The 72,089-nt window shown below is 39.9% G+C and overlaps 1 protein-coding gene and 1 pseudogene across 1 annotated transcript; one reads left to right on the plus strand and one right to left on the minus strand.

Annotated features, from left to right (window-relative positions):
- Positions 1-6,078: 6,078 nt before the first annotated feature.
- On the minus strand, positions 6,079-43,782 carry VCPIP1 (valosin containing protein interacting protein 1). The gene is made up of 3 exons (XM_003942892.4): positions 40,786-43,782; positions 27,507-27,593; positions 6,079-13,130 (listed from the first exon to the last, which is right to left on the minus strand). Exons 1-3 carry the CDS (start codon positions 43,502-43,504, stop codon positions 12,268-12,270), a joined length of 3,669 nt encoding a protein of 1,222 aa, XP_003942941.1. The 5' UTR covers positions 43,505-43,782; the 3' UTR covers positions 6,079-12,267.
- A 325-nt stretch (positions 43,783-44,107) lies between these two features.
- On the plus strand, positions 44,108-58,644 carry LOC141581432 (putative uncharacterized protein C8orf44; annotated as a pseudogene).
- The last annotated feature ends 13,445 nt before the right edge of the window (positions 58,645-72,089 follow it).

Here is a 72,089-nt window from a genome sequence, read left to right on the forward strand (position 1 = left end):
TTCTTTCCAAAAAAAAAAAAAGAAAGAAAGAAAAAAAGAAAAAAAAAGTATACTCTTCTAGGAACTATATTAACCAGGGCTTTTCAAGCCAGCATAAGCAAATCTTTGGAGTATTGCCCCTTCATTGCAGGAGAATGGGAAGCAGTAGGTACGGTTATATGGATGGTGCATATTCCTAAGGAAGCAATTTAAAGATTTAGAGTAGAAAATGAATGATTAAGTCGTTTTGTATTGTTTACATAATAAAATAGGAATACATTTATCATATTTACAAACTGAATTTGTAGAGATAGAACAGTTTTCAAAGAAAATGCCAAAAATTAGCCAGGTGTAGTGACATGCACCTGTAATCCCAGCTACTCAGGAGGCTGAGGCACGATAATCATTTGAACCTCGGAGGCAGAGATTGTAGTAAGCTGAGATTTCGCCACTGCACTCCAGGCTGGGTGACAGAGTGGGACTCTGTCTCAAAAATAAAAACTTAAAACAATTAGCCCTGTAGTAAACTCTTTGAGTATCTTTTTAAAAAAAATTTTTTTTGCCTTTTGTTTTTACATATTAAAAGAATGAGTGAAAGATAAAAGAGTAGTTTTATTTGTATTTTTTAGCACTGTTTCCTTAACAAAACAGTAACACCCTCCCTTTGAAATAAAAATGTCTTTGCCTTACAAAATGCGGGAGTCACCTGAAGGAGACCAAAACAAAACAAAACAAAACAAAACAAAACAAAACCCTGAAATTATCTTGTGTAATTTATTTACAAGTTTAAGACCTGGCCTTTTTAAATCAAGGTGATGAATTAAAGATGCATGATTAACTTTCTCCATCTCAAACTCATGTTGTCATTACAGTAAAATACAAAAGGTAACGAACCGCCAGGCACCGTGGCTCACGCCTGTAATCCCAGCACTTTGGGAGGCCAAGGTAGGCAGTTCACAAGGTCAGAAATTCAAGAACATCCTGGCCAACATGGTGAAACCCTATCTCTACTAAAAATACTAAAATTAGCTGGGCGTGGTGGCATGCACCTGTATTCCCAGCTACTCAGGAGGCTGAGGCAGAAGAATCACTTCAACCTGGGAGGCGGAGGTTGCAGTGATCCTAGATGGGACACTGCACTCCAGTCTGGGCAACAGGGGGGAACTACATCTCAAAAAAACACACAAAAAAAGTAACAATCCAAAAACAGCTAAGGAAAAGAGTAGCAGGAGGAACATCTGTGGACTTCAGGTTTAATATATTTCTGGAAGACAAGAAACAAAAACATATTAATATATAAAACATACTGATGACAATCACACCTCAGAAACTGTACACAGGAGAAGACTGCAGCAGAAGTTGGAGCTGAATTTTCCCCATGGGATCTGAAGGCTCCAAATTAGGACATGAATGTATGTCAAGCAAGAATGAATAGTGGGGCCAGGTGTGGTGGCTCACACCTATAATCTGAGCACTTCGGGAGGCCCAGGCAGGCAGGAGTTTGAGGTCAGGAGTTTGAGACCAGCCTGGCCATCATGACAAAACCCTGTCTCTACTAAAAGCACAAAAATTAGCCAAGCGTGGTGGCGGGCACCTGTAATCCCAGCTACTTGGAGGTTGAGGCAGGGAGAATTGCTTGAATCCAGGAGGTGGAAGTTGCAGTGAGCTGAGATCATGCCACTGTACTCCAGCCTAGGTGACAGAGTGAGACTCTGTCTCAAAAAAAAAAAAAAAAAAAAAAAAAAAAAAAAAAAAAAAAAAGAATAGTGGGACATAAAACAAGATAGTTGAAATGTCTGTTAATCTTGCCCACAGTCTATTCCTTCTTCTTGTGGAATAACTAACTGCTAGTGAATTTATACTTGGGCAAAAACAAGAGGCTTGTTCTCCAAATACAATGTCCGCCTTGATTTCCCTGGGTGAAGAATAGGTGAAAAAACAATTCCAATGTCTGCCTTGAAAAAATTCCCAACTTCTAACTCATGTCCCAGAAAAAAAAAAAAAAAAAAAAAAAAAAAAAAAAAAAAGCCCTTTTTATTTTATTTTATTTTTAATAATTCTAGGGAAAGTGAAACACTTTTCATTTTAATATTTGGGACCACCTTGGCTGTGTATTAGCTTCGTTAAACTGTAGATTTTTTAAAAGGCATTTGTGGCTAGAAGAACATAACTTGAATACCATCAACCTCGACAATGTAAAAGTAATAAGTAGGAGAGCTGATAAAAATTAGGAAGTAGAATGGGAAGATAAGGAATTTCAGAAAGTGTAAAAATACTAATTTCTTTATTTTTAATAGGGTGAGTCAAGAGATAATGTTTGAAATTGATGGATTAATAGAGCCCTAACTATATAATTTAAAGTTATAAAGATAACCTTTAAAAAGCAAGGGAACTAATGTTTTTCATAATGGGGGAATAAAATACTATATAAAGTAGATAAATCAAGAGATTATACCTATGACATCTTATGTCAGTTGTGAAGGTAACAACCAAACATAAATAGTTAATTTAGTGATAGGGATAAGAGAAGTGGGTGGCTTCTATAGTTTTGAATTATTTTAGCCATGTATATGTATTGCTTTGAGAATAAGTTTTAAGTGGGAAAAAATTAAGGCCTATTTCAATGAGAACTTTTCCAGATACTAATTTTTCTAATCTCATGTACCAAAAATAAACTTAATAACATCATAACGTTTACAAAAGAAAGAGCCAAATCACCTGCCATAAGAAAGATCACATAATGATAATCTTAACTGAAATGGAATACTGTAAGCACTATTTAAGATAGGCATTTTGTTACTGGCTAGTAACCAAATGCCTATCTTAAATTGTGCTTAGGCAGTACCACTGCTTAGTGGAAACAGGTGACAGATACTGGTATAGGCTGTGAGATGCTATAGGAAGAAATAAAACTAATCTTTATAGGCTGGGCACGGTGGCTTATGCCTGTAATCACAGTACTTTGGGAGCCATAGTGGGTGGATCACTTGATTTCAGGAGATCGAGACCAGCCCGGCCAACATGGTGAAACCCTGTCTCTACTGAAAATACAAAAATTAGCCAGGCATGGTGGCCTGGGACTACAGAGTCCCAGCTACTCAGGAGGCTGAGGCATTAGAATCGCTTGAACCCTGGAGACGGAGGTTGTGGTGAGCCAGAGGTTGCAGTGAGCCAAAATTGCACCACTGCAGCACACCAACCTGGGTGATAGAGCAAGACTCAGTCTCAAAAAAAAAAAAAAAAAAAAAAAAGAAAAGAAAAAAACTGCCAGGCGCGGTGGCTCAAGCCTGTAATCCCAGCACTTTGGGAGGCCAAGGCGGGTGGATCACGAGGTCAAGAGATCGAGACCATCCTGGTCAACATGGTGAAACTCCATCTCTACTAAAAATACAAAACATTAGTTGGGCATGGTGGCACGTGCCTGTAATCCCAGCTACTCAGGAGGCTGAGGCAGGAGAATTGCCTGAACCCAGCAGAGGGTACGGTGAGCCGAGATCGCGCCATTGCACTCCAGCCTGGGTAGCAAGAGTGAAACTCCGTCTCAAAAGAAAAGAAAAGAAAAGAAAAAAACTATTCTTTCTGGTAATGTTGAAAGGAATCAGAATAACTGAGGGCTTATTCATCTTTGTATCTAATTTACATTGGTCATATTCAATAGCAAAGTCGCCTTTTAATTTCAAAGGAGCAGCCTATGTATCTGGTTAGTTTTATACACTCAGTGCAGAATCTCATTCCTTGCTGCAGTTTTTTCTTTTTCTCTAGCAGCCCTATTTTCAACAATTTTCTCAAAGTTCCTCATTCTTCTCTATTCAGTTGGCTCACTGCCCCCTTATAGGAAGGATCTAGAGTCTAAAGTATGGGAAACATAAGCATCCCATTTAATTTTGCTTGATAGACTGACCTAGTTAGTAAAATATTTTTGGAGATACTGAATCTTGCCAATTTGATTTTTTAAGCAATAGGGACTCACTCTGTTGCCCAGGCTGAGTGCTGTGACACAATCATAGCTCACTATAAACTGCCCCAGCCTCCTGAGGCAGGAGGCATGCACCAACACACCAGCTTTTTTTTTTTCAATAGCATTGGGGTCTTGCTATGTTGCCCAGGCTGGTCTTGAATTATTGGCCTCAAGTGATCCTCCAATCTCTGCTTCCCCAAGCACTGGGCATGAGCTACCATCCCTGGCCAATTTAACTTTTTTTTTTTTTTTGAGATGGAGTCTTGCTCTGCTGCCCAGGCTGGAATGCAGTGGCATGATCTTGGCTCCCCACAACCTCAGCCTCCCAGGTTCAAGCCATTCTACTGTCTCAACCTCCCAAGTAGCTGGGACTTCAGGTGCATGCCACTATGCCCTCCTAATTTTTGTATTTTCAGTAGAGACAGGTTTCACTATGTTGTCCAGGCTGGTCTCCAACTCTTGACCTCGTGATCCGCCCACCTCGGGCTCCCAAAGTGCTGGGATTTTTAAGTATCCTATTAATTCTTTAGATCTCAGATGGTACATCACCTCTCAGGAAGCATTCCATTACCATTTAGGAGGTCAGGTTAGTTCCTCTTGCAGCATAATCCCACACCACCCAGTGCTTCCCCAATATGTACAGTTACTTGCTTAAATGTATTTCTCTCTCACTAAAAATATAAGTGTAATGACGGCAAGAAGTGTCTTTCTCACAGTTTATTATTCTTTACATTTAGCAAAGTACTTGGCACATGATAGATCCCATAAAAATAAATTTTCTAGGTGAGATACATATAGCCCATGAACTATTCTTTGAGAAACATCACCTTCGGGAAACCTCCCCTCCAAAGCAGCAAACAAGAATTATTAAACAATAATTAGTAAACAAGACTTATTTGAGGTCCTTGAAAAAACTGGACTTTAACCAGTGATTCTCAAATGTACCCAGGTTAGTCATCTAAGAAGTCCTGAAACTCTTCCTTGCCTCCTCTAAATTTGGAAGAGTTCCTCTAAATTCTTCCAAATTTAGAGGAGGCAAGAAAACAAATCCAAAGGAGGAAGAACTTGGAGTAGAGGACTAGGGTTCAGGAAGGGAACTAGTAGGAAGTGAAATTAAAGCTGTTGCTCATGCCTATAATCCCAGCACTTCTGGAAGTTGAGACTAGCCTGAGCAACATAGGGAGACCTGTCTCTTACGGAGTCTTAAACATCTGGATTTAAATCTCAGCTCTGCCACCTAACTCCAAGACTTTGGATAAGCCAACTAATCTAGATCAGCTTGTTTCCTAGAAGATGATAATGATAGTACCAAACCACAAAGGGTTATTTTGATGGCTAATTATTGCATGTAGTGTTTAGCCTATTGCCCAGATGTAAGGAAAGGAGTCACTAAATGATAGCTATTACTGTGTTTTGTGCTTGTCTCCATCATTGGGATATAAGCTCTAAGGGCACCTGGAATTTGTCTCATTTGGAACTGTTTCTCAGGTTTTTAAAACAGAGGCATTTAATCAGTACTTGTTTAAAATAAATGAGTGACTCAAGTATGACTAGATAATATGTTGATTCCAAAATAAAATAAGGCTGGGCACAGTGGCTCATGCCTGTAATCCCAACACTTTGGGAGGCTGAGGCAGGCAGATCACCTGAGGTCAGGTGTTTGGGACCAGCCTGGTCAATGTGGCAAAATCCTGTCTCTACTAAAAATACAAAAATTAGGCAGGTGTGGTGGTAGGCACCTGTAATCCCAGCTATTTAGGAGGCTGAGGCAGGAGAATTGCTTGAACCAAGGAGGTGGAGGTTGTGGTGAGCCAAGATGGTGCCACTGCCCTCCAGCCTAGGCAATAAAGCCAGACTCAGTCTCAAAAAAATAAATGGGAAAAAAAAAATACTGATTCCATAAGTCAAATATAAAAATGTCATCATTTCATAGGTAGACTTCATACGTTTCTATAAATAGAACAAACAGGAATAATCTCCCCAATTCCTATACAATTTATCTGTTTTTCAGATAATTTATGTGGTACGACAAATAGGCCAAAGACAGGTTTACTTCTAAGGATGAGTGTGCAAATTTGAAGAGCCCATGTTTTTCACCTCAGTGTGTCAGATACAGTTCAGAAAATCAATTAAAGACTTACTTCTGTTTTTCTATACACATTTTTAATGATTAGAAACAATCGATTATTAAGTCAGAATTTCAGTTACTGGGGTCTGAAAGAGCCAGACAATAAAAATAAAATCCATAATGAGCTGTTGTAAGTAGTATGTTTATCTTATTTAATAAAGAGTTTGAGAATTCTATTCTGATGGTATGTGACCAATGGCATGCATATACAAGACCTCAAGTCCAAGTTTGGGATAACTGTAGCCAAAGCCTAAAGCAAAGGTAATTATGTTTAATTTACATGGGGCTCATACCCATGACACTTATCCCATCAGCACTATGCCTTCTGCAAGTGAGACTATGATGACAATGGTCAGCAGAACAAAAGGGTAATAACTGTGAAACCACAACGTTACAGAAGAAATGGAGGCCTTGAAAGGCTCCAAGACTTGCCTTGGGTCACAAAGCACACTGCCAGTTCATGAGATCTCAGTGCTGCACATGGTCATACTTGCACAAATAATTTGAATGTACAACCATCCACTTTTTAGTCAATTATGTACAAGTAAAATAAGTTTTAATGTAACAAATTATTTAAATAATGTGTGCCCTGTGAGGATTTATCCCACTTAATTGTAACTGAACTCTACCATATTACATTAACATATAACAATAATAATAGCAAATATTTGAGTGTTTACTATGTGTCAGGCACTCTTCTCATCATCAGGTATGTGTTAACTCATTTGATACAACCACCCTAGGAGTAGATGTGATCATCATCCTCTCAGAGAGGAAAATGAAGCACAGAGAGGTCACAGAAAGCAGCGTACCAGGACTCAGACCTAGGAAGGCTATACTCCAAATGATTGAGTTAAATGATCTACTCTAATAAAATGTATATTAAGCATATACAGTAAAGCTTAAAAGTAAATGTGTTGACTGCTAAGCTACACAAATGTTAAGTTAGTACTATTACCTGTATTTCATTTCCTCGCCAGTTATTTTTTTAAATCACCACAAAATCAAGTTCTCTCTTTATTAGAATTTGCCTTTGTTTTGCTTTTAAATATTCAGTAAGCATTGTGGCCCGATTATATGTCTAAAGAAATTTTGCTGGCTGGGTGTAGTGGCTTATGCCTGTAATCCCAGCACTCTGGGAAGCAGAGGAGGGCAGATCACTTGAGCTCAGGAGTTCAAGACTGGCCTGGGCAACATGGCAAAATCCTGTCTCTACAAAATATACAAAAATTAGACAGGTGTGGTGGCACATGCCTGTAGTCCCAGTTACTCAGGAGGCTGAGGTGGGAGGATCTTTTGAGCCCAGCAGGTTGAGGCTGCAGTGATCCCTGATCATGCCAAGGCAATCCAGCCCAGGCAGCAGAGACCGACCCTGTTTGAAAAAAAAAAAAAAATTGTGCATTCTTTTTTCACTGGGTCCATTTCATCTAGCAATGAAATCAACATTAAGGGGAGAAATTACTGTTCCTGTATGATAACCCACTTAAGTTCAAAAAGAAAACTTTATAAAGAATTCCTTTATAAACTGAACTGTATGTTCATGCATTGTAATTCCAGGAAACTAAAGAATATAAAATTACCCTGAAAAGCTAATGTGGAGCATTTCAGGGAAAAATCGCATTATAGTTTTATTATTGATATAAAAAAAACTTCAAATACTGTACAGTAAGGTGTGCTGTAGAACACTATAATACACCATTACTAATTATTCATTACTCAAATTTAATATATACAGCAATCACGAAATCAGAAAATAATGGGCAACAGCCAGTGCCTTAAGGGTGACATAACATCTATACTATTTTATTGAACAGTTAAAGCACTTGCTATTTTTCTAAATATTTACACTATTACTGCTTATTTTTACAAATTCTAAATATCATTTTCCTCCAAAAAGTATACTTTCCAGTTCTTGGCACTAATTCTTAGTCAAATAAGCCTGAAAATACTGATAACCTATTCAGTCTTTCATTGCTCTACCACAGGCATAAGGGCTCAGGATGGTATTTCTGCATCCTAAAGAAATGTATGCAATAGCTTAAAATTTTAAAAACTAAGTAATTGATAGTCACAAGCAGATAACATCAACTAAACTTTTTTCTTTACTAATTTTCCTTTTCTTTTACAAGAAAATAATCATTAATATACTACAAAAGCATGTAGTCTCCATAATTAAAAAATTTAAATGTCAGATATACAAGTAATGGCATTTTCTCCAATAATTCACAATTTTTACAATTTATGCTATTTTGGAACAAACATTAAAATTCCACGATTTAAGTATCATTAAATATTAACTGAAACACTTAGCATCTCAAAGAATTATCAAGAATGGTAGAACTTGCAATTAACTCTATAACTTACATTGGTGATATAGTTCCCCTTTATTTATTAAATATACATTCTACTGAGGAATATTTTCATGTGAATAGCTCTGGTTTGAAAAACTAATTTCTTATATTGTGAAGAGCCTTAAGGTTGTACAACTTTGTTATATGATAACCTTGAATGGTAGGATACATTTACTCAACTTAGAATAGGAAGCTATTATTATAAATGGCCATTTTTAATTCACATTAAGTGGAATTTAATCCAATTTTGCAAAGGCTTTGTTTTAGAAAAGTCTTAAGAGGGAAACCTTTCTTTGAGAACCATAAAACTCAAAATCTGTGCTGCAGTATTTTAAGTGTGGGCCAATTGAAATTACTGTTGAAAAATGAAAACAAAACTGTATTGATATTCTGAAATAAACACTTTATGATGTTGTCACTATATTGACCAGTTGAAGTGTAATTAATGACAGAAGTAAATTTTATACCTAAAGGTTAGTTATTAGTGAGGTCTACATATTTAGAGTTATTCAGTAGCAGATAGTATTGGTAGGTAACTACATAAAACAATACTTTTGTAAATTTTGCATTTAGTAGCTAACATGTGATGTCAGTACAATTCTCAAAAACCTGTCAATGAGTAGTATGAGTTGCTAGCAAGTGATCTTCCCTGAGGTAAGAGACCATATGCAAAAGTCAGTGTTCATCTCCAATGAAGTTAAGACACTTAAAAATAATGGCAATAAGGACCTGTGGCCAGGAATTATGGATGCATTTCAGATTGATATCTTAATTGCAAGTAGTAGGCTTGACTAAAAAAACAAACTAAAAAATCACTGGAAGACATAAGAGTCAGAATCAGTCAACAGCATTTGCTAACTTTGTCAGGCCTCTACCCTAACATTTTCCAATAAAATATTTGAAACAGAGTAAAGGGGGAGAAATGGGCTTGCTCTTTAAGTAGTTCCTGAGTAACCATTCTCATGGAGTTAATTATAATTCTATCTTAATATATGGCAGCATCTTATTTTCTTCAGTTTACACCAATTTCTCATTACTGGTATTCTAGATATATACTATCTTCAACAATATTTGGACTTTGGGCCATCAACTCAAATTTGGTATGATTACCTATATAATGGATCATTGAAGAAAAAATTTACAACTTTATTTAAATGTTTAGTGAAGAACTGCAAACAGAATTGTAGGACTGCATTTTAGTTATAATGTTACATCCAAGGCTAAAAAAAATATTTAACTTAAGATGTCTAGCTTGCACTCCAAGATGTGGCTATATCACAAATTATAGTACTAGAAAAATAACCATTCTATAGTTATATTTTTGGTTATGAAAACCATATGGAAGGACAAAGGATGATATTTAAAAACTTAAAAGAAACCCTATTCTAAAACTTCTTTGTGAGGATACCTGGCCTACTTCTCAAAAACCATCAATCACCCCAACCAAATGTTCAGCTGATTTGAAATAATTTCAAGAAATTTAATCACTTATCAGAACTGAGCCTTTTATTCTTTTATCAAGGGAGAACCCAAACTGTTATTGTACTATTCATACCTAACTGGCTTTTAAATACATTGCTGTAGCTAGAGAAATTAACAAAGTTGTCAGAGATTAAGCCCATTTTGTAATATTCACATATGCATTCTAATTTACACTAAATGTAAGAATAGGGAGATAAAGTTTCTGATATTTTATGTTAATGCTATGAGATATTTGTCAGTTATCAATGAAGAAAATATTTGTTAAAGAAAAGATTATTATATCATTTTACATGAAAGCAGTGCATTTTTTGATTAAACAGTTTTCCTGTATTTAAATCACCCCCAAAAAAGTTCCAGTGGCTGAAAAAGCCAAAAATAATTATAGTGGTTAGTGAAGTGATATTTGTAATTTGTAGTTTAATACACAGAAGCCACCTTTACTAAGCAGTAAACAGTATTCGGTAGCTACAGCTCTTACTTTATGCAAAACTACTGCACAACATAAAAGTTTAAAAATTTCCTGCTGTTTTGATAGGGAGAAAATGCTTGAAAGTAAATTTAGGATGAAGATAAAATATAAAGACAAATGTGATGTGATAAAACTAACCCAAATATATATTTTGCTCAGATATACCTGTAAAATGTCTAGATTCTCCATTCTTTGCTTAAATAGAGTAGTTCGTTTAACAGGTAGATTCAGTTAGAGATACTTTCACAGAAAGATGACCAAAATCTGCCTTATCTGGAAACACAAGTTAAAGTACTATCTATATCCCTTATGAATTAACAGGCAGAGATTTTTCAACATCTGATAAAGTAGTTTCTGACATACATTTTCTTAGAATTACACACACAGTTCTGCATCTGTTACATATGCAAACAGAGACAGCCAGGCTTTGAATGCTCTAGGTAAGAGATTGTATTAACATACATTTTGTCTTTCAGCCATTCAAATTCAACTTAATTACAGTGAACAGAGGAAGAATAGGGGTTGAAATGTACATTTCAGAATACAGATTTGCAGAATAAAATAAAATAGTGCAATACCAATCTCAGGATAAACACTCTTTTGATGTCTTTAAGAAATAAGCATGAAAGCTGCTTCTCAAGGAAACTGGCACTAAGGATTTGATGAATACACTAAGCAAATGCCCAGCTGATCAAGGTATGATGCAGTAAAATTTGCATCTAAACCCAAGTGAAGCCAACAAATAAACTCTTAAGGATTTTATTTTATTTTATTTTTTTAAATAAAGACGGGGTTTCACCATGTTGATCAGGCTGGTCTTGAACTCCCAACCTCAGGTGATCCACCCCCCTTGGCCTCCAAAGTGCTTGGATTACAGGCATGAGCCACCGCGCCCGGCCAACTCTTATGGACTCTAAGGAAAAAAAAAGAAAACATTTTTGGCTCAAAGGGGCACAAATATACTTAGCATATACAGGCTTAAATACCACTGATCAAAATTGTAGAACAATTAACTCATTCATAAAGATAAACTCTTATTTATAATTCTCTGTGAATCTGACAAATGCTGAAAATTAGAGATTAACTACTGCTACCATTATTTCTTTTTCTACCACACTTTGCAATCAACTTTTCCGCAAGATTAAAAAAAAAAAAAAATCAGGTGGTTCTTGACCAAGCCAGGAATCAAAAATAATGGTAACATATTAATAACAGAGCACACACAATTGGCTGTGTTGACTCAGACAGCAACACAACTGAATCACATTGACCTTATCAATCCAGAAGAGATTTTTCCCCAACCTTGCACAAATCAGCAAAATGTTAATCATTACATTCTATTTTCAAGATATTTTTGCCAAGAATACATATCTCTATGAATGTGTTTACGTTCACGGAAACATCTGCATCCCACTGTCAAATAATTTTATGAATTTTAAGACACAATTTAGTTCAGATAAACTTCAAGTTTACATAAACCTTTTAACACTAATATGTGAGATGGTTACCTTGATGACATCAACATTAGCAAAGTCTCATTTCCCCTCCATTTCTAGCCTTTTCAGAATCAAACATATTTAGTAAGAGAATTTTCATGTTGGAAATATTAAGACTTTCATGGAACTAAAATTACAAAGAACTGCCAATGAACCACATATATGGAAGAAAGTCATCTCAGCAGATCTAATAGCTAATTTATAGAAATTCAGAGCCAGCCTGGGCAGCAGTATATTAAAAGCTATTGCCAATCACACACTTGCTATCATGCACTGAATAACAAGATATAATTTTTGAATTATATACGTACAAGATTTTTAATGACTAATCAAGTTACGTGGCCCAGCCAACAAATATTACATATTCACAATAAACATTCTGCCTTTATTAGCCTCTAATTAAATCAAGAGTGATCCATTGGCTCAGTTGTGTTAGTCATCTCAGCATCTTGACTATCCATCTCTTCAAGCTCCTCCATGGAATTTCCCTTTTGTGCTTTTGACCTTGTGGCAAATGCTGCTCCCAGTGCATCTGCTACACAGCCATCAGTTGTTTCTATATTCAAATTTTCAGTACCACCGGTTAAAGGAAAAGATTCAGGCAAGCCAGTCCCAGACTTTGCAGAAGAACTCACAACTTCTATTTTCCTTTGAGGAGCATCAGATGGTGACTGCTCTGTACTCTGATCCCGCAAGTGTCTGTCCATTGAAGCCTGAATAGAAGAAACCATTTCCTGCAATTTTTTTCGCTGGGCCTCAACCAAATCAGGATCAAGCTGCCTGCCGTCTCTCATTGTTACTACTCCAGGAGCTATTCGAATAAGCTCACTATTACTAGAAGAAGCTGAGAATACAGAAGGCTCTGTTTTAGAGGAACTACTACTAAAGTCTGTCCCTGTATTATGCTTTCTTACAACTGAAGTTTCCCTAGCTCTCGGATCAAGGTGTGGATTACCAGATGCAGTTCCTAAAGAATGCCCTTTTCCCTGAAAGGCAGTTACATTATGAAGTTGCTCAGATTTCTTTTTTACTACTCCACCACTACCTAGTTTTAAGACCCCATGTGAAGGACTTGATTCCCTACTTCTTGTAGTAGCCTCTGCTCGAACCTGACTTACAGCCTCTTTAACTAAATCTTCAACATCAGGACCAATGGGGAAATGTCCTGCAGCATCCACACACAATTCCAGTCTATCTTCAGAAGCATTATAGACAAAGGTTTTGCCAGGCAGATGTGGAAAAGTACAATGCTTGCCATCAGCCATACCTAAAAAGGGGGAAAAGATATTTAACGTATTAAAATCTTAATGTATTAGCAAAATTGTAGTAAAGACAATTACAGTTAAAATAGTGAATTTTAAATAACAACTTACAGGTAACAGCTGTCAAAACAAAATCATTAGAAAAGAATTTACTGTATTACAAAAAAAGAACCATTACCATAGACCCTAAAGTAGTTCTCCCCAGAGATCTTTTTTTTTTAAAAAAAATCATCCTATTAATAAAGTTAAGAATGGGGCTTCAGACAGGGCAATGGCTCATGCCTATAATCCCAGCATTTTGGGAGGCAGAGGCCTGTGGTGTCAGGAGCTAGACTGGCTAACATGGTTAATCCCCATCTCAACTGAAAATACAAAACATTACCCAGGTGTGGTGGCGGGTGCCTGTAATCCCAGCTACTTGGGAGGCTGAGGCAGGAGAATCACTTGAAACTGGGAGGCAGAGGTTGCAGTGAGCTGTGACTGAGCCATTGCACTCCAGCCTGGGCAACAAGAGTGAAACTCCATCTCAAAGAAAACAACAACAACAACAACAAAAGAATGGGACTTGAGGCCCAGGTGCAGTGGCTCATGCATGTAATCCCAGCACTCTGGGAGGCAGAGACTGGTGGAGGATCACCTGAGGTCAGGAGTTCAAGACCAGCCTGGCCAACATACTCCATCTCTACTAATAATACAAAAAAAAAAAAAAAAGCCAGGCATGGTGGAATGCTCCTGTAGTCCCAGCTACTCAGAGGCCGAGGCAAGAGAACTGCCTGAATCCAGGAGGCAGAGGTTGCAGTGAGCCGAGATTGTGTCACTGCACTCCAGCCTGGGTGACAGAATGAGACTGGGTCTCAAAAAAAAAAAAAGGTGGGGGGCTTGAAACAAACAGCTGAGCTATAAGGAAAACACATGTAAATGAATAAAAAAATACGTTTTTATTACTAAAATTCAAATTATAAACTTTGCCAAAACAGCCATGAAGGCAAAGTGAGGTATACCTAACTTGTTGTACAGTGTGTTGAACTAAAAATCAAAAGTCATTCTATTGAATTGCAAAATACCAGAAAGGTGTTTTCACAGTGTGCCGTAAGTATGTATCTTTCACAAATATAAAAAAATATGAGCTTTCGGCTGGGCGCAGTGGCTCACATCTGTAACTCCAGCACTTTGGAGGCCAAGGTGGACAGATCACAGGGTCAAGAAATTGAGACCATCCTGGCTAACATGGTGAAACCCTGTCTCTACTAAATATACAAAAAATTAGCTGGGCGTGGTGGCACACACCTATAGTCCCAGTTACTTGGGAGGCTGAGGCAGGAGAATCGCTTGAACCGGGGAGGTGGAGGCTGCAGTGACCTGAGATTGCACCACTGCACTCCAGTCTGGGCGACAGAGCAAGACTCTGTCTCAGGAAAAAAAAAAAAAAAAAAATATATATATATATATATATATACACACACACACACACACGTTTTATTAAAAATATATAAATATATATATATTTTTAAATAAGATATCCAATAGTTAAATACCTATTCAATTAAATTCCTTTAAAATAATTCTTATTCATTTCTGGTAGGCCAGAACCACCCAAGTAAGCCTGGGTTATGGATGCTCCTCACTAGGCTCACTGCTATTTATTTCTCCTGATAATGCACTAATGCTGTAGCAGCAGATAAAAACTTAAAACTTCTTTTATTTTCTAGTCAAGGAGTTGGTCTCACTACAGGGTATTTAAAAATTTTATACTTGTTTCAGCCTGCATATTTTTTAAAAATCACGTGTTTTTAAAAATCCACTCCTTTACACTTTAAATGTGTCAAAGTATACTCCACGTACATGACAGTTAAGGGTTTTCCAATTTACAAAATTATATGCTTTCTATTTTGATAAAAAAAGATAAAGAACTTTTTATAATATATGGTACATAGTAATATGTTTATGGCAAAATATAAAGGCAAAATGCAAACTAATTTTGCTACAGAAATTCAGAGAGGAAGGATAATGAATAAATCAGAAATGCTTTGTGGGCAATTAGGCATTCTCCAGTTTTACAGGATATTAAGAATAGTTATTCCTTCCTTGAAAAGTGCTTCAGTGGTTCTAATTTATCTCTCTAAGAATATTCCAAATAACCAGAGAAAATAACTCAACTGCAAATGAATAAATAACATATATTAATTTCAAATAAACATTAATTTCAATGGTAGATAAAGTATCAATTAATAAAAATCCAAGTAGAATTTCCTCTTGACACATTTTCAGCAGAGATAACTGACAAAAAGAGACTGGCAAAAGTTGAAGTCTTGAGATGCGGTCTAAATACTGCTTTTCTGGGTACACCTGGAATCAGTTTATTGGCTACCAATCCCTGTTCTCAGAGATCTATACACTATAGCTCAGGAAACAAAGGTAGCAAAGAAGAGAATTTTATAAGGCCAAAACTGCCTCAAGGCAAAGCTTTTAATATCCATCTGAGTAGATAACATCTATGGAGCCTTACTGTGTGCCGGGAACTAACATAGACTCTGATGATTTTAAAATAAAATACCATAATTCTTAGAAGACAGATACAAACAGATTATTATAACACAATTGGGTAAGTATAATGATGAGCATATTACTCATTTCACTCAATTATTTAAGAATTAAATGAAAAAACATTTAAGCACATTAAAAACATTAAAACATCGAAGCACATACCACAGTACCTAGTATCAATCAGGTAGTGAATATGTTTTAATTCTTCTATTAGAGCAAAATGGTTTTGTGGCCAGGTATGGTGGCTCACAACTGTAATCCCGGCACTCTGGGAGGCCGAGACGGGCAGATCACTTGAGGTCAGGAGTTTCAGACCAGCCTGGCCAACATGGTGAAACCCAGTCTCTACTAAAAATAAAAAAATCAGCCGAGTGGGGTGGCATGTGTGCCTGTAATCCCAGCTACTGGGGAGGCTGAGGCAGGAAAATTGCTTGAACTCAGGAAGCAGATGCTGCAGTGAGCCAAGATGGCACCACTGTACTCCAACCTGGGCAACAGAGCAAGACTCCATCTCAAAAGAAAAAAAAAAGGTGTTGCATTCCTTTCCAGATTGCTACTGTGGTTCTTTCTCTTGGCTATCCCTAGAAAGAGTCGTAGTTCCACACATGTTCATCGCAGTATTACTTACAATGAAACAATGGAAAAAATCTAAATTTTCAAAAAGAAATTATTAAGTAAATTATTTCCTAGCTACTTGATGGAAGTATATGCAGCTATTAAAATTTAGATAAATAGGCCAGGAGCAGTGAGCAGTGGCTCACACCTGTAATACCAGCACTTTGGGAGGCCAAGGCAGATGGATCACGAGGTCAGGAGTTCAAGACCAGCCTGGCCAACATAGTGAAACCTAATCTCTACTAAAAATACAAAAATTAGCCAGGCATTGTGGCACACGCCTGTAGTCCCACCTATTCAGGAGGCTGAGGGAGGAGAATCACTTGAACCAGGAGGCGGACATTGCAGTGAGCTGAGATTGCAGCACTGCCCTCCAGCCTAGGCAACAAAGCAACATTCTGTCTCAAAAAAAAAAAAAAAAAAAAAAAAAAAATCAATGGATATAGTTTAAATACAATACAAATACTGTTGTGATACTTTTAAGTATTGTTTAGAATTTTTTTGGCATGTATAGAGAGATTGCTTAGGTTTTATATATTCCTTTGAATTTTAAGAAGCAAGGCACATTAAAATGTCTCTATCACATATCAGCAATTTGATTACTAATATATGCTAATGATATGTATACTAGTACTTATAGTTATTCTTTACATTAAAAAACTGGAAACTACCCAAAAGCTCATCAGCAGAACAATGAATCGTGTTAAAACAATACAACAGAATACTATGCAGCAGTGAAAATGAATATAGATGAACTCAATAACATGGATATATCTGAAAAAGTGTTGCTAAACTAAGCAAGTCAGCCAGGTGTGGGGCTCATGCCTGTAATCCCAGCACATGGGGAGACTGAGGCAAGTTGACATACTTGAGCCTAAGAGTTTCAGCCTGGGCAACATAAGGAGATCTTGCCTCTACAAAAAATTTAAAAAATTAGCTGCCGGGTGCGGTGGCTCACGCGTGTAATCCCAACACTTTGGGAGGCTGAGGCAGGTGGATCACGAGGTCAAGAGATCGAGACCATCCTGGTCAACATGGTGAAACCCCATCTCTACTAAAAATACAAAAAATTAGCTGAGCATGGTGGTGCGTGTCTGTAATCCCAGCTACTCATGAGGCTGAGGCAGGAGAATCACCTGAACCGAGGAGGCGGAGGTTGCGGTGAGCCGAGACCGTGCATTGCACTCCAGCCTGAGTAACAAGAGCAAAAACTCCATCTCAAAAAAAAAAAAAAAAAAAAAAAATCAGCTGGGTATGACGACACATTCCTGTAGTCCCAGCAACTTGGAAGGCTGAGACAGGAGGATCACTTGAACCTGGAAGGTGGAGGCTGCAGTGAGCTATGATCATACCACTGTGCTCCATCCTGAGATTAAAACCCCATCTCAAAAACAAAACAAGGCCGGGCGCGGTGGCTCAAGCTTGTAATCCCAGCACTTTGGGAGGCCGAGGCGGGTGGATCACGAGGTCGAGAGATCGAGACCATCCTGGTCAACATGGTGAAACCCAGTCTCTACTAAAAATACAAAAAATTAGCTGGGCATGGTGGCGCGTGCCTGTAATCCCAGCTACTCAGGAGGCTGAGGCAGGAGAATTGCCTGAACCCAGGAGGTGGAGGTTGCGGTAAGCCGAGATCGCGCCATTGCACTCCAGCCTGGGTAACAAGAGCGAAACACCGTCTCAAACAAAACAAAACAAAACAAAAAACAAAACCGTATCTGCTGGGTGAGGTGGCTCACACCTGTAATCCCAGTGCTTTGGGAGACCAAGGCGGGTGGATCACGAGGTCAGGAGTTCAAGATCAGCCTGGCCAACATGGTGAAACCCCGTCTCTACTAAAAATACAAAAACATTAGCCAGGCGTGGTGGCAGGTGCCTGTAAACCCAGCTACTCAGGAAGCTGAGGCAGGAGAATCACTTGAACCCAGGAGGCAGAGGTTGCAGTGGGCCAAGATGGCACCATAGCACTCCAGCCTGGGCAACCGAGTGGGACTCTGTCTAAAAAAAAAAAAAAACAAAAGAAATAATAAAAGAATGTATAAAACATAATTCCATTTTTACAAAGTTCAAACACAGGCAAAGCTGAGTATTATAAACTTAAAAATAAATTTGCCATTCATTTCTTCATTTCTCTGTACAAAAATCTGCAAGAAAACTTACTCTCTCTCTCTCTTTCTCTCTCTCTCTCTCCATATATATATATATATATATATATATATATTTTTTTTTTTTTTTTTTTCGTGGGGGACAGGGCCTCACTCTGTCAACAAGAATGGAGTATGTGATCATGATCAGTGGCATGATCATGGCTCACTGCAGCCTTGACCTCCTGGGCTCAAGCAATTCTCCCACCTCAGCCTCACCAGTAGCTAAGACTATGGGCACATGCCACCACACCCAGCCAATTTTTGTATTTTTAGTAGAGACAGGGTTTCATCATGTTACCCCGACTGGTCTTGAACCCCTGGGCTCAAGCAATCTGTCCAACTTGGCCTTCCAAAATGCTGGGATTACAGGCATGAGACATCACACCTGGCAGAAAACTTACTATATTTTAAGCCAATTAATTTTACTCTCTTTTATTTTTTTTGTTGGGTGTTGAGGGAATCTGCTCTCAGCTCTGTTGCCCAGGCTGGAGTGCAGAAGCACGATCTCGGCTCACCGCTGCCTCCACCTCCTGGTTCAAGCGATTCCCATGCCTCACCCTCCCAGGTAGCTAGGATTACAGGTGCCCGCCACCATATACAACTAATTTTTGTATTTTTGTAGAGACGAGGTTTCACAATGTTGACCAGGTTGCTCTCAAACTCCTGACCTCAAGTGATCCGCTCACCTAGGCCCTCCCAAAGTGCTGGGGTTATAGGCATGAGCCACCGTACCTGGCCTAAGCCAGTGAATTTTAGAATACCTTTCCAAATATGAAGAACAGAAATAGTAATAGTATAGTTTAGTTATAATGGGCAATACTGTTACTCAAATGTAGATATAACCATCTATATGTTAAGGTGGATTTGAATAAAATAAGAGAGGTATGTATGCTCCTTTCCTGTTTTTGGAAGATGGAGGTAAATGCCTGGGATTGAGACTGGCTGACATGTTTTGATTCTTTGAGTACAGGATAATGATGATGATGATGATGATGATAATGATAATAATAAAAAATGTGAGCTAAATGATGAGAACACATGGACACATAAAGAGGAACAACCACACAGGGGCCTTTTGGAGGGTAGTGAGTGGGAGGTAGGAGAGGATCAGGAAAAATAACCAACGGGTGCTAGACATAATATCTGAGTGATGAAATAAGCTGTATAACAAACCCCCATGACACAGGTTTACCTATGTTACAAACCCACACTTGTATCCCTGAGCTTAATAATAATAATTTGCCACATGAATCTGTTACAAAATATAGAGAAAAATTTACCGGCCGGGTGCAGTGGCTCACACCTGTAATCCCAGTACTTTGGGAGGCTGAGGAGGGTGGATCACCTCAGGTCAGGAGTTCAAGACCAGCCTGGCCAACATGGCAAAATCCTGTCTCCACTAAAAATACAAAAATTAGTCAGGCATGGTAGCAAATGCCTGTAATACCAGCTACTCAGGAGGCTGAGGCAGGGGAACTGCTTGAATCTGGGAGGCAGAGGTTGTGGTGAATGGAGATTGTGCCACCGCACTCCAGCCTGGGTAACAGTGTGAGACTCCATCTCAAAAAAAAAAAAAAAAAAAAATTTACCACAAATGTCAGAAAAAATTCTATTTTGGAAGGTAAATTACTTTTCTGAGGATGATCCATTTCAATTGGCTGTGTTATAGTCAGAATTTCAGTTCTGCAAATAACAGCTGGAATTCTTGTAACAACAACAACAAACATTTGCTAAGTATTTATTAGGTAGCAGACCATTTGCTAACTACTATACATCCACTATCTCCTTTGATCCTCACCATCACCCTGACATTATCATACCCACTTTACAAATAAACTGACACTTAGAAGTAAAGAGTGTAAAAAATCCAGAATTTGATCTCAGATGTTCTGATTCTGATACAGAAAGGAGGCAGTGAAATGCTAGGCAGAAAAGGGCAGGGTCCCTGGTGGGACCTGCCCACCCTCAAGCCTGGACCTGTGGCCCAAAGTGAGAACATGTATTCCTGTTTTCTTGATCAAATGTTGCTTTTTTTGCCTGTCCTGCCCCCGATCCTGTACCTATAAAACCCCCAGGCAGACCAGCAGACCAGCAGAGTGGCAGAGAAGGACAGAAGAGAAGAAACAGCTGGATGTCAGAGAGAAGCAGCTTGACTTCAGAGGGATGGCTTGATGAGGGTACTTCAGAGAAGAGTTTGGCCGGGGACAGCTGAACTTCAGGGGAAGACCGCCTCCCTATTCTATCTGCTTTCCAGCTCCCCATCCCACTGAGAGCCACTTCCATCACTCAATAAAATCCTCCACATTCACCATCCTTCAATTCTTTCATGCGACCTAATTCTTCCTGGATGCCAGATGAGAACTTGGGTACCAAGACGGCGGGTGCAAAAGGCTGTCACCCTGACCCTCCACTGAGCTGTTAAACACTTAAGCTATCTGTGGATGGTAAAGCTAAAAGAGCACACGTGCCCTCTGGGGCTCTGGGGGTCACAGGTACCTCCCAAGACACTGCTGCAGGGCTATACAGAGTTGGCCCCACAGAGTCCCACTCCTGCCGGTGTCCAGAACCACTTGTCCTGGTCCCTGTATCTGCTGACCTGGGTGCTGCCTGTCCCATGAGGGGTTGAGAGCTGTGGGCTGAGTAAGCAAACCAAGCCCTTCAGAGAAATTACCTCTTAATGATAAATACCACATGTAACATTCTAAGAAACATAATAACTCAGCCAGGTGCAGTAGCACACGCCTGTAATCCCAGCACTTTGGGAGGCCAAAGCAGGTGGATCATAAGGTCAAGAGATTGACACCATCCTGGCCAACATGGCGAAACCCTGTCTCTACTAAAAATACAAAAATTAGCTGGGTGTGGTGGTGCATGCCTGTAGTCCCAGCTACTCTGGAGGCTGAGTCAGGAGAATTGCTTGAAGCCGGGAGGCGGAGGTTGCAGTGAGCTGAGATCATGCCACTGCACTCCAGCCTGATGACACAGCAAGACTTGTCTCAAAAATTTAAAAAAAAAAAAAAAAAAAAAGGAAGAAGACAACTCTATTGAAATATATTCACATACAATTCACCCTTTTTAAGTATATAACTGAATGGTTTGGGATATATACATATATTTTATTTTTTAAGAGACAGAGTCTCCCTCTATCACCCAGACTGCAGTGCAGTAGTGCAATCATAGCTCACTGCAGTCTCAAACTCCTGGGCTCTAGTGATCCTTCCACCTCGGGCTCCCAAAGTGCTGGGATTACAGGTATGAGCTACTCCGCGTAGCCAGTTTTTTTTTTTGGCATATTCACACAGTTGTGCAACTTTTAGAACAGTTTCATCACCCCAAAAAGAAACCCTGAACCTTAGCAGTCATTCCCTCTACCTCATTCCCAGCCCTAGGGAAACCACTGATTTTACTCTCTGTCTCTCTAAGTGTTTCCATTCTGGATATTTCACTATATGCTCTTTTGTGACTGGCTTCTTTCATATGGCATAATGTTTTCAAGGTTTATTTGTGATATAAAGAGTATGAATACTTTACTACTTTTTATTGCCAAATAATATTCTACTGTATGGTTATACCACATTTTATTTATCCAATCATCAGTAGATGGACATTTGGGTAACTTCCATTTTAGGCTACAATGAATAACTCACCTATGAACACTTGTGTACAAACTTTGTGTGGACATATGTTTCCATCTCTCTTGGGCATACACCTAAGAGTAGAATTGCTGGATCATATAGTACCGCTACATTTAATCTTTTGTGGAAATGCCAAAATTCCCAAGTGGCTGCACCATTTTTACATTTCTAGAAGCAGTGTATGAGGGTTCCAATTTCTCTATATTCTCGCCTACAATTCTTCCTATGCAACTTTTGGACCACAGCCAGGCTAGTGAGTATGAAGTATTATACCATCCCATTTTTGTTTTGATTTGCATTCCCCCGATGACTAATGATGTTGAGCATCTTTTCACGTATGATTGGCCATTTATATATTTTCTCTGGAGAGAAATCTATTCATATCCTTTGCTCATTTTTAACTGTTATTTGTCATTTTTGTTTAGCTGTAAGAGTTCTTCATATTCTAGATACAAATCCATTCTCAGATACATGGTTTGCAAAAATTTTCTCCCATTCTGTGGGTTGTGTATTTACTTCCCCGATGGTATCATTGGTAGCACAGAAGTTCACTTTTTATCTACTTTTTTCTCTTATTATTTGTTTTCGTTTTCATATCTAAGATTATACCTAATTCGAAGTCAATACATTTTGTGCCTATGTTTTCTTCTAAGAGTTTTCTAGTTTTAGTAATTAAACTTATATCTTTGATCCATTTTTAATTAATTTTGTATATGGTATGAGGTAGAGGTCAAACTTCAATATTTTTCATGTTGATACATCTAATTGAACACCACTTGTTGAAAAGACTATTCTTTCCCCACTGAATTGTCTCAGCAACACAGTTAACATTTAAAAAATAATTTCAAAAAATAATTTCAAACTAAAACAAAACTATTTTGAAAATAGTAAAGATAGCCATTCCCATACCACACCCTTATCCACCAACCCCCTCCCACATACAAAACACAACTGAAGGAAGTTATCTGCAGTTGCATGGAATACAGTGCATATAGATCCAGATTACTGGAATCCCCATAATCAATCCTAATTAAATACTAACTTCTAAAAACCACTAATTAGTATCTATATTTCAGAAAGTAGAATAAATTTAAAAAGAAAAGAAAACAAAGTAGACTGAAATCAAAGATAAAAAGTTTAAAAGGGATGTAAAAAGGCTGGGTACAGTGGCTTACACCTGTAATCTCAGTATTATGGGAGGCTGAGGTGGGCAGATTACCTAAGGTCAGGAGTTTGAGACCAGCCTGGCCAACATGACAAAATCCCACCTCTACTAAAAATATAAAATTTAGCTGGGCATGGTGGTACATGCCTGTAATCCCAGCTACTTGGGACGCTGAAGCAGGAGAATCACTTGAACTCCAGAGGTGGAGGGTGCAGTGAGCTGAGATCACACCACTACATTACAGCCTGGGAAACAGAGTAAGACTTCGTCTCAGGAAAAAAAAAAAAAAGGCGGGGGGCGGGGAGGAAGGAGATGTTAAAAAAAAAAAAGGGAAGGAATGCTTAGAGCGAATTTTATAGCTTTAAATGCCTATACAAGTATTAAAATACAATTTATAGGCTGGGCACAGTGGCTCATGCCTATAATCTCAGCACTTTGGGAGGCCAAGGTATATGGATACTTTGAGGCCAGGGGTTAGGGACCGGCCTGGCTAACAGGGCAAAACCACATCTCTACTAAAAATACAAAAATTAGCTGGGTATAGTGGCGCATACCTGTAATTCCAGCTACTCAGGAGGCTGAGGCATGAGAATTGCTTGAACCCAGGAGGAGGAGGTTGCAGTAAGCTGAGATTGCACCACTGCACTCCAGACTGGGCGACAGAGTGAGACTCTGTCTCAAAAAATAAAATAAAGAAATTAGAAAGAAAAGAGCAAATTAAACCTAAAGCAAGCAGAAGGAAGGAAAAAATAAACATAAAAGCAGAAATCATGAAACTGAAATCAGAAAATAACATTCGACCAAAAAAACCCTATGAATTCAAATGTTGTTTCTTTGAAAAGATCAACAACCAGAATGGTCAGTCCCAAAAAGAAAAAAAAAAAGAAAAAAAAAAAGGAGGCACAAGTTGCCAAGATCAGAAATTAAAGAACTAAAGATTCTACAGACATTAGAAGGACAACAACAAAAAAGGGAATATCAGAAACAACTTTATGCTAATACATTTGATAACTTGGATGAAATGGGCAGATTTCTTGAAAGATAAAACTAACAAAGTTTACTAAAGAAGAAATAGATAACTTTAAGAGTATTCTATTAAATAAACTAAATTGTTAAAAAAAATTGCCTAACAAAGAAAACTCCAAGCAAAAATGACTTCACTGGTGAATTCTACCAACTAAAATAAAACTATTATAAAATCTACCAGAAAACAGAAGAAAAGGAGGCAATGCTTCTCAATGCTATCTTATGAAGCCACCCTAATTAAACAGTCTTACAAGAAAACTATACAGATAATTATCCTTCATGAACACAATCACAACACTCAGCAAAATATTAGCAAATTAAATCTACCAGGTAAAGTTGGTTCAATATTAAAAAAAAAAATCAATGTAATTCACCATTTCAACAAACCAAAAGAAAACGGTATGATCATCTTGATACCCGTAGGAAAAGAGCATCTGACAAAATTCAACATCCACTCATAACATAAACTCTCAGCAAACCCAGGAATAGAAAGGAATGTCCTCAATCTTATAATCTTAAGATTGTAAAATCCTTAATCAGGCACTCCCTGTATATTCTGCTTGCTCACCTGTAAGCTGAATGGTTCCAAGACATGGAAAAAGGAAATAATATCTACTCTCACCATTCCTACTCAACACTGAACTAAAGATCCTAGCCATTGCTAATAAAATTGTCTTTTATTTCCAAAGACATGATGACCTACACAGACAAGAATCTGCTAAAAAAAAAAAAAACAAAAAAAAAACTGCTAAAATATGTGAATTTAGCAAGGTCATACACAGGGTACAAGAGAAATGTTAAAAAAAAAAATTTTGTTGGCCAGGTGCAGTGGCTCATGCCTATAATCCCAGCACTTTGGGAGGCCAAGGCGGGTGGATCACGAGGTCAACAGATTGAGACCATCCTGGTCAACATGGTGAAACCCCGTCTCTACTAAAAATACAAAAAAATTAGCTGGGCATGGTGGCACGTGCCTGTAATTCCAGCTACTCAGGAGGCTGAGGCAGGAGAATTGCCTGAACCCAGGAGGCGGAGGTTGCGGTGAGCCAAGATCGCGCCATTGCACTCCAGCCTGGGTAACAACAGCGAAACTCCGTCTCAAAAAAAAAAAAAAAAGATTTTTTATTGGCTGGGTACAGTAGGTCACACCTGTAATCCTAGCACCTTGGGAGGCCGAGGCTGGGGGGATTACTTTGAGCTCAGGAGTCTGAGACCAGCCTGGGTAATATGGTGAAACCCTGTCTCTACAAAAAACAGAAAAATTAGCTGGGTGTGGTGGCTCACGCCTGTGGTCCCAGCTACTAGGGAGGCTGGGGCTGGAGACTGGGGCTGGAGAATTACTTGAGCCTGGTTGGCGGTTGGGGTGGGTGGCGAAGGTTGCAGTGAGCCAAGATTGCACCACTGCACTCCAGCCTGGGGGACAGAGACAGACCCTGTATCAAAAAAAAAAAGAAGAAGAAGAAGAAGAAGAAGAAGAAAGCCAATTTTATTTCTATGCACTAGAAATGAATAACAGAAAATTTAAAATTTTTAGAAGCATCTTCTACCATATCATCCAAAAAACAAATATTTCATAGTCTAAATCTAACAAACTATGTGCCAGACCTATATGCTGTAAATTACAAAATTTTGATGAGAGATATTAAGGACTTAAATCAATGAAGAAATATAACATTTTTGGCCAGGCACAGTGGCTCATGCCTGTAATCCTGGAACTCTGGGAGGTTGAGGCAGGGAGATGACTTGAGCCCAGGAGTTCAAGACTAGCCTGGGCAACATGGCAAAACCCTATCTCTACAAAAAAATACAAAAATTAGCAGGGCATGGTGGTGCGCACCTGTAGTCCCTGCTACTCAGGAGACCAAGGTGGAAGGATCAACTGAGCCAGGGAGGTTAACGATGCAGTCAGCTGTGATTGTGTCACTGCACTCCAACCTGGGTAACAAAGTGAGACCCTATCTCAAAAAAACCAAAAACAAGAAATATAACATATTCATGAATCAAAAGACTCAATGTTGTAAAGATATCAACTGTCCCCAATTTGATCTATACAGATGCTCCTCAACTTACAATGGGTTACAGTCAGATAAACTGGTAAGTCAAAATGCATTTTTTTTTTTGAGACGGAGTCTTGCTCTGTCACCCAGGCTAGAGTGCCAGTGGTGTGATTTCGACTCACTGCAACCTCTGCCTCTTAGGTTCAAGCGAGTCTCCTGCCTCAGCCTCCCAAATAGCTGGGACTACAGGCATGCACTGCTGTGTATGGCTACTTTTTGAATTTTTAGTAGAGATGGGGTTTCACCGTTTTGCCTTTGGGGGCAGCTTGCCTCGGCCTCCGAAAGTGCTGTGATTATAGGTGGCATGTGCCACCATGCTGCCTGTCTAATTTTTTGTATTTTGAGTTGAGATGGGGTTTCGCCACATTGTCCAGGTTGGTCTTGAACTCCTGAGTTCAAGCAATTCTCCTGCCTTGGCCTCCCAAAGTGCTAGGATTATAAGCATCTGGGATTACAAGCATAAGCCACTGTACCTGGCCTGCTGCCTATTTATATAATTCATTATTATTATTTTTTATTTTTATCAGACAGGGTCTTGCTCTGTCACCCAGGCTGGAGTGCAGTGGTGTGACTGTGATTTGCTGCAGCCTCAACCCTCTGGACTCAAGTGATCCTCCTCCCTCACTCTCTGAGTAGCTGGGACTACAGGCATGGGCCACTATGTCCAACTATAGTCCCAGTACTTTGGGAAGCCGAGGTGGGTGGATCACTTGAGGTCAGAAGTTTGAGACCAGCCTGACCAACATGGAGAAATCCTGTCTCTACTAAAAATACAAAATTAGTTGGGCATGTTGGCACAAGTCTGTAATCCCAGCTACTTAGGAGGCTGAGGCAGGAGAATCACTTGAACCCAGGACGCGGAGGTTGCAGTGATTCAAGATCACACCATTGTACTCCACCCTGGGCAACAAGAGTGAAACTTGGTCTCAAAAAAAAAAAAAAAAAAAAAAATCATACATATAATTTAAGTGAGAAAAGACTAGTGACAAAGTGATAGATTTTTAGTAATACTAGCAGAAAACATAGCTGACCATGTCAGGGTAATAATCTATTTTAACTAGGAAAATTGCTAAAGAATATAAACCTAAAATTAACTTTGAAAATATTTTAGCACAAGACTATATGAACTTCCTTACTCTTAAAATAGCTTAAGTAGAGCTATTATTTAAGAATAAAATCAAATTAACTATACCCATGGTTTTCTTCATAATACTGTAGAATACACCACCCTGCTGAAACATGTGAGGAAGTCCCTTTGCATAAGACCATACATCTTCTCCTGTAAGACAAAAGCAGACATAGTATTAGCAACAAGCAAAAGAGTTCCATCTAGGGCTGCTTTAGTAAGGATTAGTTTAGAATAAACATCAAGGCAGAACTCTTAAATGATTGAAACAGCCTGATATGCCATAGAGAGATGATACCGAGTGACAGAATCATGGCATACTAGAAAATGCATGGCCTATCTAAATGTGCCAGCCACTGCCAAGTGTTGTCATGGAAGAGTGCACACCTGGTGTTTCAAGATCACGTGGCTTTTCAAGAGAAGACAGAAATTCAAGTTTTTAATATGAATTCTCCCAATTTCAAAATGTAGGAACTAATTTAAAAGCATCTTTAAAACTGCATGAGTCAACAAAGATGGTGGCTCATGCCTGTAATCCCAGTACTTTGGGAGGCTAAGGCAGGTGGACAGCTTGAGCTTAGGAGTTCTGATACCAGCTTGAGCAACATGGTGAAACTCCACCTCTACAAAAAAAAAGAAATTAGCCAGAGATGGTGGCATGTGCCTGTCATCCCAGCTACTTAGGGAACTGAGGCAGTGGAGGGGCAGGGGGGACCCCTTGTGCATGCAAAGTTGAGGTTGCAGGGAGTGGTGTTTGCATTACTGTACTCTAGCCTGAGTGACAAAGTGAGACCCTGTTTCTAAAACAGAAAAAAAACAAAACAAAACCTCGAGTCAATACAGTTAATATTAGGCATGATGAACAAAATATATCTGAAGACTCAATCCAGCTCAAAGGAAACTAGTCTGTAAACTCTGTACTAGAACAGGTAAAATTGTTGAAAGATATTTTTGGGCCAGGCACGGTGGCTCATGCCTGTAATCCCAGCACTTTGGGAGGCCAAGGCAGGCGAATCACCTAAGGTCAGGAGTTTGAGACCAGCCTGGCCAACATGGTGAAACCCTGTCTCTACTAAAAATACAAAAATTAGCTGAGTGTGGTGGCACATGACCACAGTCATAGCTACTTGGGAGGCTGAGGCAGGATAATTGCTTGAACCCAGGAGGCAGAGGTTGCAGTGAGCAGAGATCGTGCCATTGCACTCTAGTGTGTGCTACAAGAGCAAAACTCCATCTCAAAAAAAAAAAAGATATTTTTCAAAGTAAAATATTAAATTGCACATATAAATTTTATATTTATGTTAAAACCAAGAAATAAACAGAAGGGGCTATTTCAGTATTTATTTCAGTAAAAAGTTTCAAATAAAATGTAAAGAATGATCATCACTGTTGAAGAAGTCAATAAAGAATGGCAGGGCCGGGCGCGGTGGCTCAAGCCTGTAATCCCAGCACTTTGGGAGGCCGAGGCGGGTGGATCACGAGGTCGAGAGATCGAGACCAACCTGGTCAACATGGTGAAACCCCGTCTCTACTAAAAATACAAAAAATTAGCTGGGCATGGTGGCGCATGCCTGTAATCCCAGCTACTCAGGAGGCTGAGGCAGGAGAATTGCCTGAACCCAGGAGGCGGAGGTTGCGGTGAGCCGAGATCGCGCCATTGCACTCCAGCCTGGGTAACGAGAGCGAAACTCCGTCTCAAAAAAAAAAAAAAAAAAAAAAAAAAAAAAAAAAAAAAAAAAAGAATGGCAGGAACATGGCCGGGCATGGTGGCTCAGGCTTGTAATTCCAGCACTTTGGGAGGCCAAGGTGGGTGGATCACCTGAGGTTAGGAGTTCAAGACCAGCCTGACCAACATGGAGAAACCCCATCTCTATTAAAAATACAAAAAATTAGCCGGGTGTAGTGGTACATGCCTGTAATCCCAGCTACTTGGGAGGCTAAGACAAGAGAATTGCTTGAACCTGGGAAGTGGAGGTTGCAGTGAGCCGAGATTGTGCCACTGCACTTCAGCCTGGGCAACAAGAGTGAAACCCCATCTCAAAAAAAAAAAAGAAAAGAATGGCAGAAACATAACAGTTACTATGGTTGTTTTTATCTGCTTCTTTAAAGTTTATGCTTTAATCTGCTAATGTATATGTATGACTTTTATGATCAGGAAGTTTTTAATTTTAACAAAAATGTCAACTTTTGAATTCCTTACTTGAAGATTATATTGTTGGACCTGAGCTCTGAAAAGTTGTGACAGTGCTAATTAATCACTATGTATTTACAACATATCCGAGTTCTAATCCTGCCCCACATTCATAAACAGAATATGACTTTGTGTGGCAGTGGCTAAACTTATCTTCAGTATACCAGCTTAACGTAGATAAGTTTTAGAAGACTTGGTATTTAAAGTTTCAGTTAACCAAAACATTTACTTCAAACACTACTGATGATGCAGTACTACTAGAACAGCTATATTTAAGGGTGGACACACAGACATTTAAAAATCTGAATATTAATAAGAGTCCACAAATAAAGAAATATATTAATAACCCCTAGTAACTGCTGAACTCATTATTAAACCTCACTTGGATAAATTATTTCTATGATGATAGCCTTTCATTTAGCTATTGTCAATGTTGTCCTAAACATACTTAATATTTTCTAAAATATTCTAGGATAGCATTTATTTGGAAGATACATCAAAAAAAGACACAGCAGTATTTAATTTTTTTGGTAAGAATTGAAACAGGGCTGGTCTGAAGGTAGTTATCTCAACTGACTGTTCAGTTACAGTTGGAACTCCTTGTTCTACCATTTCCCCCCTTCTCACTACCTGCACTTGACTAGTCCAAACAAACCAAAACCACAAGATTCTGAATTGGTGCCAAAATGGTGAACTCCTCAGAACTGACCAACTGATTAATAAGAAAAATCACACCTCTTAGTACTTTACATTACCTATTTATTCCTAATTTAAGCAGGTAAATCACTTAATCTACTGCAGTGTTTCTCAACCTTATTTTCATTATCTCCCCAAAAGGAGCCTTTATAAACATTATTTTCCTAGTCCTCTCCATGCCCTCATGATATTTGAATTACACAGATATACTTTATATCTGTTTATGTACTGCATATACATATTAGTTTTATATATTAATGAGCAAGATTTTTTTTCACCCTTCCTCCCCCAAGAACAAATTTTCACCCCCTTCAAAGCAATATGGCTCCACTGTTCTACTGCTTTAAGGGAAATACCATTTAAGTCCCTATTATCTATCAAGCTCTGAGTAGGCTCTTCACATAGTTTCATTAACTCATCACCACTAAGCCCTACAGACAAGAAAACAAGCTCAGAGAGCTTAAATAACTCATCCAAGATCACACAGCTAGTAAGTGACAGAGCCAGGATTTGAATCCTGTATATCAGTCCAAAGCTTATACCCTCCTTTCCATTGATATAAACCTCTACTAAAGGTCAAATTGGCTGGGCGCGGTGGCTCACGCCTGTAATCCCAGCACTTTGGGAGGTAAAGGTGGGCAGATTACCTGAGGTCAGGAGTTCGAGACCAGCCTGGCAAACATGGTGAAACCCTGTCTCTACAAAAAATTAAAAAATTAGCCAGGCATGGTGGCTCATGCCTGTAATCCCAGCTACTCAGGAGGCTTAGGCAGAATTGCTTAAGCCCGGGGGAGACAGAGGTTACAGTGAGCAGAGGTCATGCCACCTCCAGCCTGGCTGACAGAGGGAGACTCTGCCTTAAAAAAAAAACAACAACAACAACAACAAAAAAAGAGGTCAAATTGTGTTACAACAAATTTCAAAGACCTATCCAGTCTTTTCTTATAGAAATTCATGGCATCAACAACTGGTTGGAGAAAAAAATAGCTAATTTCTTTTGGTATACAAATATCTCCACTGAAGGTCATGTTTGTTGCTAACAAAAATGAGGAAAAGGATTAGAGATCAGGAAGCAGGGGTTTTAACAATTTGCACAAGTCCTGCACCAGTCTCATACAGCTCTCCACTGCACTCTTCTCCATCCCTCCTAACGCCCAGGTTCAATGCCTAGATTACTGCCAGTTCCTCACAGCCAGTTTCCCTTGAGTTTTATCCCCTCCGCTAAATCCCTCCTCTATACAATCTTCAGAGTTAAACCTATAATGGTTTCCCAAAACCATATGGTAAAGTTCAAGTTCCTTTTCCGTGGCATACAAGGCACTTTAAGGTTGGGCCTTACCTTTATTTTTACAATATAAAACCACCAAACAACTGCTCCTGTTCCCTAAAGGCCAATAATTGTTACATATTCTTTAAAACTCAATCTAGGTATCACTTCCTTTAGGATTCTTTGGAGTGTTGGTTAGGTAGGTACCTTTATTTGATACTCCTATGTATATGAATACCATAACCCTTACCACATTTTACGTTAACTTTTCTGTTTTATTTTCTAGACTAGATTTATTTTCTATACTTTCAGATTCGAGAAAAGGTTGGTGGCCTGTATGACTTTTTATCTCCAGGGCCTAGCACCAGCGCTGAACAAATGGTAGCACTCTTAGTATTGGTTGCATGCATGTACTGATGCGAGCTTGTCCAACCAGCCTTATTTTGTTGTTGTTCTGTTTGGTTTGGTTTTAGGCTTTTAGCAGCTTGAAGCTATGGTTTTTAGTTTCTGTCTCTAGTGATAAGCAGAAAAGAGTGATGAGGAAGGGGCTTTACTGGCCCAACCAGAAACAAAAGCTAAGAACCCCTAACTGTTTTCTCTCCCTTGGACATCCTTGGCAGAGTGACTACTACAAATGAGGTCTTTCTTTTTAAACAGTGCCCGAAAGCAATCCAGAAAAAGCTTAATTGAAGCAGCATGATGATAATCATTCTTCAATGTTACATATATAAAATACAACTAATGATTATATGTCACTGACCTTTCCCTGCATCTGTTTTCTCTTCTAAATCCAATAAAACAAAATAATAGCAAAAACAAAGAGAAATAGTTTTTCTACCATTTTATTCAAAAGTAAACTTTTAGAGAATAGGAACAGTTTGGAAAAGCCTCTACAAATATGTTAATTTATATTTTTGTTAGTCTCCAATTATTTTTACTTTATAATCCAACTGTTTCTTCATACTACAAAAGTAAAACGTGTCTATAAATGTAGAAAAAAAATCTATACTGCAGCCACCACCATAGATAACCTCTTTTAATTACCTTACTTCCACAAATCCTTCCTTCTCATAAACTTCAATCTTCCACCTGAAATAGTAGCTATATATATGGACGTTTTTTCTTTTGGTTTATCCAACTTTTTTCCTATCTGATGTAAAGTAACTTCTAATCATTTAAAAATATGCTAAAACACATTTTTTTTGAGCTGGAGTTTTGCTCTTGTTGCCCAAACTGGAGTGCCATGGCATGATCTTGGCTCACCACAACCTCCGCTTCCCAGGTTCAAGTGATCCCCCTGCCTCAGTCTCCCAAATAGCTGAGATTGCAGGTGCCTGCCACCACGCCTGACTAATTTTTTGTATTTTTAGTAGAGACAGGGTTTCATAATGTTAGCCAGGCTGGTCTCCAACTCCTGACCTCAAGTGTTCTGTCCGCTTCAGCCTCCCAAAGTGCTGGCATTACAGGTATGAGCTACCATGCCCGGCCCCTAAAACACATTTTAAAAAATACATTTTTCTAACTTTTTTCTAATAATAAAATTATGGAGTTAAAAGTTTAAAGTCATCATCAAAAAAAGTTTAAGAGGTCACCATTCTAATTTTTTTTTTTTTTTTTTTTTGGAATTTCACTCTTGTTACCCAGGCTGGAGTGCAATGGCGCAATCTCGGCTCACTGCAACCTCCGCCTCCTAGGTTCAGGCAATTCTCCTGCCTCAACCTCCTGAGTAGCTGGGATTACAGGCACACACTACCATGCCCAGCTAATTTTTTGTATTTTTAGTAGAGACGGGGTTTCACCATGTTGACCAGGATGGTCTCCATCTCTTGACCTCGTGATCCACCCGCATAGGCCTCCCAAAGTGCTGGGATTACAGGCTTGAGCCACCGCGCCCGGCCTCTAATTTTTAAAATTTATATATTTATTTTTTGAGATACGGTCTCGCTCTGCAACCCAGGCTGGAATGTAGTAGCTCAATCATGGTTCACTGCAGACTTGATCTCCTGAGCTCAAGCAACCCTCCCACCTCTGCTTCCTGAGTAGTTAGGACTACATGTGTGTACCACCACACCTGCCAAGTTTATTTATTTTTCAAGAAATAAGGTCTCCCTGTATTGCCCAGGCTAATTTGAATGCCTGGTCTTAGGCCATCCTCCTGCCTTGGCCTACCAAAGCGTTGGGATTACAGGCATGAGCTACTGTGCCTAGCCTTCTGACTTTAAACATTTAAGAAGGCAATTTGAATCTACTTTACAATTTATGAGGCAAAGCAGTAAATTTAAAAATCTAACATGTATATGAAATATATTTTTATTTATTTTTTGAGACAGAATCTTGCTCTGTCATGCAAGCTGGAGTGCAGTGGTGTGTTTCTCTGCTCACTGTAACCTCCATCTCCTAGGTTCAAGCGATTCTTGTGCCTCAGCCTCCTGAGTAGCTAGGATTACAGACCTGTGCCACCACTCCTGGCTAATTTTTTATTTTTAGTAGAGATGGGGTTTTACCATGTTAGCTAGACTGGTCTCAAACTTCTGACATCAGGCAATCTGTCTACCTCGGCCTCCCAAAGTGCTGGGATTACATGTGTGAGCCACTGAACCCTGCCAAAATGTATTTTTAAAGCCCCAAAAGAAATACCCAAAACAAACTCTGAACTCAAGTATTTATGACCATAAAATAAAGTACTTAAGTTTAAATTTGAAATTTAAAGAAACAATTCAAATGTTTTAAATAATTTGAATAAATGGTTCCAAATATAGAGTAGGAACACAGAACTGTTTCAACTAGAGCGAATTCCAAAGGTATTCATTTGATGAAAGAATTGTTGGCATCTCTCTACTCTTCCTGTAGATCCTCACATTTAAAAGTTTATCTGCCCTGATGATACTCAAAATGACTTATAAAAAAGGCATATATGTTTCTTGCCTGAAATTCAGTCCCCTTAAGGGTATACAGCCATACAACTTTCGTGTCACCAGCAGTATTAATGTGTATTTTTATCATACACAGACATGCATATAAACTCAATAGTGTTTAAATGTGTACATACAGAATCTGAAAGGACACATTCCAATTTACTAATAATGATTTTCTCTGGGGAGTACAAATGTTAAGAACTACCATATTTTATTTTACATGTACTTGAATTCTTTCAATTTTAAAATTATATTATAATTGAAAAATATTAAAAATAAGTGATCAAAGTAGTTAGAATAGAATCAATCTATTATTATCTAGACTTACTTTTCTATCTAGAAAAGAATAGAATGAATATTTAATTTATCCTGTGATACTGAGCAGAAAAGAACAAAAAGGAAAAGGCATGAAATTAAAAAAAGAAAAAGAAAAAATATTTAATTTAATCTTCAAGGTAAAACTATATAAAATCACCATTTACAATATATACATTTACCTTAAGACACATCTACGCATTTTTTTGTTCAACTTTATAACTGCTTTCCTATGACAAATATGCTACACATAAATCAACAGAAGGGCTATCAGAAAGCATATAAAGAGTAATAATACGTGGCTGGAGTAGTGGCTCACGCCTGTAATTCCAGCACTTTGGGAGACTGAGATGGGCACATCATGAGATCAGGAGTTTAAGTCCAGCCTGGCCAACACGGTGAAACCCCATCTCTACTAAAAATACAAAAATAAGCCAGGCATGGTGGCATGCACCTGTAACCTCAGCTACGCAGGAGACTGAGGCAGGAGAATCGCTTGAACCCAGGAGGCAGAGGTTGCAGTGAGTCGAGACTGCACTGCTGCACTCCAGCCTGAGCAACAGAGTAAGACTTCATATCAAAAATAATAATAATAATAATAATAATATGCATGAGTACTATCTAGATTTGAAACTGCCCTTTACCCAATATTTGAAAAGAAAAATCAAGATGCAATAATGGCACTCAGATCCAATGTCACCTAAAAATAAGTGTCTTAAGATTCTAGAAAACCCTAAGGCATTTATAATATCAAGAGGTGTTATGAAATTACAAAATATTGTGTATTTTAAGTATACATTAAAAAGTCACATAGTTTTTTTCAGGAAGAGAGAAAGTGTATCAAATACAACAAGCTTCTCAACTCCTGAAAGGTTGGTACACTTTAGTAATGCAAAGAAGTGTCAAGTAGCCTAATTTCATTTGAGTAACTCCAAAGTGACAAATTCTGTTCTTCACCTAAAACTGTCCTTACATCTAGGAAAACAAACAAAACTTGAAACTTAATAAAATATAACACTAAGAAAAATTAAATTAGCCTAGTATTTATGGTGGATAATATTCCACCTATCCTATCTACCATGAAGGAAAACCCACAAATAACTGATCTTTTTTTTTTTTTTTTCCTGGAGAGAGTGTTGCTCTGTTGCCCAGACTGGAGTGCAGTGGCACAATCTCAGCTCACTGCAACCGCACCAGGCCTACAAGAAATTCAAACAACATATTTTGCAAAACCAGAGTTAGTCTTTTAAGTATTATATAAATAATCAAGATGACTGTCTGCAAAAAATTAAGTTCAATTACCTCCAGTGGTCTGGATAAAAGAGATTAAAGGGTAAAATATTATCAGTAGAACACTGTTATTCCATTTTATATTTCTTAAGATTCAAAGTTACTAGGTTCCATGAATGATTTGTACTAAGCCAAAGACTAATACACCTATTTATTGTTTTATTAATATAAGTAATAGACAATCTATTCAATGATTATTCTACTTAAAAATGAAAGAAAAATCTCATGCCCCTGGCTATCATGCAGTCAGCCTATTTAGTGAAAATTTACAGGCTAGGCACGGTGGCTCACACCTGTAATTCTAGCACTTTGGGAAGCTGAGGTGGGTTGATTGCATGAGTTCAGGAGTTAGAAACCAGCCTGGGCAACATGGCAAAACCTCATCTTTACTAAAAATACAAAAAATTAGCTGGGTGTGGTGGTATGCACCTGTAGTCCCAGTTACTTGAGAGGCTGAGAATCACTTGGACTGGGGAGGTGGGGGTTGCAGTGAGCTGGGATCACACCACTGCACTCTAGGCTGGGTGATGAAGCAAGACTCTGTCAAAAAAAGAAAGAAAAAGAAAAAGAAAGAAAGAAAGAAAACATACAATCCCCATGTATATATTTGATTCTTAATCAAATGAGAAGTTCTAAAATGCTATGTTGGTCTTATTTGGGGGTTTTATAATTTTTATGTATTTAGAAAAGTAAGCTGGAGATCTGATGAAAGCAAAAGTATGCAACTCCCTCAGCTGAAAGCCTCCAGGTAAGTTAATGGGACAAGGAATGACTCCCATTTATCTTCGTACACTCAGCATACATACAAGTTCACAGCGTACATTGATTTTGCTGAAATACTTGCATTTATTAATTTATCAAGCATTTACTTGGTACCTACTATGTGCCCGGCCCTGAACTAGGTAATAAGGTACTCACTACAGTCTCTGTTTTGGTGGGCTTTACAATATAGTGGGGGAGGCAAACAAATAATTAAACCAACAAATAAGATTATTAAAAATTGTGATAGATGCTGTGAGGGACATCGACAGGATATACTGATAAAGGGAACCTATTTAGAATGGTTGGCAAGAATTTCTCAAACCCTGTTTGGTGGTATTTAAGACTAAACTTAAATGAGAAAGAGCCAGCTATTTAAACAGTATAAAGCCTGATGAGCTATATTCTAAACTAACATAGCACAGCTTAGCTCACATTTGGTAATTCAAAGTAATTTCTGCACTTTGAAATCTGCAATCTTTTAAACAAGCTCTGTTATTTTCTAGCCCTCTCCAATCTGAACATCAACAGTTCCCCAGCATTCTTTACATATGGTTATTATTTATCCCCAAATTGACTTTTCAGAAGCACCTTTTTTTGTTTTTAAAGAGTATCTTTGGCCAGGCACAGTGGCTCACGCCTGTAATCCCAGCACTTTGGGAGGCCAAGGTGGGTGGATCACGAGGTCAGGAGATCGAGACCATCCTGACCAACATGGTTAAACCCCGTCTTACTAAAGATGCAAAAATTAGCAGGGCGTGGTGGCGGGCGCCGGTAATCCCAGCTACTCAGGAGGTTGAGGTACAAGAACTGCTTGAACCCAGGAGGTGGAGGTTGCAGTGAGCCAAGATCTCACCAATGCACTCCAGCCTGGGCAACAGAAAGAGACTTTGTCTCCAAAAAAAAAAAACTTCTACATAATTCAAACACAGTTATAAGAGAACTAGAGGAAGAAAAGTAATATTTATGAGGGACTAATATAATACAGACTATGCACTTAATACCTAAATTTAAAGCAGAAAGTATCTCAAGCGACATTACTACAAAATTAACAAAAAGCTCTCTTTTATACTCAAATTTTGTGTTGGTAGTGGAGGCAGTTTTAAAGTAATCTGTGGGTTTACAGGATCATAAATGTTGGCTGTGAAGAGGGAAAAGATCAGAACAGAAAGACATTATGTTGGTAAACTCATCACAGTCTATACTCAAGTTCTCTCAGATAGGTCCAAGAACCTCCAACCAAATTCAAAACCTAACTATGTGCCAGAATTATATTTTATTAATTTTCATTATGAAATATACTGATCAGATTTTTAAGACTACTGACCATAATCCTGCCCATGCCAATTTATTAGTCTACAATGGAGAACACAGCTTTCCTTACTTGCACTGCCACCTGTACATCAAAACTTATCAGGAAGCTAAGTAAGCGTTAGGAATAGATGCTTGATGAACATGGAAATCAGGCAAAGGGATAGAGGTGTTTCAGCCAGGCCATAGTCAGGATTGATCAAATATTCTTGCCCCTCAACAGAGATTACCTTTCTAGTTACCAGAATTTTCATGAACCCCAGATGATGTATCTTTTTCCTTTGTACAGCAGTATATAAACACTGCTGAATTCTGCTTTTTAGACTTTTTTTCAATGTTCAGTGCTGACTGACCATCCATTCAATTTCTGCAAATACAGCCTTTCTTTAGCTGTGTTAATGTCATTTATTTAATTCAATTAAAAAACATTTCAGAGTACATACTACCTGCTGAGGACTATATTAGGTTCTGGGCATATAAGGATAAAGGAAAGAGCCACATTCTCAAGAGTTCATCTTGTATTGAGGAAGACCCTCTCTTTCCTGTTTTTGACCTGGGAGATTGCAGGTCTTTTAAAGTGCCCTCTGCATGTATCCAATTTTATCCATTCTGTGAGAATGTTATTTAATTTTCAGAGTTCTACAAATACTTTACTGTTGCCCTCTTATATAACAACTACAAGAGGAGTTGTAGAGGAGGCAACTGAACTACTGCAGAGTTAAGTAGCTGCCTGAAATCACTAATAAGCAATAGAGCCAAGATTAAAATTCTAGATCTTTCTGACTCTGAAGATCACATAATCTTTATTCCATGCAGTTGCTAAGAAACAAATACTCTTTAGAGATGGAAATATATAAAGTGGGCCGGGCATGGTGGCTCATGCCAGCACTGTGGGAAACTGAGGCAGGCGGATCACGAGGTCAGGAGATCAAGACCATCCTGGCCAACATGGTAAAACCCAGTCTGTATTACAAATACGAAAATTAGCTGGATGTGGTGGTACGAGCCTGTAGTCCCATCTACTTGTGAGGCTGAGGCAAAAGAATTGCTTAAACCCACGAGGCAGGGACTGCAGTGAGCCCAGATCACACCACTGCACTCCAGCCTGGGTGACAGAGTGAGACTGTCTCAAAAAATAAATGAATTAATTAAAATAAAATAATTTTTTAAAAAGGCCAGGCATGGTGGCTCACACCTGTAATCCCAGTACTTTGGGAGGCAGAAGAGTGCAGATCACAAAGCCAAGAAATTGAGACCATCCTGGCCAACATGGTGAAACCTCATCTCTACTAAAAATACAAAAATTAACTGGGCGTGGGCACCTGTAGTCCCAGCGACTCAGGAGGCTGAGGCAGGAGAATCGCTTGAACCCAGGAGGCGGAGGTTGCAGTTAGCTGAGACTGCATCACTGCACTCCAACCTGGTGACACAGCAAGAGTCCGTCTCAAAAAAAAAAGAAAAAAAAAAAGAAATCTATAAAGTGCGTAGAACAGTTCCTAACATACCACCTAATTCAATTACTATGTCTGCCAAACTAAAATCAACAATTTCAAGTTTTAAATATGTGCAAGGATTTTCGATCTCCTATTTACTACTCCCTCAAATAAGCCAGGAGCAATATTCATTTTGGTAGGTCAAGGCCCAATTCACTGCCATATAGTACTATCAGAAAATAGAATCAAAACCCAGATCACTTTTCTAGTCGAAATATCTAATCTCAGCAATGTGTTAGTTACCTTACAGTAACTAACACATTTAAAATTTTACTTCATACTTTAAGACTTAGTCAAGCATATTAACAGTTATTTCAAAACTAAGACTAAGCAAATACAGATACTGTAAAAAGTACACCATTGGACAGTATCCTAAATAATCTAAAGCTTTAAATTACACATTTGGTTGATAATATATTTTCTTTAATTTATGCTGAATTATTAGAAAGAAATACTTCTCCACACCATTACCCTCTGTTTCTTATGTTTCTGATGAATTATAACATATAATAGTTCATTACAATTGATGTCAAAGATTTGTTGAGTAGTGAAATTACTTAAATACAAACCCTAGTGAACTTAAATACTAATCCTGTGTACGAATAAGAAAAATGTAATGAACTGGGAAAGGAAGAAAATGAAATGTAAGAAACTACTAGGTGGGAGTGCAGTGAGAATATAAACACCAGAAACTGCAATTCATCATACAGGAAGTCTGAAATCACATGACATACAGGAAAATAAAAATTAGAAATAAATGAAAAAGGCATAAGGTACACAGGCTCAATAGAACCTACCAAATTTAAAATGCTTTAAATAAACACAGGTCTGTTTTTGAAAAAGCAATTGTAAGAATAAGATATACTTAAATAATCTGTTGATCATTATTGAGGGACTACTTTAACTTTCTAGTTATTTTCCTAATAGTTAATAATCATATTAACATCTATCCATTAACTGTCAACATAGTAAAAATAATTCTTCCCTAATCCTAAAACATAAAATCAAAAACTTAAAATGGCCACAGATTTCCCCCCAAAGACAACAGGAAAACTCAGTGTATTATATTTACAATTAAGATATACCATCAGAATTAAATTGATCTTACCCATTAATGTTGCTAAAAGACACAAGGAGTACATTTCTTTGTCAGCTTGCTCCTGAAGTTCCTTAGATGACAGCTTACCAGTAACAGCAATATCTTCTTGTTTCACAGTGTGGGCTGAGTGTGCTACAGCAGACTGACCACCTTCAGCTTTACTCTTTAGAATTTCTATTGTAATTCTGTCGCCGTGCTGTAAAGGAACTGGTTCCTTTTCCATTCCTGCCTGTGGTGGCATTAACTCTTTAGGAGGAAAGCCATATCGAATACACTGTAAATATGGAGGAATGTTGAATTCTCTGGCTATACTTTCCTGAAGCTCAAAAAAGGTTGTTGAAGACTTAAGGGTAACCATGGACTGCCGTCCATCATTAGTTGTGATTCGGATCTTCTTCTCCTTAGAAGTTGTGGGTGAATAGGGAGCCTTGGTAGGTGTAGCAGGTGCAGAGGATGGGCCATCACGAATGGTACTGGGAGAAACAGTCCTGGATTGCCCTTTTTGTTCCTGTTTTAACTTCTCTGTTTTCCGTTTCTGCATTACAGAAGCCTGTTCCGTGATATTCTGTTGAATAGTTCTTTCAGTTTTACTCATGTTTAACTCCTCCTTGTGCAAAGTTTTTGTTTTCTGTCCAGTAAGAATAATTTTAGTTGGGAGCTGAGACTCTGATTCTTGTCCTTGTACATCTCCAACTCTTTGGGCATGAGCACCATCTATATTTACAGGAGTATAATCATCAGGATTCTTTTTGGCAGTTTGATGCAATATAGTGTGGACAACTTTCTGAACTAAGATTTCACTCCCAAATTCACCTGGAAAGTGCTTGGTAACAAGTTTCATTGCAACATCGTAAACGTTACTATTCAAAGATGAATCACTTTCATACTGGAACCAATACACTGTTTCTCTGACCACTCTTCCACCCCATTCTAAAGTAATAGGGAAAGCTTCTGGTAGATTGTCATACTCCTTACCATCCCAAAAGTGTTTGAATCCACAACCACATTTGCCACCAGTGGACCTAGAATTAGTTCTGTCTCCATCCAAATACACAATAGACCCATCTCCTCTGACCCTTCGCACAGATGTGCCATGGCACCAATTACAAGCTGTTAGGTTACTCAGTCCATAGTCTGGTACCAGAACATCTTTCACTGAATCATATGAGCAAACCAAATTGTTCAAGGGAAAGCTATAATTTTTATCAGTCCTCAGCTGTCCATGAGTACTTTTTGCCAGGTTATACAATTTCCCTCCAGGAGCCAACCACTCTGGAGGAACATGAAGTTCAGAAAGGGCACCACAGAGCAAACATTTGTGAAGGCGATTATCCATTACTGCCTTTTTAGCAGCTGCTGTGACTTCTTCAGGCTGTACTCCTATCACTCCAGTCCTTCTGTAGAAATACTGATGGACATCAGCAACCAAACTAGGATGGATACCATGTTTGTCCATAAAGACTTCTTCCATAGCAGCAACAAGTCTAAGTAAGTATTTATCTTGCAAACTTCTGTCACCTCCAATAACACAACCACCATCCTCTTCAAGTTTGATATACTTTTTAATAAGGTCCTGAGGTACACCCCATGCTTTAGGAAGCAAATTCATAGGCAGTTTGGGCAAAGCAGCCCCTTTTATGCCTACCAAAGGGATATAATGGTTTCTACCGGAGCTACTCCATGCAATACAGATTGGTTTGTTCAAATGACCATCTTTACCAGTGCACTTCTCTGCAGGGATGAGCCCAGGTAGAAAGGTGGCTGAATAATCACCAGAGCTTCTCATGCCACTGAGGGAATCTAACAGAATAATAGGACGATGTAGCACATTGGCAAGACCAAATATGTGGATATTCCTCAGGCCCAAGGGAACACCCTCAGGTGGTACAAACAGAGGGTCACACTCATTGATAATGTCCTCCCACTCAGCAGCATCAATGAAGTCATGGAACAGAGCTTGATATCGGGCGAGGTGCTGCTGAAAGTGCTGTTTAAGATTCTCTCTCAAGGCATGCCAGAAGAGCTCTCGGCCTACTAGAGCCCGAGACACAGCATGCACCAGGCAGTGTCCATCCCCGTCCACATGCACTGGAATGAGACATTCCTGACTTTTATTGGCCCGCTTAATGTCTTCCAGAGTGTCATGCAGATACAGGAGGCTTCCGGAGCGGTCCTTCCCGTAACCCACTGTGTTAACATGTTCTGGTTCTATGAGGAAGGCGCGGTCACCCAGTAAAGCGCAATCGAACAGTTCGCCCTGGTTCATGTCCCGGAGAAGCTTGGCCCGGCCTGTCTGTTTGTCCATTCCATAGCGAGCTAATATGGGCGACAACAATTTGCAGTGATAGTTGGAAAGGCCCATCACCTTAACCAGTTCCGTGTTCTTCTTGGGTGCCCCCGTCACCCCGAGCAGCGCGTTCCGCAGCAGGTTGTGTAGCACTACGTCCGGGTCGGTCACCTCCTCAACCCCCAGCAGCTGCTGCTGCTCGTGCCGCTGGCCGCACTCGGTACACTCGATGCTGACAGAACCGGAGGCCGGGAAGAACAGACGCGCCTGGCACTTCGGATCCGGGCAGCTCCCGGAAAGGATTCTCCGGTCTCTCCGCTTCAAAAGCCCCCCCGAAGCAGCCGCCGACGCCGACACCAGGGACGACGGCGTCTGCGGAGCCTCAGGGGGAGGAGGTGGCGGCGGCAGCGGAGGCGGCGGCGGCGGCGGCGGCTGAGACATAGCTACCGGCTCTCGTGTCTCGCTCCGCGTCCCAAGCGACCCTCAAACGCTCATAGCCCACCCCCACCGACCCGACTCGGTCTTGTCCAGGCCCTGGGCGAATCACTTTCCTTTCCCTACCAGCTCCTCCTCCTCCTAAGCGAAGGCGGAAGCGCCGGACGTTGTTTCTCTTCTTACTTCTCCACTGCCGTAGCCGTTGCCCCGAACGTAACGGCCACCACCCAACCCCGCACTCACACTCACTCACTCTCGCTCTCTCTCCCTCAGACACACAGACATACACGCCCTCATTGAGTGTGCGCAGGCGCAGCTTCCGCTCTGCCCTCTGGGAATTAGAGTCCTCTAGCCTCTGTGCTGGCCATCTAGCCCTAGGATCTTGAGTTCAGATAGAACTACAAGTACCGTGAGGCCAAGTAGTTCAGCGCTGGAGAGGAGGAGGAAGAGGACGGCAACAGGAAAAGGGGCGAAAGAAAGATGGTGCTTCGCGTTGCCTGCCGGTAGTTGTAGTTTTACCTGGATCTTCTTCGTCGTCTTCCCCACTCTGCAGCTCAAGCCGAAGAGTCTGAGAGACCACATTTCCTAGGATGCCCTGCGGTACGTCCTGCTGCACTTTCTCCTTAGGCGGCGGGGAGGCTTCAGGGAAGCTTGATAAAAGCAGAGTTAAAGGCAGTGGGAGTCGAAGCAAAGGGTCTGAAGTTCACGACTATAGAAGGGGAGGGGAGTGGAAAGGCTCTCAGTGAAAAAGGTACAGTAAATAAACGTCCAGGGATACTGTGGGCTGGGAAATTGAATAAATGGTCTAATCTAGGCTGGAGGCCGTAAGGGGAAAAAATAGTTGATTCTAGGAAGTTCTGCCTTCTCTCCCTCTTTAGTGCGAGTCGCTGAGGCGCCATTTGATTTTTAGTTTCCTGCATGTCTTGGCAGTTGACAGTACAAATAATGGTACCTTGGATGTCTGAAGAGTTTTATGTGGATATACAAAGCCTCTTAACGAAGCTTAATTTCATTTGCTCTTTACTGCCCTACCCCCCTAGAGAGTAATAAGCGCTATCATTTGTTAAATTCTTAATATGAGTCTGGACAGTATTTATGTAAGAAGATATATTTGATCTTCAAAATAACCTTAAGAAACAAACACGGAAAGGAAATGACTTGCCCAAGTTCACGCAGCTGATAAGGGACTGGATAGGCATTCAGACCTCGATCTGCCCTCTTTTTACAGATAAGGACGTAGGCAAGAAAGGTTAGGCCCCTATTACATAGAATAGTAACTAGCATTTGCTTACTATTGCTTTATAGTTTACATATTTAATAATATGTTCACAAATGTCGTCTCATCCTCACATCAGTCCTATAATACCTTTACCAGGTGGTGTTGACTTCATTTACAATTAAGGAAACGGCGACTAAAAGGAATTAAGTGACTTGCCCAAGGTCAAGTCACCAGTGTATGCTGGATCCCAATCTCAAACCTAGAGAGTGATTTTGACCCTGCTTCCTACCAAAAAACCCCAAAATGTTAGGCTCAGATCTTTTGCTAGGTTTTAGCTTAGAGTCTTCTCTTAGGAATGCAGGGATGTTTACGGTTAAAGAGGCAACAGCTTTATTCTTTTGTCACTTGTTTAAGAAACTGCCTCTTCATACAGACCAAAATTCGTATGTTAATTGAAAGCTGATATTATTTTTGTACATTCATCCCCTTTCACTTATTCCGGAAATTCTTGCTTTCTAGAAGCTTAATATCACCTTAGGTAAGTGGACTACCTCAAAATTTCTGAAACATTTGGCACAAAGTAGAAACATTAGTGAAGTCCAGGAGATCATTTTTGAGTCTTCTGTAGCCGCCCAGGAAACCTTCTGATTAGGGGTGTGTGTGTGTGTGTGTGTGTGTGTGTGTGTGTGTTTATATAGAATTTGATGCTTTGAAATGCATTAAAAAAATAGAGGCTAATAAAGGGTATTAGCTTTGATTTGCACCTAATAATTGTTTACAATTTTTTTAAAAGAAATTAAGTGTTTGAAAGAGAAATCCTTCAAATGTCATTTTCTTGTCAATTTTACCTCCATAATGGACTGTAATTACAAGAGAGGTGATTTTTCCCATCTTGGAGGGGATATTTTTCAGTAAAGTTTTTCTCAAAGAATTCATGCAGGAAAAGTTGTTTATTCTGACAAGTTTGTTGGTAACTACACAGATTGGTTTTGCCACTGATTTTTTAATTAATTGAATGCTTATAAGTAGAAAAATTGGATATCTTGAGTGGAGATTATTTTATGCTGTGACTAAAAGGTTACACCTGCAGTGAAACTTTTTATCGTACAGAATCCAAAGAACTGAATTACTAAAGCTCTGTAGCACATGAAATGACAACAGTCTGCAATTCTAACACTGTCATGTACTTTTATATCTTAATATTACCAAGCCAAATTTTTCTTATTGATGATACATGTAAATAGTGAAGTAGATTTTTAAAATCGTATTTGAATATGCCATTCTGAATCGTACGTTGACAAAATAATCACTTCCCACCTCACTGAATAAATGAGAAGCCTTTTTCTGGCTTGTCTAGGTCATTTAACCTGAAAGTCAGTTATTTAATAAGTTCGTAGATGCACTTAAAGTTCAGAAAGTAAGAAAGCTAAGATAAAGGGGCAATAAAATTAATCATGCCAAGTTTAATATGTGAATTAATTCTTTGTTACTAGTGCTTAGATGGCTGGGTACCTACAAAGAAAAAAAATTGTTAGGTCAAAAATACGACATACTGTTTCTTATGAGACCTTAGGAGTGTAGAAACCCTCTCACCTGCTTATGTAAGATCCACAGGCTTCCTCTTCTCCCTCCAAATTCCATGATCTTGCCTAATGAAGATTAACTTAACTGCCTAATTAACTTTCACATGATTTTTGTAGGGTAGATAATAGTTCTTGTTTTTAGTATTCCAGGTGAAAAGAATAAGCTGGGCCCCTGACATTAGCTGTGCTGATACACATCTCTTCGACCACCATCACACCAGCATCACTAGTATCTAAATTGCCAACATTCAGTTAAAATTGAAATTCATCTTTTTCATAGTTTCTAGTATGGCACTTTTAAACTACCTTTATTGCTTTTAATGAACATGGTAAATATAAATGCAGAAGTCATCCACCTTTACTAGCACCCATCATTGTTCTTGATCTTTTATCTTTTACATATATATTAGGAAGGGAATCATAACTTTGAGGATTCTTGTAAGTCGGCCATATATCTGCTTATGTAAACTATACGTCTTTCCTAAGAATTGACTATGTTCTTCCAGACTCATACCACATACAGTCAGACTTCCAATCACAAGCTTTGATTGAAGCTCAAGGTAGATTTGGGAGGGACTAATTATTAAAGTAGGTATTATAAGAACTTAAAGGGATGCAAAATTTTATCTCTGTCTCAGAGGAGCTTAGAGTCTAATAGAAGAGAGAGGCTAAACTAAACTGTTCATAAATATAAGTTGAATAAAGCATGTAATTATTCAAAATAATACAGGAACAGATATCACAAATGCTATGAAAATTTAATTGAGGATTTATTATAGGGCAGTGTTTTTAGTATATCATCCTAATTTTAAAACCTCCTCATCCGGGTGCAGTGGCTCACACCTGTAATCCCAGCACTTTTGGAGGCTGAGGCGGACAGATCACGAGGTCAGGAGATCAAGACCATCCTGGCTAACACCATGAAACCCCATCTCTACTAAAAATACAAAAAATTAGCCGGGCATGGTGACATGTGCCTACTCAGGAGGCCGAGGCAGGAGAATTGCTTGAACCCAGGAGGTGGAGGTTGCAGTGAGCCGAGATTGCACCATTGCACTCCAGCCGAGGCCACAGAGTGAGACTCTGTCTCAAAAAAAAAAAAAAGGAAAAAAAAAAAAAAACCACTCCTGTGAGATACTATTGTCCTATCATATGGATAAAATTTAACTCTAGGAAACAGAGCTGGGCTTCAAATCAAGGCTTTCCTTGTTTAGCACTCACTCTTTCCACTACATCACAGCTGCTTACTGATTTGAGAGAGAGAATTAGCCAAGAAATGAGTGCAAGAAACTGGTGGCTGGTGGCCAAACTTGGCTGGATGTAGTTTTGTTGGGTCAACAGCAGTTTAACTTCTATTTTTTAATGTGAACGTCTTTGAGCAGGGGCCTGTACTTCACTCTTTAAGGTCTTACACCAGGACCCCTTGAGACAAGTTAACAAGCACAGAGCTACAAATTGTTCCTTCACACAGTAGTCCTCAAGCTTTATTGCACATCACAGTTAAATGGAAGGCTTGCTAAAACACAGATTGCTGGGCTCCATCCTAGATTGAGTGTGTCTGAGGTGAAGCCTGAGAATTACATCTCTAGCAAGTTCTCTGGTTGCAGATATTTCCAGTTCTTGCAAGGATCACACTTTGAGAATCACTGCTTACCAAACTTGTAGGGCACTAAGAAACCAAAATTATGTAATAATAGCGGTTAACACCTTTTTAACATCTATTGTGCACCAGAGTCTTTACATGTAATATTTATTTAATCCATAACTTATAATATCCTTATGAAGCAGGTGCTGTTATTAGCATTCTTATTTTTCAGATGAAGAACTTGAGGCACAGAAAGATAAGTGTCTCATTGCTAGTGAGTGACATAATTAGGTTTAAAACCAAAGCAGGGCCGGGCTCATACCTGTAATCTCAGCACTTTCGGAGGCCAAGACAGGTTGATCACTTAAGGCCAGGAGTTCGATACCAGCCTAGCCAACATGGTGAAACCCTGTCTCTGCTAAAAGTACAAAACTCAGCTGGGTGTGGTGTGTGCCTGTAGTCCCAGCTACTTGGGAGGCTGAGGCAGGAGAATTGCTTGAATGTGGTAGATGAAGGTTGCAATGAGCCAAGATCATGCCACGGACCTCCAGTCTGGGCAACAGAATGAGACACTGCCTCAAAACAAAAAAAAACAAAAAGAAAAAAAAGTAAAATAAAACCAAAGCAACCTGGTGCCAGAACCACTCTGCTCTACTGATTCTTCTGTGCATATTGTTTTTCACCTGTATTGTGTAATCACATCTTGATATTAAATATCTCTTAACTTTTTTTTTTTAATTTTATGTTTCTTTTTTTTTTTTTTTTTAAGAGACAAGGTCTTCTTATGTTGCCTAGGCTGGACTTGAACTCCTGGGCTCAAGCTATCCTCCTACCTCAGCCTCCTGAGTAGCTGAAACTTCTAGCATGTACCTCCACACTGGCCTCCTGTTTAACATTTTAAGTGAAAGCCTACCTTTTTCTCTTAAAATATTTGAAACATTCAAAGATATACATAAAAATAATATAAAAAAACACTCATACACTCACTACTAGATTTAACAAATGTTAATTTTTCAACATATTTGCTTCATAATCCCCCCTCTTAAAAAAAAACCATTATAGGCTGGGTAGGGCAGCTCACGCCTGTAATCCCAGCATTTGGGAGGCTGAGGCAGGTGGATCACCAGGTCAAGAGTTCCAAGACCAGCCTGACCAACATGGTGAAACCCATCTCTACTAAAAATACAAAAATTAGCCAGGCATGGTAGTATACACCTGTAATCTCAGCTACTCAGGAGGCTGAGGCAGGAGAATCGCTTGAACCCAAGAGGCGGAGGTTGCAGTGAGCTGAGATCGCACCACTGTACTCCAGCCTGGATGACTGAGACTGCATCTCAAAAAAACAAAAACAAAAACAAAAACATATTATACATATGATGAGACTCAGATTTTAAGGCTTAAAGATGTATATAACAAAATTGTGCCTTGTGAGTTTTAACAGAAATGACTATTTTCCTGAATAAATTAGGAGATCCATTGAACTTAGTAATGGAGGAAGAATTTCCTTGTAGTGAACATCCCGAGAATGATCATTGCCCTCATTATGCTGTCCCACTGGAAGCTCCTCCCTCTTTAGCACCTTGATCCAGGCATGGAACAAAACTGTTCCCTCACAGGACTTTATGAATTACTTGATGTTAAAAGTAATAACCACAAGTAATAACATAAAGCTAGGTAATGTCACTTGTATGCCTTACTCAGCTTTCAGATTGCTGGGCCTACTCCATGTGATAAAGGTCAAATTTTACCATCTTGGAACTATGGAATAGAACCCTCTACAGTGATGAAAGTGTTCTATGCCTGTGCTGTTCAGTATGACAGCCACTAGCCACATGTGGTTGTTAGGCTCTTAAAATGTGGCTATTGTAACTGAGGATTAGTCCCCAAACCCTAGTTGAGTCCCTTGCTCTGGTATGGGTCAGAGGATGGGGACTGACTGCAAAGGGGAACAAGGAAACTTTTTGGGATGATGGAAATAGTCTTTATCTCGATTATGGTGGTGGTGATATGGATTTATACATTTGTCAAAGCTCATCAGACTATAGTCTTAAAAGGGATGCATTTTGGTATGTGTAAATTATACTTCAGGGAAGTTGATTTTGTTGTTTGGATTTTTTTGTTTTGTTTTTTGAGATGGCGTCTCACTCTGTTGCCCAGGCTGAAGTGTAGTGGTATGATCTCAGCTCACCTCAGTCTCTGCCTCCTGGGTTCAAGCAGTTCTGCCTCAGCCTCCCTAGTAGCAGGGATTGCAGGTGCACACCACTACGCGCAGCTAATTTTTGTATTTTTAGTAGCAACCGGGTTTCACCATGTTGGCCAGACCGGTCTTGAACTCCAGACCTCAGGTGATCTGCTCTCCTTGGCCTCCCAAAGTGCTAGGATTACAGGTGTGAGCCACCCTGCCCGGCCCAGTAAAGTTGATTTTTTAAAGTTAAAAAAAAAAAAAAAAAAAAATTGAGTTCCAGAGCTAGTAGTTCCACCCTCAGTCTGTGTGAAGCATGCCTCCTGCAATCCTTTTTCTTTCCTAAGGACCAACAAAGTCATCACTACAACATGTAGTACCCCGTGTAATCTGGCCCCTGGCTTCTCTGACGTTTTTTGCGTGGCTTGTGTGCTTCAGCCACACTGGCCTCCTTGTCGGTCCTCAGACATTCCAAGTACATCGGACCTTGGCACTTGCTCTTCTGCCTGGAAAATTCCTCCCAGGTAGAATTTAAGTAGTTGTCAGCTCAAATCTCAGTTCCAATGAGATGCTTTTTCTAACCAACCTCTCTAAAACAACACCTCCATCCTTTTTTCTCTGTTCCCCTATCCCACTCATTTTATTTTATTTTATTTTATTTTTTGAGACAGAGTCTCACTCTGTCACCCAGGGTGGAGTGCAGTGTCGCGATTTCGGCTCACTTCAACCTCTTTCTCCTAGGTTCAAGCAATTCTTCTGTCTCAACCTCCTGAGTGGCTAGGATTACAGGAGCCTACCACCAGACCCAGCTAATTTTTGTATTTTTCTTTTTTTCCCTCTAACATGGATCATAGGAAACAATAATTTTTGTATTTTTCATAGAGACAGGTTTCACTATATTGGTCAGACTGGTCTCAAATTCCTGACCTCAAGTGATCCAGCCTCCCAATGTGCTGGCATTACAGGTGTGAGCCACCGTACCCGGCCCCGGCCCTCACTCATTTTCTTTATACCGCTAGTCATCAGGAATTATATAATTACTTGTCTATTGTCCTCATTCCCCACTAGATTCTTAAGTAAGGCTTTTCATGAGGGCACGCAGTTTGCTGATTGTTTGATTCCCTGTGCCAGGCATATATAGCCTCAGTAAATATTGCTGAATGAATTAATGGCTATCATCTATGGCAGTGTGTTTCAGCCAGATATTCAAGCATAAGTGCTTGGAGAATCCACCACTTCTTTACAGTTTAAAAAATTTTGTGTTGTCATTTTGATGCTAAAGCAAAGTCATATTATTTGTGATTTTTCATATGAGCACCTTAAAACATGAAGTTTTGAGTACCTGAATTCACACTGAGTTTAGGATTTTGCACACTAAATTTAGGATTTTGTTTTTATCAGCCGAAAGCCAAAGAACATTGTGACAAAACGTGTAAGGTTTCACAATCATTTTGAGGAAAGAGGTGGGAGAGTTGAGTCATCACATATCACACAGTAGCCCATGGCAAACACAGTGTTGTAACTGTCAGTGCCACGTTCCTATTAAAAATAGAAATTGCACATAACACACACGTACATACATATATTTGCAACAACTTAGTCACTAGAAATGAAATAGTAAATAATGAGGATTTTTTTTTGTTTGTTTCCCAGCAATAATTAAATTAGATACTATATAATTCAAATTTGAAATATTCAACAAATGCTAACCATATTTTAAAGTGAATAAGACTCTGCTAAAGATTTATTGAGTGATATTCAAATAAAACTGGCTTTCCAGGGTTTTGTAGTACCAGAATTTTTATTAAAATTTGAGATCTGATTATTTTAAACTAGCAACAGAAGACCAGGAAGTTAATAATGCAATGTATTTGCACAAACAAGTGTTTTTGCATTGACATTATTAAACATACAGAGGGTCTGGGAGCAGTGACTCATGCCTCTAATCCCAGCACTTTGGGACATTTAGGCAGGAGAATTGCTTGAGGCCAGGAGTTCAAGACCAGCTTGGTCAACCCCATTTCTACAAGTAATAAATTTAAAAATTTTTTAAATTAGCCAGCTGTACTGGCATGCGCTTGTAGTACTAGCTACTCAGGAGGTTGAGACAGGAGGACTTATTAAACCTAGGAGTTTGAGGCTTGCAGTGAACTATGATAGTACCACTGTGCTCCAGCCTGGGTGACAGGGAGAGATGCTGTCTCTAAAATAAAAAGAAACATACAGAGACACATTTAATATAGAAATAGATTAGAAGTTGTATCTTAATGCTCATAAACCTAATGCTTTACAATTCAAGTTACTACTTATTTTATTTTATTTATTTTGAGATAGTATCTTGCGCTGTTGCCCAGGCTAGAGTGCAGTGGTGCAATCTCGGCTCGCTGCAACCTCTGCCTCCTGGGTTCAAGCAATTCTCCTGCCTTAGCCTCCAGAGTAGCTGGGATTACAGGCACCCACCACTGCGCCTGGCTAAATTTTGTATTTTTAGTAGAGACAGGGTTTCACCATCTTGGCAAGGCTGGTCTCAAACTCCTGATCTTGTGATCCACCCCCATTGGCCTCCCAAAGTGCTGAGATTATAGGCGTGATCCACTGGTGCTGCCCAGCCTTACAGGCACGTGCCACCACACCAGGCTATTTTATTTTATTTTTTATTTTTATTTTTTTTTTGGTAACGGGGTTTCACCACATTGGCCAGGCTGGTCTTGAACTCCGGACCTCAGGTGATCCACCTGCCTCAGCCTCCCAAACTGCCAAACTGCCAGGATGACAGGTGTGAGCCACCACACCTGGCCAAGTTACTATTAATTTTAAATGGCAAAACCAAACAATCAATATTCTTCAAGCAGGAGAATGCTTATCACTGCAGTTGTATTACCTTTGCCTCTTACCCCTCTTTATTTTCCCTATATTTAGAACCTGAAGGATGCTTTTAGGGTGGAAGAATATAAAGTTTAAGAATTTACTTAAGTGAAATACTTGTTATATCTTCATTCTAGTAACAATCTTGAGTTTTTGTAGAAGTGCCTGATCCCTCTCTCTGATCGATTTAACTGTCTCCTAAACACAATCTAATTCAGTTACTTTTGTATGACATAAAAATCAGAATAAGAAGTATATGACATATTTTCTACATCTGTAGTTGCAGAAGACATTTTAATAGGTAAGAGCAAAAGCACAAGCCTGCATACTTCTTTATTTTGTTTTTTGAGAGAGAGTTTCGCTCTTGTTGTCCAGGCTGGAGTGCAATGGTGAGATCTCAGCTTACTGCAACCCCTGCCTCCCGGGTTCGAGTGATTCTCCTGCCTCAGCCTCCCGAGTAGCTGGGATTACAGGCATGTACTCTGTCTTTTAGTAGAGACAGTTTCTCCATGTTGGTCAGGCTGGTCTCAAACTCCTGATCTTAGGTGATCCATCTGCCTCAGCCTCCAAAAGTGCTGGGATTGCAGTCATGAGTCACCGCTCCTGGTTACTTCTTTTTAAACCCTTTGGATCATTTAAATAAATCCTTTTATATTATTTTAAGATATAAGTGCTTTGTGGTGATGTATAAGAATTTAAGTCTAAGGCAATCTGCAAGCAAGGATTTTTATGTAGGTGGGCAGCAGCTTACTGTAGGAAAATATGTATATATACTAAATTAAAGCATCAGCACTAGGTATCAGCAGATTACATCAAAGTGGGCCTCAAATTCAGTATCAGTAAAATCACAAGAAATGGACTACATCCTTTACAAGGACACCTCTGGTACAGCATTTTTCTGTTTAAACGTTAATTTCCACATGGCCTGGCTTTTGGTAGGTTATGTGCCATGAATTCTATGGATATTAATAGGCATCATGTCGAGGGAAAGGTTCTGTAGTCAAATGCAGACTAAATTGGTTTTATTCTTTTTCCGTTGTAGGTCTTCTCAGAGCCTTTTTATGCTAAGGACATTGTGACTCTCCAGAGAGCAACAGTGATGGTTCTAGAATGTCTAGCGAAAAAAGGGTTTAATGTCAGGAGTCTGTTTGGGGTACACAACACTAGAAAATGTCCACCTACACATTGTTTGATACCGAGTGTGTATTTTGTGGTGATCTGCGAATGCTGATAGAAATAATTGGATGTTGGCCAGTCGTGGTGGCTCAGGCTGAGATGGGTGGATCACCTGAGGTCAGGAGTTCAAGACCAGCCTGACTAACATGGTGAAACCCTATCGCTACTGAACATACAAAAAAATTAGCCAGGCATGGTGGCATATATCTGTAATCCCAGCTGCTCAAGAGGCTGAAGTAGGAGAATTGCTTGAACCTGGGAGGCAGAGGTTGAAGTGAGCCGAGATTGCACCATTGCACTCCAGACTGGGCAACAAGAGCAAAACTCTAAAAAAGAAAGAAAAGAAAGAAAGAAAGAAAGAAATAGTTGGATGTTAATGCCCTAAGCCCCCTCTCTGCACTGTTATTATTTTTATTTATTCATTTATTTATTTTGAGATGGAGTCTTGCTCTTGTCACCCATGCTGGAGTGCAGCGGTGCAATCTTGGCTCACTGCAACCTCCACTTCCCAGGTTCAAGCAATTCTCCTACCTCAGCCTCCCAAGTAGCTGAAATTACAGGTATCTGCTACCACACCAAGCTGGAGAGAGGAGTTTTGCCACGTTGGCCAGGCTGGTCTCGAACACACTTGATGTCAAGTGATCTGCCTGCCTTAGCCTCCGTAAGTGCTAGGATTACAGGCGTGAGCCACCATGCCCAGTCCTCTCTGCACGATTGTTGAAATGTAGCATTTCCACACTTCTATGGCTATGAAACCATTTTGAACCTCTATCAGAGGTACACACGTTAGGAAAAATCAATACAGACAATAGTGCCTCTTGTTAATGGATTTTGCTTTTATCAGTGTGTTGGAAAAGGTCCTCTTTATCCCCAAGATCAGTTAATGCTTCCTTATGTTTTCATTTATGTAGGCCTTTTTTCCATTTAATGTTTTAAGCCAGTTGAAATGTATTTTTACATATGATATAAAAGAGATTCAGCTCATTTTGTGTATCTGTTGACTGAAAAATGCCAATTATTTCCAAACCTTGCATTAAATGTGTTTTTGTTTTTGTTTTCAGGTATGGAACCCTTCAGATCAAAGCTTACCAGTAAATTTAGTATGTAAAACAGATTAATGTAGTTGAAATGGGGAAGAATGAGAGTTATCCCAACCAACCAGCACTCCCTACCCCTATTCCCATACTTCCCCTCATGGGAGGCTGCAGGGAGCTCTTTGAAAACCATTGGAAAGGGCTGCACGGTGGCTCACGCCTGTAATCCTAGCTCTTTGGGAGGTTGAGGTGGGCGGATCACCTGAGGTGAGGAGTTCGAAACCAGTCTAACCAACCTGGCTTAACCCTGTCTCTACTAAAAATACAAAAATTAGCTGGGCATGGTGGTGGGTGCCTGTAATCCCAGCTACTTATGAAGCTGAGGCAGCAGAATAGCTTGAACCCAGGAGGAGGATGTTGCAGTGAGCCAAGATCGTGCCATTGTACTCCAGCCTGAGCAACAGAATGAGACTCCATCTCAAAAAAAAAAGGAAAACCATTGGAAAAATTCATCCTTTCATAAATGACTTGAGATGCCACCTCTGTAATATACTACATTAAAAATTTTGCGTACTCCAATTGTTTTTCTATTTTTATACCAAATGATACTTTAAGGAGCCCAAGAGCTTTATAACATAAGAAACTGAGATGTTTAATAAATGTGTTCATAACAATATGAGTTGTTTGGGGGCTTTTTGGCCTTTAAAATTAGCATAGATCTTTAAAATAATATGCAGCATTGATAAGAGTTGAATAAATACCTTTAATATAGAGAAGGTTTAACTTGGTAAAACTATATTTGGTAGATAATGTGTGTCAAAAGTTTACAATGCTCATATCCTTTGATCTAGCATCTCACTTAATAGAGTTTCACCCTAAAGAAATAAAGAGAAATGTATGAAAAAAATTTACTATTGTCTATGTTATTGATAAAATTGAAGATGATAAATAACAGTATGGGACTGGGTAAATGAATCATGGCACATCCCCATGAGTGAGATGGGATATTCTTCAGCCATAGAAGTGATGTTGTGGAAAGAAAAATATTGAGTGCTTGTGATGAATCTGGCACCATACCAAGCACCTTAATTATACTGCCTTAAGCCTAATGATATCCCTATATGATAGGTATTATTATTTCCATTTATAGGTGAGAACACAGAGAAGTTAGGTCAAATTCAAACAGCAAGGTAGTGTTGCTGGAATTCAACCCATGTCTACTCTTAACTCTTATTCATAGCCACTGTCATAATGATACAGGAAAATACTATTTACTGTAAGTTGTTTTAATGCAGTTTAACTGACATTAAACATCAAATGAAAGCTCCTATATGCAATCCCTTCTTCCTTTCCAAAGTTCCCATGCTTGGTAATTTTTTATCCTAAAATGTATTTATATATTTTTTAATGCTTATGGAAGTATTATATGCCTACTCTTAAGAATTCAAACTGTACAAGAAGATTATAAAGTAGCTGCGTCTTTAGTCATAAACGACACCCTCTGTATATGAAAGGATACATTTGTAGGCTCTTTTTTGTTTGCTCAATTCTCTATGTTCTGGCTCTGGTATTAGCTTGTGGGCCCTGGTTTGGGATAGAGGTGAACTAGAAAGGCAAACTGAGTGGCGTGCAGGTGTGGGTGGCTGCACTTTCACCACAGAGGTGATTAGAAAAACTGATTCTGGAGCCAATCCGGCTAGATGGAGTCCCAGCTCTTTCTTACCAGCTGTTTGAACTTGGGCAACTAACAGGAGTGCTTACTGTGTGTGATGGATGTACATGGTTTCCCCATTTGGTCTTAATGAGTTAGATATTTTTATTCCCTTTTTATGCAAATGACAAAATTAAAATTCAGGGAGGTTACATGTAGCAGTAGAATGAATCTTTAGACCCATTTCTAGAACTATGGACAAGGTAAATACTGAAAGCTCCTTGACCAGGGGATACCAAAATGCTGACAAATGAGAAACAGACCTGCATAGCCCTCACAACCTCTAGAACCAAGGGGTAGCATTTTAAGATACAGGACTGGGTGGGTGCCCAATCTGGTATCAGAAAGCTGTGCTTTGAAAACCTGACTGCTTTTAAGTATTTTCTATTTTGTTCTCATTTTGTAGGTATTAAAATAATTTCTGAATTATCAGTCTGTCATTTGTGCTTTGGGGAAGCAGAAAAAGCAAAAGGGGTCTTTGGCCATCTTCTGCTGGAGCTTTCAGGGAGGATGTGTCTGCAAGAGACCAAATGTGCTGGGTTTCAAGTCCCAGAAGCCCAAAGGCAAAAAGAACCGCAGGGAGGAAAAGACTGTGCAGAGGCTTCTGGAGTCTTCTCTACTCTAACCTTGGAAGGTTTTGAACAATGTTTCTTGGAGGATGGCCTTTCACTTACTCATCTGTCCAGCATAACTCATCCCCAGGAGTGTTGAGTAAGTGAAATTTTGCTGTATTCATGTTTTTGTGATTTATAAAACACGATATGGAGAGAACACGAACTCGAGTCAGACAGACCTGATACCTCAGACGTAATACTCTTGGCTTTGTTATTTAGTAGTTGAGTAATTCTGGGCAAGTTAACGTCTCTAGGCTTCCTCATCTGTAAAATGAGTATAAATGAAACCCACTAACCAGAATTGGTATGAAAATGAAATGCGGCAGAAAAAAAATGAAAATGAATAGTTATCACCATTGACACACAAGCACTCAGGACCCTTCCTGTCTCCATCATGTATGGGTTTTGGGCAACATTTGGCCAGGTCTTGTTTATCTTTCTATTCATCTACTCTGTCTAATTCAATGCTTTGTTTACAATGAATGTGTTGCAAATGCCGAATGAACTACCTGCACGAACAATAGACAAATTTTAGGTGTGTTTTAATGTTTATTAATCTACCCTGTCAGAGAAGAACTTCCAGTTATAGATAAATACAATGCCAGGTCAGAGCTGAAGAGTTGGGCAGCTGGTTATCTGCATGTGGCCACTAGGCTCCAGGGGAGAGGGGGTGCTAAGCTCTGACTCCCTCTGCAGCCACCCGAGGGCACCTGGTTTCAGTTTCCTGAAAGAAAGTCTTCCACCGTCTGACAGTCTCATCTCTTCTGAGGTTTCCTCTCATAAACAATTTGCTCTGCTTGATATTTTTTATTTTGAAATAATGAAATACTTAAAATGTAAAGGAGTTAATGTGATACCCATTTACCTATAATTGAGATTGCCATAATTGCTGTAACTTTTTCAAAATTTTGACTTAATTTCAGACTTTTCAAAAAATTGGCCAGTTGTGATGGCTCATGCCTGTAATCCCAGCACTTTGGGAGGCTGAAGTGAGTATGTTGCTTGAACCCAGGAGTTCTAGACTTGCCCGGGCAACATAGCAAGACCTCACTGTTGCCAGTGGAGACTCTTGTTACCTTTGGGAACTAGAATTAGATCACTGGGTTTTTTTTGGCTTTGTTGGTTCAACAGGTTGTAGTGTATGAATATTATTACAAAATAAAATGATTTAAAAATATCTGTCTAATGTTAATTATTTTGAACTTTTTACTGATTTGATTATTCAAAGCCAGTGTATATTTACAGAAAATGGAGTTTTTGTCTTCTATTGATTTTTTTTTTTTTTTTTTTTTTTTTTGAGACGAAGTCTCACTCTTGTTGCCCAGGCTGGAGTACAATGGTGCAGTCTTGGCTCACCAAAACCTCTGCCTCCTAGGTTCAAGCGATTCTCCTGCCTCAGCCTCCTGAGTACCTGGGATTACAGGCATGCACCACCATGCCCGGCCAATTTTTGAATTTTTAGTAGCGATGGGGTTTCTCCATGTTGGTCAGGTTGGTCCCAAACTCTCAACTTCAGGTGACTCACCTACCTCGGCCTCCCAGAGTGCTGGGATTACAGGCATGAGCCACCATGCTGGGCCATCCATTGAATTTGTGCTCATACATTCTGGGCTTAATCCTGATTCTACGACTTGCCAGCTGTTTGCCACTACAGAAATCATTTAACTTTTCTGAGTCATAATATCCAATGTATAATAATCACATCAAGGTAAATGGCGTATCTATCACCTGAAGCATTTATCATTTCTTTGTATTTGAGACAGTGAATTAAAAGTTTGGGTAATTCTGGGTGTGTTTATTGGATCAGGCCTTAAACTAGGAAGCATTTTACAGAGACACATTAGTTACTTTGAGATGAAAGAGGATTAGGAGCCAGGATCCTCAAATTGTCAATCAGCCAGTTACTATGGCTTCAGCCACTCCTCCTTGATCCCTATAACAGACAAGTGTTGAGAGGACCAGACTGGACAGACACTGGCCATTAATACGGCCAGAACCTTGGCGTAGTGTCTGGGATGAATTGGATACTCAGTGGGTGACCTCCTCACCATCTTCACTGATAACTTGTCATTCCCATAATTAGTGTTCCTATATTTATTTGGATTCATCATATCCTGCCTTGTATTATATTATATTTGCTTGTATACAAATATATACCGTCCACTAAAATATAAGTATCTTTTGTTGTTGTTGTTGTTGTTGTTGTTGTTTAGAGATAGGGTTTTACCATGTTGGTCAGGCTGGTATCAAACTCCTGACCTCAGGTGATCCACCCACCTTTGCCTCCCAAAGTCCTGTGATTACAGGTGTGAGCCACGTCACCTGGCCAAATATAAGTATCTTGAGTAGGGATCACATTATTTATCTTTCTAACTTCCTGTGCTTAGCATAGAGCTTTTAATGTAGTAAGAACTAGATAAGTGTTTCATTTAACTGAATAGGCACTCAAATCGCCAGAAAACATCGTAGCCAGTTATCCTTGTGCTGTTTATTGAATAAATCATCTTTCCCCACTGATCTGAAGTGCTACTTTGAGCATGTATAAAATCTTAAATGTATGAACTTGAGTTATTTTGTGGTTTCTGTTCCACCTCACTGCTCCACTTGTCTTTTACTGGTCAGTGCCATTCTGCCCTGCTTACAACCTAGTTTCATAGTTCTTTTTAATATCTCATAGGCCAAGTCTTATTTGGTCACAGTTGTTTTTCAGAGCTTTCTTGGCTGTTTTGAAATGTTTGTTTTCCAAATAAACTAGAGAATCAACTTTTATTGCCATTTGGATGTTAATAAAAATTGCATATAGGTTGATATGAAGATACTTCCCTTTTTAAATGGGTTTTGATATTTCTTATTTATTTTGTTTTAGGCTATTTATAGTTGTGATTATAATAAATGGGATTTTTAACATATTTCTGAACTTTCTTATGTGTACAGATAAGGAAACTGAGGCACAGAGAGGGGAGATAACTTACACTGGCTCTCACAGCTAGTAAGAAGCAGTCAAGTGTGTCATGTTCCAAAGTCAATGCCTCTTACTGTGTCTTCCCCAATACCAGTTATTTTCATTTTTCATTACATTTTGAAACTTTAAAAGGTGCATGAGACCTGAAAGTTGCTTTATATTGCATTTCTTTTTTCCTTTTTTTTTTTTTTGAGACAGTCTTGCTCTGTTGCCCAGGCTGGAGTGCAGTGGTCTGATCTTGGTTCACTGCAACCTCTGCCTCCCAGGTTCAAGTGATTCTCCTGCCTCAGCCTCCCAAGTAGCTGGGATTACAGGCATGTGCTACCATACCTGGCTAATTTTTTGTATCTTTAGTAGAGATGGGGTTTCACTGTGTTAGCCAGGATGGTCTCGATCTCCTGACCTCATGATCTGCCTGCCTCCGCCTCCCAAAGTGCTGGGATTACAGGTGTGAGCCACTGCAGCCAGCTTTTTTTTTTTTTTTTTTAAATAGAGGTTTTTATCTTGTCACCTGGGCTGGAGTGGCATGCTGCAATCTCAGCTCACTGTAACCTCTGCCTCCCGAGGCAATTCTCCTGCCTCAGCCTCCTAAGTAGCTGGGACTACAGGCGCCCGCCACCATGTGCAGCTAATTTTTGTATTTTTAGTAGAGATGGGTTTTCACCATGTAGGTCACGCTCTCTCAAACTCCTGACCTCAGGTGATACTCTGCCTCAGCCACCCACAGTGCTGGGATTATAGGCATGAGCCACCACACCCAGCCCGGATTTCTTAACTAATAAGTAGGCTGCTTGATAACATACTTTTTAAACTGATTTTTCATCTCCTTTGACCAGTTATCCAATAGACTAATGGTGTTAATTATGTATTTGTAAGAATACCATTTACATATTGGATAGAAAGTTTTTAAGGAGTCTGTTTTTCCTTATACCTTCTTAAATAGCCTTGGGTCTTCTTGCTCACTTATTCCTCCTTTCCTCTAATTTTCTAACTTACATCTTCTGTAATAACTTCTTATCTGAAAATGCTAATGCCAGCACACATTATAGTATAAGTATTTGTGGTTATATAGAACACCCTTATCTTATTAATATTATAGTAGTAGTAATAGTAAGTAGTAATAGCAGCTTTCAAATACTGAGTGCTTCCAGGTGCTAAATCTCATTTCATTCTCACTGTGGCCCAATAAGATGTCCTCATTTTACGGATAAAGAAATAGTCTCAGACAAATTTATCAACTTGCCCAAAGACACACTTAATAAAAGGAAGACCTGTCAAATTCCAAAGCCCATGTTCTTCATTATTAGACTGTCTGGCCCTCCTTTAAGCGTAAAGTCAACTCTCCATGTGGAAAACAAGAAGTTCTTTATTGTGTTAAGAAAGAAAACTTCCAGCCAGGCACGGTGGTTCACGCCTGCAATCCCAGCATTTTGGGAGGCTGAAGCGGGGGGTCACGAGGTTAGGAAATTGAGACCATCCTGGCCAACATAATGAAACCCATCTCTACTAAAAATACAAAAAAATTAGCTGGGTAGGTGGTGCGCCCCTGTAGTCCCCGCTAGTTGGAAGGCCAAGGCAAGAGGATCACTTGAACCCGGGAGGCGGAGGCTGCAGCGAGCCAAGATCGTGCTACTGCACTCCAGCCTAATGACGGGGCAAGACAGGAAGGAAGGAAGGAGGGAAGGAGGGAAAAAGGGAAGGAGGGAAGGAGGGAGGGAGGCAGGGAGGGAAGGAAAGAAGAGAAAAAAGAAAGAAAGCTTCCACACCAATTTATTAAAATATCTACACCAATTTCTTAAAGGCTTTAAATAAAAAAGATTTTCAGTATTATGACATATTTTCTTAGCATTTATGAAGAACTCTGCTGTCTGCCAGGCTTCCCGTCTCTTGGTCTCTGGGCATTGCTACTTTGGCCTCCAGAGGGCACTGTTTCCCCTTTATTATTGAGGCTCAAGTATTTGACTCATTCCCTGAAGTACAGATGAGACAAGGGAAACTTTTTTTAAAAAAACTTCACAGGTGGGGCTGGGTGGCTTGTGCCTGTAATCTCAGCACTTTGTGAGGCTGAGGTGGGCAGATCACTTGAAGTCAGAAGAAGTTCGAGACCAGCCTGGCCAACCTGGCAAAACCCGTCTCTGCTAAAAATACAAAAATTAGTTGGGCATGGCAGCGCACACCTGTAATCCAGCTACTTGGGAGACTGAAGCAGGAGAATCACTTGAACCCAGGGGACAGAGGTTGCAGTGAGCTGAGATCGCACCACTGCACTCCATCCTGGGCGGCAGAGAAAAACTCTTGTCTCAAAATAAAAAATAAAAACTACAAAGGGCTCCAGGCAAATAGAATGCAAAGAGTGCAGGAAGTAATATAGAACTAGATAATTTGGTTCACTGAATGCAGTGTAGACATTTGCATTTGACACTGTAAAAAGATTCCTTTCTACCTTGCTTCCCACTACATGCACAAAGCAGAAGCCACCTTTTCCTAACCTGCATTATGTCCCCAAGCAAGCTAAATTCTTCAAAAACGAGCTCCAGAATTGGTAAGACCAGTTCCAGCTTTCTTCTAAATTCTAGTTTCCAGCTTAGTATCTGCCTTCTCCCTAGATAATGGACCCTAAGCTTTTCAGGCCTCTTCTGGGAAGACAGCATTGCTGACCTTTAAGATTCTAGCTTTTGGCCGGGCGCGGTGGCTCACGCCTGTAATCCCAGCACTTTGGGAGGCTGAGGTGGGTGGATCACGAGGTCAGGAGATCGAGACCATCCAGGCCAACATGGTGAAACCCCGTCTCTACTAAAAATACAAAAAATTAGCTGGGCATGGTGGCGTGTGCCTGTAATCCCAGCTACTCAGGAGGCTGAGGCAGGAGAATTGCCTGAACTCAGGAGGCGGAGGTTGCGGTGAGCCGAGATAGCGCCATTGCACTCCAGCCTGGGTAACAAGAGTGAAACTCCGTCTCAAAAAAAAAAAAAAAGATTCTAGCTTTACCCTGTTGTTGGGAGATGGTTATCTGTGGGCCTCTGTCTTGCCTCACAATGTCAAGAATGTAAGCCCTGACTCTTTTTATTACGTTTCTATTATTGCATAACAAATTACCCTAAAACATAGGGGCTTAAAACAACAAACATTTATTTTCTGACAGTTTCTGTGGGTCAGGAATCTGGATGTAGTTTAGCTGGGTGCCTCTGTTCAGGGTCTCTCACAAGATACAATCAGGATGTGGACTGGAGCTGCTGTCACCTCGAGGCTTGAGATGATCACTCACGTGGCTCTTGGTGGGCCACAGGTCCTCACTGACTATTGGCTAGACATGCAGGTCCATCCATAAGGCAGCTTGCAACATGGCAGCTGATGAGAGGATGCCCAGCACAGAAGCCACAGTCTTTATAACTTCATCTCTAAAGCAACCTCTCATCAGTTGTGTCATATTCAATTAGTTAGAAATGAGCCAATAAATTTAGCCCACAATAAATTTAGTGAACTGGAGGAATTACAGGAAGCAAGAACCATTAAGGACTACCTTACAGGCTTTCAGCCACATTATCCTTGATCCAAGCCGTTTCTTATGGTTGTGTTTGCAGTGAGCAATCTTGAGGAATGAGGTAACATCTCCCTCTGGGACAAAAAGCAGCCTAATCTCACTGCTTGTTTTAACAGCAGTGGGTTCCCCAAGACTGTTATTCATCAGCTGCAATGCAAACCCACTGTCTGGGCTCCTGCATGTCACTCCTGTGGAACTTGGGACTTGGGGGCAAGAGGAACTGATACAAACATTCTGATGGGCATGGCTTTTTTTTTTTCTGCACCGCGAACAATAAAGTTATTTTTCTCTGGCATAGATGTCTCCTGTCTTCCTCCAGCATTCGCAAACCAGGAAGAGGCTAGCTGTTTTATTTTGTTTTTTGTTTTTTTGAGACGTAATCTCACTCTGTTGCCAGGCTGGAGTGCATGGTGTGAACTTGGCTCACTGCAACCTCCGCCTCCCAGGATCAAGTGATTCTTCTGCCTCAGCCTCCTGAGTAGCTGGGATGACAGGTGCATGCCACCATGCCCAGCTAATTTTTGTATTTTTAGTAGAGACAGGGTTTCACCACGTTGGCCAGGATAGTCTCAATCTTCTGACCTCATGATCCACCTGCCTACCAAAATGCTGTGATTACAGGCATGATCCACCAAGCCCAGCCCAGGCTAGCTGTTTGACCTGTAAGTAGGACAAAATCAAATCACAGACCTGACAGTTTGACTCAACAAGGCAACTTTATCAGAATTGTGTACAGCCCTGCAAGACCAGCATTCACACATGAGATCCACATACATATTCATTTCATTTAACAAACACGTATGTTCCAGGTATTATGCTAAGAGTTTATAGATATAAACTCATTTAATCCATGAAGTAGGTACTATTAAAAGTCCCTGTTTTAGGCCGGGCGCAGTGGCTCAAGCCTGTAATCCCAGCACTTTGGGAGGCCGAGGCGGGTGGATCACAAGGTCGAGAGATCGAGACCATCCTGGTCAACATGGTGAAAACCCGTCTCTACTAAAAATACAAAAAACTAGCTGGGCTTGGTGGCGCGTGCCTGTAATCCCAGCTACTTAGGAGGCTGAGGCAGGAGAATTGCCTGAGCCCAGGAGGCAGAGGTTGTGGTGAGCCGAGATCGTGCCATTGCACTCCAGCCTGGGTAACAAGAGCGAAACTCCGTCAAACAAACAAACAAACAAACAAACAAACAAAAAGTCCCTGTTTTATAGATGGGAAGGAGATGCACAAAGATATTAAGTAACTTTCCCAAATCAGGCAGTTCTTAAGTGCCAGAGCCCCAAACAAACAAATACAAACAGAAAGAAATACAAGTGGCAGGGCACGGTGGCTCACGCCTGTAATCCCAGCATTTTGGGAGGCTGAGGTGGGCAGATCACTTGAAGTCAGTAGTTGGAGACCAGCCTGGCCAACATGGTGAAATCCCATCTCTCTTAAAAATATAAAAATTGGCCAGGCATGGTGGCTCACGCCTGTAATCCAAGCACTTTGGAGGTCAAGGTGGGTGGATCACATGAGGTCGGGAGTTCAAGACCAGCCTGACCAACATGGTGAAACCCCATCTTAAATATATATATATATATATATATATATATATATATATATATATATATATAGTCTGGTCATGGTGGCTCGCACTTGTAATCCTAGCACTTTGGGAGGCCAAGGCAGGTGGATTGCCTGAGCTCAGGAGTTCGAGACCAGCCTGGGCAACATGGTGAAACTCTATCTCTACTAAAATACAAAAAATTAGCCAGGAATGGTGGTGTACACCTGTAATCCCAGCTACCCAGGAGGCAGAGACAGGAGAATCGCTTGAACCTGGGAGGCGGAAGTTGCAGTGAACCAAGATCACACCACTCACTGCACTCCAGCCTGGGCTACAGAGCAAGACTCCATCTAAAAAAAAAAAAAAAAATACCCAGGCATGGTGGCATGCACCTGTAATCCCAGCTACTCAGGAGGCAGAGGGCTGAGGCACGAGAATCACTTGAACCCAGGAGGCAGAGGTTGCAGTGAGCCAAGATTGTGCCACTGCACTCCAGCCTGGGCAACAGAGTGAGACTCTGTCTCAACAACAAAAAAAGGAAAAAAAAGAACAAACACAAACAACCTCACTACAGAGTCTATTGACCCACTATATCATGCTGACTGTGTTAAGGGTGAGGGATGGATGGGCCGAAGAGAAGATAAGGAAGATGATAAAACAGTTTAATTCCTCAAAACATTTGTTGAGATCATCAATTTAAAGAGTTTTTTTATTCGTAGCATCATATTAGAGTTTTTATTGCTTTGTTATGTGTTTGAAGGATAAACTCTTCTGGTCATATTGATATACACTTTGATTCAGTGTGCTATACTTGGCTTTTTAGGATTTGATTGAGAAAATTTGCATCTGTATTCAGACTGTGTATGCAAAATGGTTTGTCTGCAAAAAACCTACCCATGAATGCTTATGGCAGTTTATTTATTTATAATAGCCAAAATTTGGCAGCAACCAAGATGTTCTGGTAGGACATAGGTGAATGGATAAATAAACTATGGTACATCCATATGATGAAATATTTTTGGTGCTAGCAAGCCATGAGAAGACACAGGGGACAACTTAACTGCATGTTGCTAAGTGAAAGAGACCAATCTGAAAAGGCTACATACTGTATGATTCTAACTACATGACATTCTGAAAAAGGTGAAACATACAGGATTTTTTTTTTTTTTTTTAAGACGGAGTTTCACAATGTTGGTCAGGGTGGTCTTGAACTCCTGACCTCAGGTGATCCACCTGCTTTGGCCTCCAAAGTGCTTGGATTACAGGTGTGAGCCACCGCGCCGGGCCAACATATAGGATTTTTAAGATAGCAAGACTAAGCCAGACTTGGGGCTCACATCTGTAATCCCAGTACTTTGGTAGGCTGAGGCAGGTGGATTGTTTAAGCTCAGGAGTTGTAGACCAGCCCAGGGCAACATGGCAAAACCTCCTCTCTACAAAAAATACAAAAATTAGCTGGGCATGGCAGCATGCACCTGTAGTCCCAGCTACTTGGGAGGCTAAGGTGGGAGGATTGCTTGAGCCTAGGAAGTCAAGGCTGCAGTGAGCTATGATTGAGCCACTGCACTTGAGACCCTGCCTGTCTCTCTCTCTCTTTCTGTCTCTGTCTCTCTCTCTCTCTCTCACACACACACACACACACAAAGTGAAGCTGTTCTGTATGATACTATAATAACAGACACAGGGCCAGGTGTGGTGGCTCACGCCTGCAATCCCAGCACTTTGGGTGGATCACAAGGTCAAGAAATCGAGACCATCCTGGGCAACAAGGTGAAACCCCGTCTCTACTAAAAATACAAAAATTAGCTGGGCATGGTGGTGCGTGCCTGTAGTCCCAGCTACTCGGGAGGCTGAGGCAGGAGAATTGCTTGAACCTAGGAGGTGGAGGTTGCGGTGAGCCTAGATCATACCATTGCACTCCAGCCTGGGTAACAAGAGCGAAACTCTGCCTAAAAAAAATAAATAAATAAAAATAACAGACACATCATTATACATTTGTCAAAACCCATAGAATGTACAACACTAACAGAGGACCGTAGTGTAATCTATGGACTTTGAGAGATAAAGATGTTTCAATGTAGGTTCACCAATTGCAACAAATGTACCACTTGGGTGCTGATGTTGATAAATAGGGAGGCTGTGCATGTGTGGGGGCAAGGAGTAATTGGGGAATCTCTGTACTTTCTCAGTTTTACTGTGAAACTAAAACTGCTTTTAAAAAGTCTATTTTTTAAAATAGTCTATCTTTGAAACTTGCAATGTACTTTAAAATATAAAATATTAGTAATGGTGCAATTGTGTATAATAAGTTTTTGTTAACTTCACTCTCTACCTGTACAAGTACCCCATGCCCTTGCCTTTCTGTCTGTTACCTCTTCCTTTTCTTAAACCTTCCCAAGTCAGGTTCAATCCAGCTGTCTGCCTCCTCCATGGCTATATCAGGGCTGCAGAGCTTTGCTGGAGAAAAATCACGATGGTGACGATGATGCCCTGTCTAGAACCCCACTCTCCTACCTGGACTCATCCTGAAGTGTTTCTTTCTTCCACTCGTTTCTGTTTCTCAAATCAGAGCTTTCTACTTCAAATGGGTATAAGTTTCTGGTTCGTTCGTTCTTTCTCTCTCTCTATCTTTTTTTTTTCTTCTCCCTCTCTCTCTCCTTCCTTCCTTCTTTTTTTTTTTTTTTGAGACTGAGTTTTGCTTTTGTTGCCCAGGCTGGAGTGCAATGGCACAATCCCGGCTCACTGCAACCTCTGCCTCCTTGGTTCAAGTGATTGTCCTGCCTTAGCCTTCCAAGTAGCTGGGATTACAGGCATGCGTCACCACACCCAGCTAATTTTGTTTTATTTAGTAGAGACGAGGTTTCACCATGTTGGTCAGGCTAGTCTTGAACTTCTGACCCCAGGTGATCTGCCCAGCTTGGCCTCCCAAAGAGCTGGGATTACAGGCGTGGGCCGCTGCACCCAGCCAAAAGTTTTTTTAACTTTACTGTTTTTTTTAACTTTACTGTTCTTTTTTTGTCATTGTACCACTTTGAATAACTAGATATTTTCAGAGTCATGCTGTTTCTTCCTACTGTACAGATGTGTGATATGTTAACTTTTTTGCATATACATAAAATTGGATTCGTGTTGTTTTCTCTTAAAATAATATAATCTAGTTACTAATTATTACACATAGACAGCAGATATAGGTATCAATGAAGATTTGCTCAAAAGTACTTATGCATTAACAAAGAGAAAAGGGAAAAATAATAAGTGGCTTAATATGTTTTGTTTTTTTCTTTGAAATGTAGTCTCATTCTGTCACCTGGGCTGGAGTGCAGTAGTGTGATCTCAGCTCACTGCAACCTCTGCCTTCTGGGTTCAAGCAATTCTCCTGCCTCAGCCTCCCGAGTAGCTGGGATTACAGGCCTATACCAACACACCTGGCTAATTTTTGTATTTTTAGTAGAGACGGGTTTTGCCATGTTGGCCAGGCTAGTCTCGAACTCCTGACCTCAGGTGATCCGCCTGCCTCGGCCTTCCAAAGTGCTTAGATTATAGGCGTGAGCCACTGCTCCAGGCCTAGCTCTTTCCTTCAGAGAGGATGTGAACTTTGTGTTTTTCCATAGTCCCTACCACACCCTATTGTCAGTTGCCATTTATCATCTCACTTTCCCCTCTTCTGACACTAGCATCTGCAATGCCTCCAGGGCACTGTAGGCATTTGAGTTTGTAACTTCTACATCTAGTTCCAAGGCCTTTCACCCAGTACCACTCACTGATATCAGAGGTTCTGGGGTATACTGGAAAGATCATAGGCTTCAAATCAAATGGATTCAGCTTTCTACCACTTTCCTTCTGTGTGACTTGGGTAAGGTTATTTCACATCTTCGAACTTGTTTCTTTATCTGTAAAATGGGAATAATGATGGAGTAGTTATGAGGATCAAAGACAATAACATACATAATGTGTCTTGGATAGAGTCAAAAAGCAGCAGGAAGCACTCAGTGGCCTATCACCTTTGATAACCCCTGTCCTCTACTAAAAATTAAAAGATTAGCTGGGCATGGTGGCATATGCCTGTAATCCCAGCTACTTGGGGTGGCAGAGGGAGGTGAGGCAGGAGAATTGCTTGAACCTGGCAGGCAGAGATTGCAGTGAGCCGAGATTACTGCACTCCAGCCTAGTGACAGAGCAAGACTCCGTCTCAAAAAAAAGCCAAGCTGGCGTGCAGTATCACAATCATAGCTCATTGCAGCTTCAAACTCCTGAGCTCAGGTGATCTTCCCACGCAGCTGGGAGTATAAGCACAAACCTTTCTTCCACTTTTAAGGACCCTTGTGATTACATTCAATCCACAAGGATATTCTATCTTAAGGTCAGCTGATGAGAAAACTCAATTCTATTTGCAGCCTTAGTTCTTTGCTATGTAACGTAACACATTCACAAGTTTTTGGAATGAGAACATGGACATCTCTGGGAAGCCACTGATCGGCCTATAATAATGGGTATATACTTTATATATGTCATTTACATAATAGTTCCCCTTATCCAAAGGGAATACATTCCAAGACCCCCAGTGGATGCCTGAAGCTGCAGACAGTACTAAACCCTACATATACTATGTATTATCCCATACAATCACATTGTATAGGCCAGGCAGTATACATAGCATGAATACACTGGACAAAGGAATGATTCACACTCAGGACAGGACAGAGTGGGACGGCATAAGATTATTACACTACTCAGAATGGCGTGCAATTTAAAACTTATGAAGGCCTTATTTCTGAAATTTTCCATTTAGTATTTTTGGACCGCAGATGATGATGGGTAGCTGAAGCCATGGAAAGTGAAATCGCAGAGAAGGGGAACTACTGAATAATATATTTTATACAGTAGTTGGTATAAAATTTTAAATTTTACCATGAATTATGTCCTTACTATGTGTTTATCTCACTTAATCCTCACAACAACCCTATCAAGTAAGAGCTACTTTTACAAATGAGAAAACTAAGGCTAAAAAAGTTAGGAAATGGGGCCAGGTGTGGTGGTTCATGCCTGTAATTCCAAAACTTTGGGAGGCCAAGGAGACCACCTCAGGAGTTCAAGACCAGCCTGGCTAACATGGAAAAACTCTGTCTCTATTAAAAATAAAAAAATTCCCAGCACTTTGGGAGGCCGAGGCAAGTAGATCATGTGGTCAAGAGATCAAGGCCATCCTGGCCAACATAGTGAAACCCAGTCTCTACTAAAATACAAAAATTAGCTGGGCGTGGTGGCGCGTGCCTGTAATCCCAGCTACTCAGGAGGCTGAGGCAGGAGAATTGCTTGAACCCAGGAGGTGGAGGTTGCAGTGAGCCAAGATTGCACCACTGCACTCCAGCTTGGCGCCTGGCGACACAGCGAGACTCTGTCTCCAAAAAAAAAAAAAAAATACAAAAATTAATCAGGCCTGGTGGCACATGCCTGTAATCCAGGCTACTTGGGAGGGGGAGGCACAAAGAACCTCTTGAACCTGGGAGGTGGAGGTTGCAGTGAGCGCAGATTGCGCCACTGAACTCCAGTCTGGGCAACAGAGTCAGACTCCATCTCAAAAAAAAAGAAAGGAAATGTGTCTGGGGCAGGGCTGGTAAGCAGCAGAGTGAGATTTGAACCCAGGGCTGTTTAAAGCCATGTTCTTCATCACTATGCTATGCTCAAATTGGTTCAAATTGTATTTTTCTATTTTCCAGGAAAAAAGATTACTATAATGAAAATTAGATTATTTGTTTTTGTGGGAAGAATAGTTCAAGGACTATGAATCAGTTAAAATTCAAATAAACATATTGTCTCTCTGAATAACAAAATTGCCTTAATGTACAGCCTATATTTTTTGAATTGAATTTTATATGATCATAGAATTTTTGTAACTATTTTTTACTTTTTATCCCATACCCTACATTTCTTTTCTTTTCTTTTTTTGAGCTGGAGTCTCGCTCTGTCACTCAGGCTGGAGTGCAGTGGCACAATCTCGGCTCACTGCAACCTCTGCTGCCTTGGTTCAAGCAATTATCCTGTCTCAGCCTCCTGAGTAGCTGGGATTACAGGCACACACCACCATGCCTGGCTAAGTTTTGTATTTTTCATACAAAAATGTTGGTCAGGCTGGTTTCCTGACCTTGTGATCTGCCTGCCTCGGCCTCCTAAAATGCTGGGATTACAGGGGTGAGCCACCGTGCCCGGCCCAATAGTCAAATACTGTTTTAAGTAATAACCAGAGCTTGTGTAATACTTATTTTGGTGGTAGATATTATACTAAGAGATTTTTATATACATATGTAGCAACTCACTTCATCCCCAGAATGACTCAATGCGGTAGATACTATTATCTCCATTTTACAGATAAAGAAACTGAACCTCAGAGAGTTCAATGATTTTCCTAGGATTACATGGCTGGTGATGGCAGTACTGTGGTCAGAACCTAGGCAGTATGTGTCCAGGATCTGTGCTTTTGACCTCGAGAATCTTGAATACTTTGCTAGAAAATAAAGAGTTTTCACAATCATTCCCCATCTCAGTATGAGGTATTATGTAGATTCTATTGAA

Source organism: Saimiri boliviensis, chromosome 15, assembly GCF_048565385.1.
Source record: "Saimiri boliviensis isolate mSaiBol1 chromosome 15, mSaiBol1.pri, whole genome shotgun sequence".
NCBI lineage: Eukaryota > Metazoa > Chordata > Mammalia > Primates > Cebidae > Saimiri > Saimiri boliviensis.

Coding starts and splice junctions, on each gene's coding strand:
- VCPIP1 (XM_003942892.4), bottom strand. CDS start 43,504: ATGTCTCAGCCGCCGCCGCCGCCGCCGCCTCCGCTGCCGCCGCCACCT. Junction 27,594..40,785: donor TCTTTTAGCAACATTAATGG/GTAAGATCAATT, acceptor TTTGTCTTACAG/GAGAAGATGTATGGTCTTAT. Junction 13,131..27,506: donor TATTATGAAGAAAACCATGG/GTATAGTTAATT, acceptor CCCCCTTTTTAG/GTATGGCTGATGGCAAGCAT.